The 66,177-nt window shown below is 51.4% G+C and overlaps 1 protein-coding gene across 3 annotated transcripts; it reads left to right on the forward strand.

Moving 5' to 3' along the window:
• The first annotated feature begins 35,862 nt into the window (after positions 1 to 35,862).
• Positions 35,863 to 52,828, forward strand: XPNPEP2 (X-prolyl aminopeptidase 2). Of its 3 annotated transcripts, XM_030575366.1 has the most exons (18): positions 35,863 to 36,107; positions 36,455 to 36,559; positions 36,978 to 37,064; positions 37,306 to 37,452; positions 37,907 to 38,008; positions 39,320 to 39,401; positions 40,525 to 40,720; positions 41,616 to 41,705; positions 41,836 to 41,945; positions 42,740 to 42,817; positions 43,343 to 43,414; positions 43,704 to 43,764; positions 44,300 to 44,369; positions 47,734 to 47,838; positions 48,429 to 48,488; positions 48,844 to 48,920; positions 52,373 to 52,471; positions 52,549 to 52,828. In XM_030575366.1, exons 1-18 carry the CDS (start codon positions 36,020 to 36,022, stop codon positions 52,747 to 52,749), a joined length of 1,830 nt encoding a protein of 609 aa, XP_030431226.1. In that variant the 5' UTR covers positions 35,863 to 36,019; the 3' UTR covers positions 52,750 to 52,828. The 3 variants fall into 3 exon arrangements, with proteins under 3 accessions (XP_030431226.1, XP_030431227.1, XP_030431229.1); XM_030575367.1 differs by lacking the exon at positions 43,343 to 43,414; XM_030575369.1 differs by lacking the exons at positions 42,740 to 42,817; positions 43,343 to 43,414.
• The last annotated feature ends 13,349 nt before the right edge of the window (positions 52,829 to 66,177 follow it).

The following is a 66,177-nucleotide window of genomic DNA, read 5'->3' on the forward strand; positions in this document are numbered from 1 at the left end:
CATCTAAGATGTTGAGCAGATTCCCCACTGATTTCCTTCTTGTTACTCTATGACCCTATTGTAATTTTCCCTGTCCCCCGTAACATAGAATATCAGGGTTGGAAGGGACCTCAGGAGGTCATCTAGTCCAACCCCCTGCTCAAAGCAGGACCAATATCCAACTAAATCATCCCAGCCAGGGCTTTGTCAAGCCTTAAAAACCTCAAAGGAAGAAGATTTCACCACCTCTCTAGGTAATGCATTCCAGTGCTTCACCACAACTGGAATGGGTTAGCTAGGGAGGTGGTGGAATCTTTCCATAACATCTAGTCCTCTGGTAAGGTTGTATTTTTTTATGCTTACCTGTGGGCTTTTGTCATATGTGAACCTAGGTTGGCAAGTCAGTGCATGGAGATGCTCGTCCCCATCTCCTCCCAGCAGACCTTCCTGGAACAGCATCCCCAGGGTGAGGAAGCTGAAGCCCTTCCATCAAAATCATCTGTGCAGCCATGCATTCTCCTCCAGGATGTGCGTGTCCCTGCCTGGGCCCTTACCTCAACTGGGAGGATGGCTAAGAACACAAATTGTGCCCCTGGGGCCTTCACCCTTGTTCCCAGAGCCCTGTAGTCACTGCTGATCTGCTCAGGGTCAGACCTGGCAGTACCAGGGCTTAAATTTAGCTGGAAACCTCTGGAGTGGAGCTCCGCTAAATATTTTCAAACCCATGGGAGCTCTGGTGCCCCGCAGAGCTGAAGCCCTTAGCTCCTGCACCTCCCATGAGGCTGAAGCCCTGAGCCCCTGCACCTCCCATGGGGCTGAAGCCCCGAGCCCTGGGGCTCTTGGAAATAGTGAGAATTTAAGCCCTGGGCAGTATCATTAGTGCTCACATGGGTGAGCAGCATTGTATAGTGACCAGAGGGATAGATGAGCCTCAGCAACCTTTCCATCATATCTCAGCCATGGGCTCCAGGCAGGCAGCATTCCTCCTAGGGCATCAGGTCAAGCTGGCAGATGGATGCCTCCATCTCCCTCAGAAGGTAGTTCCCAACCACCGTTACACCTCCTCCTCTTGGGTGCTGAGGCCATGAGCCTCTCAGCCTTGGGGACAGGTCGCTCCTCCTTCTCATTCACGGGAATCTGCTCCACAACTCCTGTTGCAAGTCCAGCATAGTAATTCTTCAGCTTGATTAATAGGGGACCAGGACCTAGGTGGTGGGGGGTGGAGCTCTGTCTACTGTCCAAGGTGACCAGCAATCAGTCTCCTCCCCACAGAGCAGCCAGTGGTGCCACTGTAGTCATCTAGCATCCTCCATCCCAGATGTCTCCATGTGCATCCTATCAATGAAGTTCTAGTGCTCCCAGATGCTTCACAGATGAGCCACCTCCTCCTGCAGCTCTCTTACCTGCTACCTTGGTCTTATCCTATTTTACATTTTTGCCAATGACCTGGAACAAAGCAAAAAATCATCACAGATAAAATTTGAAGATGGCACAAAAATTGGGGGAGTGGTAAATAATGAAGAGAACAAGTTAATTGATTCATAGTGATCTGGATCACTTGGTAAGCAGGGAACAGTGTTTTAATACAGCTAGGAAAAAGGAATGTTGGCCATACTTACAGGATGAGGGACTCTGTCCTAGGAAGCAGCGACTGAAAAAGATTTGGGGTTCATGGTGGATAATCAGCTGAACATGAGCTCCCAGTGCAACGCCGTGGCCAAACAGGCTAGTGCAATCTGGGGTGCATAAACAGAGGACTCTCAAGTAGGCGTAGAGAAGTTATTTTATCTCTGTATTTGGCACTGGTGCAACTTCTGCTAAAATACAGTGACCAGTTCTGGGGCCTACAATTCAAGAAGGATGTTGATAAATTGGAGAGGGGTCAGAGAAGAGTCATGAGAATGAGTAAAGGATTTGAAAACCTGCCTTATAGTGATAGACACAAGGAGCTCAATCTATTTAGTTTAACAAAAAGAAGGCTAAGGGGTTATGTGATCACAGTCTGTAAATATCTACATGGGGAACAAATATTTAATAATGGGCTCTTGAGTCTAGCAGAAGAAGGTCTAACATGATCCAATGGCTGGAAGTTGAAGCTAGACAAATTCAGGCTGGAAATAAAATGTAAAGTTTTAACATTACAGTAATTAACCATTGGAACACTTTATCAAGGGTTGTGGTGAATTTCCATCAATGACCATTTTTAAGATTTAAAGTTTAAAAGCTCTGCTCCAGGGATTATTTTGGGGGCAGTTCTCTGACAGGAGGTCAGAGCGGATGATCACAAGGGTCCCTGCTGACCTTAGACTCTATTGATCCATTTCCAGGTGTAACATCCCTGGAAGACGTCCCAATCTTTCAGGAACATTTTGGTAGTCTTTTAGCAGCTTGGCTTTGCTGCATGGATGCCACTGTACATTGTCTGCTCTGGGTGTGGCTTTTGTTTTGCTTGTGAGTCTGTTGTATGAATCGTTTGTCCCAAGTTTAATGTTCCTAGGTTCATGAATTGACTTATTTTAACTTGAAAGCAGTGGCTTCTGTGCTGTCTGTATTACTTGAGGTTTCAGCCTCTGTACTTTTCCTTGGTATTCTGCTTGTAATTTACATTGTCCTAGTGATTATTATGCTCATGCCATTACATAATTACCTTTGCTTGGTTGCAATTTTGCTTTCTTCTCTTGCATATTGCTAAGAAAGTCTTTGAGCACAGCCCATTCACTGATGCCTCTCTGTCTATCTGGCATTCAGTTTCCAGTTTGTTTGTGTGCTGCTCCCTTGTGTTTGCAACTGCTGCAAGTCTGAGCTTTACAAACCATTTATATTTGCTGTTTTACATTACATTAATGTCATATACATGCAAAATCTCATGCTCTAAGTCACTGCTTACTTCCATGATATGGTGCCTTTTTTTCTTTGCTTTATTGTTTGCAAGCTTTGAGATTATTATTTTTTTTAGCCACAACTATTGCATATAACCTCACAAGGGCATGCACAAGGAGCGGGGCAAGCAGAAGCACAGGGCCCCCCAAGCAGAACAGAACTCCTCCAGAGCAGGGAGAGCCAGCTTGTCCAGCCATAGTGGGGCACAGAAAATGCTCCCCCAAAAGGGTGAGGAGATTGCATGCAGGGCCATGAATGTAGGGCTGGGGTAGGGGTGCGGGAGGGAGTGTGGGCTGTGTGTGTGTGGGGGTGCGGTGTGCAAGAAGGGGCTCAGGGCAAGGGGATGGAGCACAGAAGGGGTGCAGGGTATACAAGGGGGCTCAGGGCAGGGGATTAGGGTGCAAGAGGGAGTGTGGGGTGTGAGAGGGGGCTCAGGGCAGGGGGTTGGGGTGCAGGGGGTGCGGCAAGGGGCTCAGGGCAGGGGGTTGGGGTGCAGGGTGCAGAAGGGGTGCAGAGTGCAGGCTCCAGCCCGGTGCTGCTTATCTGGAGTGGCTCCAGGGTGGCAGCAGGGCTAAGACAGGCTCCCTGCCTGCCCTGGCCCTGCACCACATTGCTCCTGGAAGTGGCCGGTACCATGTCCCTACGGTCCCAGGGATGGGGGGGCAGAAGGCTCCACGCGCTGCATTCACCTGCGGGTACCTCCCCCAAAGCTCCCATTGGCCACAGCTCCCCACTCCCAATCAATGAGAGATGCGGGAGGCAGTGCCTGCAGGCGAGGTCAGCGCATGGAGCCCTCTGCCCTCCACCCAGGGGCCTCAGGGACATGGTGCCGGCCACTTGCAGCAACGGTGTGGGGCCCATGGCAATATGGAGGTGGCAATCCCATGGACTGGATCTAAAGCCCTGACAGGCTGGATCCGGCCCGCAGGCCATAGTTTGCCCACCCCTGGGCTAACCAGAAGTCATACAAGCAATTCCCTCGGATACTCCAGTTCCCTTGTATCACCACTAGCATCTCTCCTTATGGGGACGAATGGTTATGAAAACCAATACCCCAGTAAAAGAAAAAGGGTTCTCCTGATCCCAAAGGACCAAGCCCCAGACCCAGGTCAATTAAGGTGACCAGATGTCCCTATTTTATAGGGATAGTCCCAATATTTGGGGCATTTTCTTGTATACCCTGCACCTTATAGGCGCTTATTACCACCCACCCCTGTCCCGATTTTTCACACTTGCTGTCTGGTCACCCTAAAGTCAATATACCAGTTAGATCTTACCCACAAATCACGCTGTTGCCAGTCCTTTAGAATCTAAAATCTAAAGGTTTATTCATAAAAAGAAACATAGATGAGAGTTAAAATTGGTTAAATGAATCAATTACAAACAGCAATGGCAAAGTTCTTGGTTCAGGCTTGTAGCAGTGATGGAATAAACTGCAGGCTCAAATTAAGTCTCTGGAGTACATCCACAGCTTGGATGGGTCATTCAGTCCTTTGTTCTGAGCTTCAGTTTGTAGCAAGGTTCCTCCAGAGGTTAGAAGCAGGATTGAAGACAAAATGGAGGGGTTTCTAGGGCCTTTTATATCCTCTGCCATGTGGCAGGACAAGGACCTCTTTGTTCTTACTGTGGAAAATCACAGCAACAAGATGGAGTTTGGAGTCACATGGACAAGTCACATGTCCATGCATGACTCAGTTCTTTACAGGTTGAGCAGTCGTTGCTCCGATACTACCTTGAATCTGAGGAGTCCCTTCTCAATAAGCTGGCCAAATGCTTCACTGGTGCTGCTTAGAATCAAACACATTAAGGGCTTGGCTATACTCGAAACTTCAAAGCGCTTGAAGTGTGAGTGTGGTCGCAGCGAGAAAGTTGCAGCGCTGTAAAGCGCCAGCATAGCCAAGGCCTGAGGTACAAGTACATAGCCAATATTCATAACTTCAAATACAAAAATGATGCATGTATACAGATAGCATAATCATAACCAGCAAACCATAACCTTTTCATGACACCTTACTTGACCTCTTTTGTACAAGATTTGGTGCCACTATAGGACCTTGGTTGCAGCAATGATCTCTACGGTCACATCATATTAATAATGTCACTCCTGTGCACACCACTGTGACCTCACATGTAGAGCATTTTGCATTATTATGTTTTTCTCCATTGTATCTACAGGTTTTCTGTTGCAGTTCATTTCTCTTCTCTGCTTTGTATTTGTGCATTTGCTTTTGCACAATTTTGGATGTATTTTTCTCTGAATTTTCATGCTTCACCTATGCTATTGGCAGGGCCATCTCTAGGTACCAGCAAACCAAGCACATGCTTGGGGCAGCACAATTTCAGGGGTGGCATTTTGGGCACCTTTTTTTTTTCTTCTTCAGTGGTTGTACTCCTGGAGTATTTTTTTTTCTTTCTGCTTGGGGCGGCAAAAAACCTAGAGCCAGCCCTGGCTATTGGTGAATTATCTCAGTGTAAGTGCCACATGTGAGCTTGTTCACCAGCTTGTTTGTGTCTGTAGCTCTTGGTGGAGTTGGTGTGGGCTCTCGGAACATTCTTATTTAAGCTCCTGTGTCTTTGTTCCTATTACTAATCTGTCATTAATTAATTCAACTCGTAAAATTTGCTAATTGCATGAGTCAGCCCTTTTGTGCAGTTTGGCAATAGACCTATTGTCTCCTCAGGTTCTGGATTACACTGGTTGAAAAGATCTTTCATAGCTGATACATTTTGTAGGTTAAAATGCTTTTGAAGCACTTATAGGATTTTACATGGGTCCCCCCCAGTCTGCTGCTGGTGTATCCAGATGCTGCTGGAGCTGTTGGCAGCCTTCACCCATTACAAATAGTAGATGGCTGTTCTTATTTTTTTCCCCTTTCTATCCAGCCCTGTTTCAATGTTACAGTTTTCCCATCGCTAAACATATCCCCTTTCCTGCCCATCTGTTCAGGGACAGGAACCTGGCATGCTGCCAGGATTATTGGTTGCTCTTTGTTTTTGTTTGGGTTTCCTCTTTTACCCTCAGTATTTCCAACATGAAGTTCCTGGATTTATGTACTTGCAGGAGCTAGCTCACTTCTAACACCACATTCTGTGTGAGAGCATAAAAAGAGAACAGCAGCACAGTGCAATCTTCAGGCTCTGCCTTCCTCCACATGTATGGCCTCCCTTCTCTCAAGCACGTCCCGAAAGCAGCGGCATATAGGGTACATGTAGCTACACACCACAGTGAAAAACAGGCTGCATCCACCCTGCAGAGTGTAGCTACATGCATCAGTGAAAGGCTCTGTCAAGGGGAGGCAGCGGGGAAAGGTTCTGACAGCGAGGAGCTGCCAGAGCCTTTCCCTGCCCCCCACTCTCCTCGGTCAAAGCTTTTTGCTGCTGCCTGACCCTTTTGCTGCTGCTTCCCCATAAAATAGCAGTGTAGATGGAGGAGGCACTGCTTGAGTGTGTAGAGAGCCATGTAAGGTACACCCCCACCCCCAATTCTTGTGTATCTGGTGTATGGTCTTTACCATAGGTGGAGTTTGACTTCTATATTTGGACAGGGGGCAGCTCCAGTCAGGCCAATAGGGCCACATGTGGGGCGGGGGGTGGCAAATTCTGTGCCTGCCCAAGGCTTGTAGTTTGGCGGGGCAATGTCCCTCCCCCCACCCCACCCACACACGCACACACTGCCCATGGTCCTTACTCATCTAAGCTGTGCCTCACTGTCTACACTGGTATTTACACCCACGCTGGGGTGGGATGGGGTGCAGTTTGTGTACCCTATAGGCCACCAAAAGTGCAAACACAGCCTAAGCGCCGAGACCTAATCATACTACAGCGTCCCCTATTGGTAAGCTATTTATTGCAACACTCTGCAGTTGTGGGACAGGCTCCGCCCCGCAGATTGTTCTTTAATGCCTAGAGAACATTTATGAAGGAAACCAAGGTGAGTATTAAAGAACTTGCTGAGTCGCTGTGGAGTTGGGCGCTTGCACTTTTGGCAGCTGTTTCCCCTCCTGTCACTGTTCTGAACATCAAACGACCAGCAAAAGGCCAGTTTCTGCTGCTTGTTTCTGACGTGTTGAAAAATATTTGAAGGCAAACTCTGGTACAACAGCACTTAATGGTGATGGCCATTCCTCTGAGAGGATGTCATGCTGCGCTGGCTGCAGCTGGAATCAGGTATCAGCAGTAGCCAAGTACAGCGTTGGAAGGTATGATTTCAGAGCACAGACAGCAGGAGTAATGGGGTTTTATCCAGCCCCTTCGGAGCTGCTTTTTCTACCCAGCAGCACATTCCATAGCGTTTTTCACTTTTGCAACCTGCCTGACAGTAATTTTCCACTCCTGAGATAGCCGGGTGTCCATAGAACATTGCTTCCTTTGGCAGCGCCTACCTCTGGGAACAGACATCGCCCATCTATGGCAAGGAAGCAATTGATTCCCAAAGCACATTTCAGCATCAGCGGCAGGTGCTAAACCAGACATTGCAAAGAGTGGGAAAATGCACCTCCTTGAATGGGCAAAGGAATCAGAAGTTTGTCCTAGAAGATGTGACTACCACATCCACCAATGAACATAGAGAGGCTCCCTAGGCAACACTGAGCCATAGGGCATGTCTACACTGCAATTAAACACCTGGCCTGTGACAGCTGACTCGTGCTTGTGGGGCTCAGGCTGCAGGGACTGTAAAATTGCTGTGTAGACCTTGCAGCTTGACCTGGAGCCCAGGCTCTGGGACCCAGTGCAGAAGTGTGATGGGGGTCTGGGCAGGACATAAGGCAGCATGACATGAAGTCTCTCCCCTTTGGTTACTCTGGTCCAGCAGAGCAGCCCATAGGCGCCGTTCAAAGCTGTTATAAGTTAGAGCAGCCCTGGGAACTGTTCTAGCTTACACACAAGGTGCAAAGCTGGCTTAAAGACATCCTCTCCCCACCCTGCTGCTGCTGCTGCTGCCGCCACCGCCGCCATCTTCGCCATCGCCATTGCCACTGCCACCGCCACCACCATAGAAGCACAGCTCAGAATCAGAGCCTCTGTAACACAGAAGCATGCTCAGACTAGCCCTGAGCAGGATCCCTCTGCTCCAGTATCCTCTCTTCAGCAGCAACCATTAGCTGATGTTGCAGAAGAAGCCAACCAATAACTGAATAACCAACCCATAGCTTCCCCCACCCACTGGTCTCAGGCAGAGGCTGGGAGGTGCACTGGGGCAGGAGCATTTTTAGTGCCTGCACATTCTCTACCCCTCCCCCCCCGGGCCCCATGTGGCTGTAGCTGTGGACATGGCTGGGGCTGCATTTGCATTCTCCATGGAAAGCTCCACCTGGCTCCTGTGTAAGCCTCTGGTTTATAGTGTTGTGGTAATGTTTGCCTGTTGGGCCTCCGCTCTTGTGGTTTGGCCAGGTTGGACATACCATGGGGAGAGAGAATCCTGCAAATAAAGAGCACTGTGTTTGTTTGGAGACTCAGGAGCCCTGACATGCAGTGCCTGCAGCATCACCATGTGGCGGGCTTCTCACATAACAGAGGATGGGAGAATCTATGGAAAGGGCCAGTACTGCAGTATAGCCCTACATGATACAGCTCACCTCCCAGCAGGGACATGCAATGTTTGTTAGTGACTGTGATATCGGTGGTCATGCCTAGTGGTTAGAGCAGGAGTCAGAAGTCAGGAATCAGAGCCAAAGTGAGGACTGGGTTACCTAGTGTGAGGCAAGACAGGGGTAAGGCTTAGGCAAGAGCAGGGCTGGAACAAGGTGGGAGTAGGGCCTATCAAAGCCACGGGCAAATGCTTTGAGCAGCTGCTGAACTGCTGCTGTTGGTGAGTTTAAGGTCTGGTCTACACTACGCAGTTAAACCGATTTTAACAGCGTTAAATTGATTTAAAGCTGTACCCGTCCACACTACAATGCACTTTATATCGATTTAAAGGGCTCTTTAAATCGATTTCTGTCCTCCTCCTCAACAAGAGGAGTAACGCTAAAATCAATATTAACATATCGGTTTAGGGTTAGTGTGGCCGCAAATCGACGTTTTTGGCCTCCGGGCGGTATCCTACAGTGCACCACTGTGACCGCTCTGGAGAGCAATCAGAACTCAGAGGCACTGGCCAGGTATACAGGAAAAGCCCCGCGAACTTTTGAATTGCATTTCCTGTTTGGCCAGCGTGGAGCTCTCATCAGCACAGGTGACCACGCAGAGCTTATCAGCACAGGTAGCAATGCAGTCTCCTGAGAATAGAAAAAGAGCTCCAGCATGGACCGCACGGGAGGTACTGGATCTGATCGCTATATGGGGAGAGGATTCAGTGCTAACAGAACTGCGTTCCAAAAGACGAAATGAAAAAATATTTGAAAAAATTTCCAAGGCTATGATGGAGAAAGGCCACAGCAGGGACTCAGTGCAGTGCAGAGTGAAAGTTAAGGAGCTCAGACAAGCCTACCAGAAAACCAAAGCAGCAAACGGAAGATCCAGGTCAGGGCCGAAAACATGCTGCTTCTACGCTGAGCTGCATGCAATTTTAGGGGGCTGCGCCACCACTATCCCCCCCCCTTGTCCGTGGATTCTGAGGTGGGGGTTGTAATCTCAACCATGGCTGAGGATTCAGCAGAGGGGGAAGATGAGGAGGAGGAGGAGGAAGAGGAGGACAACCTTGCAGCGAGCACACAGCACTCCGTTAGCCCCAACAGCCAGGAGCTTTTTGTGACCCAGACAGAATTACCGTCCCAGCCCTCCCAAGCCACTAGCCCAGACAGTGAAGCCATGGAAGTGACCTCTGGTGAGTGTACCTTTGTAAATATAAAACGTGGTTTAAAAGCAAGCGTTTTTTAATGATTGATTTGCCATGAGGGCTTGGGATGCATTCGCAGCCAGTAAAGTTACTGGAAAAGTTTGTTAACATGTCTGGGGATGGAGCGGAAATCCTCCAGGGACATCTCCATGAAGCGCTCCTGGAGGTACTCCAAAAGCCTTTGCAGAAGGTTTCTGGGCAAGGCAGCCTTGTTCCGTCCACCATGGTAGGACACTTTACCACGCCATGCATGTAGCAAGTAATCGGGTATCATTGCATGACAAAGCATAGCTGCGTATGGTCCCAGTGATTGCTGGCATTCAAGAAACATCCGTTCTTTATCTCGCTCTGTTATCCTCAGCAGAGTGATATCGTTCATGGTAACCTGGTTGAAATTAAGGAATTTAATTAAGGAGACAGAGATGGGCATTTTCCTGCTGGGCTGTTGCTTAAAAGAAATCCTTCCTTGCATGTAGCCAGGCGGGGGGAGGGGAGGAAGGATAGCACTGAGCTTTTTACCGTTTGGCCAGCAGGAATCTTCCCAGCTAGCAGCCACGTGGTGGCGGGTGGGGGGAAAAGGGGGGTGATTAGCAGTGATCTTCCATTATACCAGCCATGCGGTGGGGGGAGGGGTAAAGCAATCCTAGAGAATTGGATTGGGGAAGGGAGGGATTGGCATCTGCTGCTGCTTGTTAACAGGAAAGAAGCATCTGAGGGCACTGTGTATATGAAGGCTGGAGAAGCTGAAAGACAGTGGCTTACCATGGCCGCATGCAAGCTGAATTGTGATGCCCGGACCTGCGTCTGTGAGATCTGTAACACCAGAGCCGCAGGCACTCAATATTAAAAGATGCAAAATACAACCTTGTAGTGAAATCACATGTGCTATGTAAGGTGAATAGTGTTGTTCACTGTGAAAGAGTATAACCATTGATATCTTTTTAAATATTTCTCTACCTTTTTTCCCTCCCTCATGCAGCTGCACATTTTTCAAGCCTCCCTACTCCATCCCGAAGGCTAGCTCAGATAAGGCGGAGGAAGAAGAGGACGCGAGATGAAATGTTCTCTGAAATCATGGAAGTAACCCGCAATGAAAGAGCTCATCTGAAGGAGTGGAAGGACGTGGTAGCAAAGTACAGGAAAGATGCCAGTGAACGTGAGGATAGGAGAGACACTCGAGATGAGAGGTGGCGGCAGGAAGATCAGAGGTATAGGCAGGAAGATATGCAGTGGCAGGATGCAACGCTGGGGCTGCTGCGTGATCAAACTGATATCCTCTGACGTCTGGTGGATCTTCAGGAAGAGCAGCGGGGTCACAGAGTGCTGCTGCAGCCCCTGTGTAACCACCCTCACCACTCACCATGTTCCATATCTTCCTCACCCAGACATGTAAGAACGCGTGGGGGAAGGCTTTGTGCACCCGCCCACTCCACCCCCGTGGACAGTCCAACCAAAAGGCTGTCATTACATTGAAATGTGCTTAATGGCCTTTTCCTTCCCTCCTATCCTCCTCCCAAACCACACCAGGGATACCTTGTTAATTCTCTGCCTCTTTTTATAATTAATTTTTAATAAAGAATACATGCTTTTTAAACAATAGTGACTTTATTTCCTTAAGCAAGCTGTAATCGAAGGGGGAGGGTGGGTTGCTTACAGGGAATGACTTTTAATAAAGAATACATGATTTTTAAATGATAGTGACTTTATTTCCTTAAGCAAGCTGTAATCGAAGGGGGAGGGTGGGTTGTTTACAGGGAAGGAGTCAATAAAAGGCGGGGGGTTCATGAAGGGGAAACAAACACAGCAGTCACACCGTACCCTGGCCCGTGATGAAACTCGTTTTCAAGGCTTCTCTGATGCGCACCGCTTCCTGGTGAGCTCTTCTAATCGCCCTGGTGTCTGGCTGCACGTAATCAGCGGCCAGGTGATTTGCCTCAGCCTCCCACCCCACCATAAAGGTCTCCCCCTTACTCTCACAGAGATCGTGGAGCACACAGCAAGCAGCAATAACAAAGGGGAAATTGGTTTGGCTGAGGTCTGAGCGAGTGAGTAATGTGCGCCAGCGAGCCTTTAAATGGCCAAATGCACATTCTACCACCATCCTGCACTTGCTCAGCCTGTAGTTGAACAGCTCCTGACCACTGTCCAGGCTGCCTGTGTATGGCTTCATGAGCCATGGCATCAAGGGGTAGGCTGGGTCACCCAGGATAACGACAGGCATTTCAACATCCCCAACTGTTATTTTCTGGTCTGGGAAGTAAGTCCCTTGCTGCAGCCGTTTAAACAGAGTAGTGCTTCTGAAGATGCGAGCGTCATGCTCCCTTCCTGGCCATCCCACGTGGATGTTGGTAAAACGTCCCTTGTGATCCACCAGTGCTTGCAGCACCATTGAAAAGTACCCCTTGTGGTTTATGTACTGGGTGCCCTGGTGCTCCGGTGCCAAGATAGGGATATGGGTTCCATCTATCGCCCCCCCACAGTTAGGGAATCCCATTGCAGCAAAGCCATCCACTATGACCTGCACGTTTCCCAGAGTCACAACCTTTCGTAGCAGCAGTTTAATGATTGCTTTGGCTACTTGCATCACAGCAGCCCCCACAGTAGATTTTCCCACTCCAAATTGATTCTCGACTGACCGGTAGCTGTCTGGCGTTGCAAACTTCCAGAGGGCTATTGCCACTCGCTTCTCCACTGTGAGGGCTGCTCTCATCTTGGTATTATGGCGTTTCAGGGCAGGGGAAATCAAGTCACAAAGTTCAAAGAAAGTGCTCTTACGCATGCGAAAGTTTTGCAGCCACTGGGAATCGTCCCACACCTGCAAAACTATGCGGTCCCACCAGTCTGTGCTTGTTTCCCGGGCCCAAAATCGGCGTTCAGTAGGTAGAACCTCCCCCATTACCAGCAGGAGCTCCAAAGCGCAGGGGCCCGCGGTTAGGGAGAATTCAGTGTCCATGTCCTCATCACTCTCATCGCCGTGCTGCCATAGCTGCCTCCTCCTCGCCTGCCTTTGCAGTTCATGGTTCACCATAGACAGCACGAGAATGCGCGAGGTGTTTACAAAATCCACGATTGTGCTATTGATCTGAGCAGGGTCCATGCTTGCTGTGCTATGGCGTTTGCTCAGTTCACCCAGGAAAAAAGGCGCGAAATGGTTGTCTGCTGCTTTCACGAAGGGAGGGGTGAGGCTGTACCCAGAACCACCCGCGACAATGATTTTTGCCCCATCAGGCACTGGGATCTCAACCCAGAATTCCAAGGGGCAGGGGAGACTGCGGGAACTATGGGATAGCTACGGAATAGCTACCCACAGTGCAACGCTCCGGAAATCGACGCTAGCCTCGGACCATGGACGCACACCACCGAATTAATGTTCCTAGTGTGGCCGCGTGCAATCGACTTTATAATATCTGTTTTATAAAACCGGTTTCTGTTAATTCGAAATTATCCCGTAGTGTAGACATAGCCTGAGAGATGGTCTACTGACTCTTCCAGCCAATCAGGCAGCCTACTACAGGCTGGCTGTGTTCGTTAGCTTGCCTGGTGACTGGCTCTGCTACAGACCTGATTCCTGACAGCACTCCCTGCACGGGCACCTCCTTGGGGCCTCAGGGTCCAATTTCTCAAGGCACTTCCAATGCAACTCTCACAGTAAGCTTGGCGCGTGGATGTTCTCTACCGGTTCCTAAGATCACTTGTCCAGATTGTTGCCTTCCAAGTCCACCAGGTACTGGAGCCTGCTCTGACTCACTGAGAGTCGAGGATTTGGTGGACAAAGTGCTTCACCTGTCCACGGACTAGTATGGGTGTCAGTGGTAGGTTGGAGAGGTTTGGGGGTCTCAACGTAGGGTTTTAAGAATGAGATGTGAAATGCGAGATGAATCTTCAAGGATTCGGGCAGCAGTAAACACGGGGTTTACACATTCTATAATCCAGGTATTGGTCGTCTAGTTTAGTGGATGAGCCGCTTAATTTAAGATTCTGGGCAGAGAGCTGCACCTTGTCCCGATGGCCAGACTGAGAGCTGCCTGACAGCCTTGGTCTGCCTGATGTTTATAGGTGTCTTTTGCAGACAGCAGGTGTTTCTTGTGCTTAGTGCACCCAGACTAGATGGGAGACTAAATCTGCAGTAGCTGGTACTGGGGTCCTACAGGCAAGTCTGGGAGGAAGTGGCTGTGAAAGCCATACTTTGTAAAGAATGGGCTGTGCGGGATCAAGGCATAGATTTCATTGTTACATGCAAACTAATGAGAACATAAGAACTGATGAATGGCCCCACTGGGTCAAACCAGTAGTCTGTCTAGCCCAGTGTCCTGTCTTCTGACAGTGGCCGGTGCCAGATGCTTCAGAGGGAATGGACAGAACAGGGCAATTATTTAGTGATCCATCTCCTGTTGTCCAGTTCCAGCTTTTAGCAGTCAGAGGTTTATGGGCACCCAGAGCACAGGGATGCGTCCCAGGCAATAAGCATTAATGGACCTATCCTCCAGGAATGTATCTAATTCTCTTTTGAACCCAGTTATACTTTTGACCTTCACAACATCCCCTGGCAATGAGTTCCGCAGGGTGACTGTGCGTTGTGTGAAGAAATACTTCCTTTGGTTTGTTTTAAACTTGCTGACTGTTAATCTCATTGGGTGACCCCTGGTTCTTGTGTTATGTGCAGAGGTAAATAACACTTCCTTGTTCATTTTCTCCACATCGGTCATGATTTTATAGACCTCTGTCATTTCCTCCTTACTCATCTCTCTTCTAAGATGAAAAGTCCCAGTCTTTTTAATCTCTCCTTCTATGGCAGCCGTTCCATACCCCTAATTATTTTTCTTGCCCTTCTCTGTACTTTTTCCAATTCTAACATATCTTTTTTGAGATGGGGCGGCCAGAACTGCACGTAGTATTTAAGGTGTGGGCGTAACATGGATTTATATAGTGGCATTGATATTTTCTTATTATCTATCCCTTTCCTAATAGTTCCTAGCATTCTATTAGCTTCTTTAATGCCGCTGCGTATTGAGCAGATATTTTCGGAGAACTATCCACAATGACTCGAAGATCTCTTTCCTGAGTGGTAACAGCTAATTTAGACCCCATCATTTTGTATGTATAAGTGGGGTTATGTTTTCCAATATGCATTACTTTTCATTGATAAACCTTGAATTTCATCTGTTATTTTGTTGCCTAATCACTCAGTTTTGTGAGATCCCTTTGTAACTCTTCGCAGTCTGATTTGGACTTAACTATCCTGAGTAATTTTTAGGGCTGTCGGTTAATTGCAGTTAACTCATGCGATTAACTCAAAAAATTAATTGCGATTAATTGCACTGTTAAACAATAGAATACCAACTGAAATTTACTAAATGTTTGGGATGTTTTTCTACATTTTCAAATATATCTATTTCAATTACAACACAGAATACAAAGTGTACAGTGCTTACTTTATATTATTTTTAATACAAATATTTGCACTGTAAAAATGACAAAAGAAATAGTATTTTTCAATTCACTTCATACAAGTACTGTAGCATAATCTCTTTATCATGAAAGTGCAACTTACAAATGTTTTTTGTTACATAACTGCACTCAAAAACAAAACAATGGAAAACTTCAGAGCCTACAAGTCCACTTAGTCCTACTTCTTGTTCAGCCAATCGCTAAGAGAAATAAATTTGTTTACATTTATGGGAAATAATGCTTCCTGCTTCTTAATTACAATGTCACCTGAAAGTAAGAACAGGCATTCACATGGCACTGTTGTAGCTGGCATTGCAAGATATTTATGTGCCAGATGAGCTAAAGATTCATATGCCTCTTCATGCTTTGGCCATCATTCCAGAGGACATGTGTCCATGCTGATGATGCTTGTTCAAAAGATAATACATTAATTAAATTTGGGACTGAACTTCTTGGGGGAGAATTGTATGTCTCCTGCTCTGTTTTACCCGTGTTCTGCCATATATTTCATGTTATTGCAGTCTCAGATGATGACCCAGCACCTTTTCTTTTTAAGAAAAGTTTCACTGCAAATTTGACAAAATGCAAAGAAAATACCAATGTGAAATTTCTGAAGATAGCTACAGCACTCAACCCTAGGTTTAAGAATCTGAAATGCCTTCCAAAATCTGAGAGGGATGAGGTGTGGGGCATGCTTTCAGAAGTCTTAAAAGAGCAACACTCTGATGCAGAAACTACAGAACCTAAACCACCAAAACAGAAAATCAACGTTCTGCTGGTGGCATCTGACTCATGATGATGAAAATGAACATGCATTAGTTTACACTGCTTTGGATGGTTATCAAGCGGAACCCGTCATCAGTATGGACACATGTCCTCTGGAATGGTGGTTGAAGCATGAAGGGACATATGAATCTTTTGTGCATCTGGCATCTTGCGACACTAGCTACAACAGTGTCATGCAAACGCCTGTTCTCACTTTCAGGTGGCATTATAAACAAAAAGCAGGCAGCATTATCTTCTGCAAATGTAAACAAACCTGTTGTCTGAATGATTGGCTGAACAAGTAGAACTGATTGGACTTGTAGGCTCTGAAGTTTTACATCGTTTTATTTTTGAATGCAGAGCTTTTTTGTACAGAATTCTACATTTATAAGTTCAACTTTCATGACAAAGAGATTGCACTACAGTGCTTATATTAGGTCAGTTGAAAAATACTATTTATTTTGGTTTTTATAGTGCAAATATTTGTAATAAAAAATAAAGTGATCACTGTACACTTTGTGTTCTGTGTTGTAACTGAAATCAATATATTTGAAAATGTAGAAAACATCAAAAAATATTTAAATAAATAGTATCCTATTACTGTTTAACAGCACCATTAATCGTGATTAATTTTTTTAATTCCTTGACAGCCCTAATAATTTTGTATCATCAGCAAACCTTGCCACCTCACTGTTTACTCCTTTTTCCAGATCATTTATGAATATGTTGAACAGCCCAGGTCCCAGTACAGATCCTTGGGGAACATTACTATTTACCTCTGTCCATTCTGAAAACTGACCATTTATTCCTACCCTTTGTTTCCTATCTTTTAACCAGTTACTGATCCATCAGAAGCTCTTGACCCATGACAGCTTACTTTGCTTTTAAAGCTTTGGTGAAGGTCTTTATCAAAGGCTTTCTAAAAGTCCAAGTACATTATATCCACTGGATCCTCCTTGTCCACATGTTTACTGATACCCTCAAAGAATTCTAATAGATTGCTGAGGCGTGATTTCCCTTTACAAAAGTCATGTACACTCTTCCCCAACATAGTGTGTTAAAATGTGTGTCTGATAATTCTGTTCTTTATTAGTTTCAACCAATTTGCCTGGTACTGAAGTTAGGCCTGTAATTGCCAGAATATCTCTGGCAATTGGCATTACCTTAGCTATCTTCCAGTCATCTGGTACAGAGGCTGATCAAGTGATAGGTTACATGTCATCGTGCTGGTTCTGCAGTTCATATTTGAGTTCCTTCAACTCTTGGGTGAGTATTGGTCCAGGTGACTAATTACTGCCTAATTTATCAATTTGTTTCAAAACCTCCTCTATTGAAAGCTGTCACTGACCAGGAAGTGGGTGGTTGTGCCTCGTGGCTAGAGCAGAAGATAGACCCAGTGGTTAGGGCAGGAGTTTGTAGCCAAGAATCAGAGCTGAGAGTCAGCACCAAAGGAGTTGGAACTGAGGGTCAGGGCTGGGTAACCTAGAGTGAGCTACGGCAGGGGTAGGCTGGGGTCAAGGCAGGAGCAGAGCGGGAGCAAGGAGCAGGAACTACCGCAGCCATGGGTGAATGATTTGAGCAGCCACTGACATGCTACTGCTGCTGGGCTTAAGAGTTGGTCTGCTGACTGCTCCAGCCAGGCCGGCAGTGTAGCCAATCAGGCAGCCTGCTGCTGGGGTTGCCAACTTTCTACTCGCACAAAACCAAACACCTTTGCCCTACCCCTGCCCCACTCCTCCTCTGAGGCCCCGCCCCCTGCTCACTCCATCCCTTCTCCCTTTGTTGCTTGTTCTCCCCACCCTCACTCACTCATTTTCACTGGGCTGGCTCAGGGGGTTGGGGCATGGGAGGGGGTGTGGGCTCTGGCTGGGGGTGCAGGCTCCGGGGTGGGTTCAGAAATGAGGAGTTCAGGGTGCAGGAGGCGGCTCCAGGCTGGGGCAGGGAGTTGGGGTATTGGAGGAGGTATGGGCTTTGGGCTGGGGGTGTGGGTTCCAGGATGGGGGCCAGAAATGAGTGGTTCAAGGTGCAGGAGGGGGCTATGGGCTGGGGCAGGGTGTTGGGGCACAGGGGGGATGAGTGTTCTGGTTGGGGGTGTGGGCTCTGGGATGGGGCCGGGGATGAGGGGTTTGGGGTGCAGGAGGGTGCTTCTGGCTGGCACCGAGGGGTTTGGAGGGCAGGAAGGGGATCAAGGCTGGGGCAGGGTGTTGGGATGCAGGGATAGGGTGAGGGCTCTGGCTAGGGGTGTGGGCTGTGAGATGGGGCTGGGGATGAGGGGTTTGGTGTGCAGAAGGGTGCTCTGGGCTGGGATTGAGGGGTTCAGAAGGTGGGAGGGGGATCAGGGCTGGGGCAGGGGGTTGGGGCATGGGAGGGGGTTCAGGGTACAAGTGGCTAACCTCTCTGACTCCTACACGGTGGCACAGCCAGGCGGCTCTGCGCGCTGCCCTGCACATCTCCCATTGGCTGTGGTTCCCGGCCAATGGGAGCTGCATAGTGGTGTTTGGGGCAGGGGCAGCATGTGGGGCCCTCTGGCTGCCCCTAAGTGTAGGAGCCAGAATGGGGACATGCTGCTGCTTCTGGAGCCACGCAGAACCATGGCAGGCAGGGAGATTCCTTAGCCCTGCTGCACCACCTACCAGACTTTTCACGGCCCAGTCAGTGGTGCTGACCGGAGCCACCAGGGTCCCTTTTCAACTGGGTGTTCCGGTCAAAAACCGGGCACCTGGCACCCTACCTGTTGCATGCCAGCTGCATTTGTTAGGTGGCCTGGAGACTGGCTCTGCTGAAGGACCTGCTTCCTGGCAATAATTGAGCTATCACAACAGGGATTATTTATAAGGGGAGAGGGTCTGTATCCTTGCGTGTATCTGTGTGTGTGTGTGCACTCTGTGTATGTGCATGTACACGCAGGTGTGTGTGCATGCAGCTTTGTGTGCATGCTGTGTGTGTACAGTTCGGGGGGAGTGTACATCAGTTTGTGTTTTTGTGTGTGCAGCTGTGTGTGTGCTTGCATATGTGTGCATAAGCACTTGTGTATGTGTGTGTTCAACTTTGTGTGCACTGCTGTGTGTGTGTCCTATGTGCACAGCTGTATGTGTCTCCTGGTAACAAAAACTGAGCCAGAGGGTGCTAACTGCCATTGATCATGGATTTCCCCTGGGGAAGGGCCAAAACGGGGTGCAACTTGCATGTCTTCATTGAGGTGTGGAGGCTCTAATTGCTGTGGGGAGAAGTGGGTTCGACTGACCAAGCTGTGACCCTGTTAGCGTTGCGCTCTGGGCATGTGCCATTGATCTCTCACCAAGCTTCTCAACTGTGCATCCCAGACAAGGCAAGCCCAGCACAGCTGTGTAGCAAGGGCAGTGAGTGAGGCTTCTGCGGACTTGGTGAAGTGCCCGGGGTGAGGGCGGGCTCCAGGCCACTGCCAGGACTCTGGGACAGTCACCCCTGACCCAGGAATGGAAGGGAGATGAGAGGATGGGATTAGCCAGTGTGCTCAGGGCTTTGGCACACACAAGGATGTACCCATGCACTGAGCTGTATAAGGAGAGACTGATTTCAGTGGATGCGGTACACCACTGTCACGCCCTAGAGGCTCTTAGTGGTTCAGTGGACCCCTCTCAGCTGGGCTCAGATGACTGGTGCTAGTGCTTGTTCCAGGTACTAACTGACCACAGACCTTCGAAGCTCACAGCATGAGTCTCACAGCTTGAGCTGCAGAGCCAGGTTGGGAAGCTGGGGCTGGAACAGACACAGGCAGAGGGGCCCGGTAACCCACCCTGACCAGCAGGCTAGCCCCCCGCAACTCCCCAGAATTCATGTGTGCTGGCTTTGCAGGACCTTTCTGCTGCACCCCGGCCTGCCCCCAGGCATGATCCCTTCAGAGCACAACTGTGGCTTGAAGCAGGGAGCTGATATGGTTCACAATGCCCCTGCTCTACAAGGGAAGAGTGCGAGCAGTCAACTCTCCCCCCTGTCCTGGAGCTGCTTGCTGCACAAGCTGCTTTGATGTCATTTTATGAGCCGTTATTATGTTTCCATAACTGCCGGGGGCCCTCGGAGTGCTCACAGCTGCACAGCGGAGCTCTGCACAGACAGCTGGCCAGTGGCTGGCTAGGGGAGGAAACTGGCATGTTTCCTGAGTGCTTTAGTTCTCTGCTGGGCACATGGGATGAGACTCAGGCTCTCGGGCCTGCCATAGACCAGGGCTGGGAGAGGGGAACATGCTAGGTGAGGGCTAGGAGTGTGGTGTTCTGGTAGCAGGGGAAAGGGTGGGGAGGGCTGTCAGGACTGGAGGTGTGTGAGATGTTCCAGCTGCCGGAAGCCGATGGCATGTGGCTGTGCTCAGCTGTGTCTTTGCCGGGCCCTCCATCATCGACTTGCTGAGCATGGCTGGCTGGCCCTGCACACTGAGTGCTCTCTCTGCTCCATGCATTCCCTGTGCCTCCTCTGCCACTCTCCTGCTGCAATCTCTCCTCCTCCAGATGCCTCGCTTTCTCTGGGCAGTGCAGGAGCGGAGCCCAGAGGAGTGAATGACGGGGAGTGGCCCACATTTCACATGTGTCCTCAGCGGTTCTGACAGCTGTGTTAAAGCCAGCCACGGTAAACCCTGACTAATGGACTAGGAGGAAGGTGGCAAAGAGCTTGATAAGAAAGTAGATTCAGCAGATCCATGCTTGTCCCTGTTAGGCAGTTGCAGCACACCTCGATTCTCTATCAGGCTAATGGTCAGATGGATTAAAAACCCTAGAGCCAACATCTAACGTGCTCCTAGAGCCAGGCACCGCAGGTGGCGTTGTGCTCCAGGAAGCTGCGCCAGAAGAGAGACAGCGACAGGACTGGCAATCAGTCACACCCAGGCAGGTCGGGCAGAAGGATAAATTCCACTCAGCAAGTGGCTGATAACCTGCCCAGGTCACAGCAACCTCCGCACCAAGGTCATCATTAGCCCTGAGAGCTGACTCTATGGGAGGCCCTCACACAATATCTGAGTAAAACCAGCGAGGACTCTGGTGTGCTGGGGTGTTACTGACTATGCTCGCACACCAGGAGCAGCAAACACGGGTGCCAGGAGACAGCTCCACCCCCACAGCCCACCCAGCTGCTGCAGCAGGAACTTTCCAGAGAACAAGAAGTGGCCGTGTAATCTGGGAGCCAGGGGGGCTTGGCTCTGGTCACTCCTCCCACTGAGGACATCCCTCAGCCCTAGCTGTGCATGTTAATGGCTGCAGTAGTGGGGGTGGGAGTGAGTGCGGGTCAGGCTCATAGTGTGTTTAACTTGCAATTCTCAAAAAGTACCAAAACTGAACGGGAAGTGTAAGAGTAGGCACTGGGGTGAGTGGGGCCCAAGCCCTGCCCTCCTCTGCCCCAAACAGGCCAGGAGAAAGGAAAGGAAGGTCTGTCTGTCTCCTACACTTGTATTCTGGCAGGGCCCCACCTGAGCCCCACAGCTTCCCTCTAGCCTGGACTAAAGTCAGCTGCAAAGGAAAAGAATTGGCTCTGTGCCCTTGTGTGTGGCTTTTATGATGCAGAAAGAGGGCCTGCAAAGGGGTTTGTTTATCTGCTGCTTGTTCTTTAAGGTATACATTTGGGTCTTGTCTCCCTTGTTTCTTTCTTCTAAAAGGCTCTGTGGCCAGCTGGAGAACTCACAGGATGATAATCTCTCAGGAACTGCAAGCTGAGCACTTGAGGAGGGAGGGGGTTTCACTTAGGTTGTTTAAAGCCCTTAAATTTTGCCGGCTTTCGTAAACCTGGTGATCTTAAAATGTCTGAATGTGAAGGATTGTGCCCCACTCCTGCCAGCTGAGAGCAAAAGGTGCCCCTACGCCAGATCTTTGGGTCTGCAAGACTTCGAGGGAGACCGTGTATCTCTGACCTTTCTAGCGTAAACACTCAGTCAGACATATCTCCTTTCAGGCCCTCAAAAGAGTCAGGAGGAGCAAAGCAAGGCACATGCCCATATGCTGCTTCTTTTCCAGTCCTTTTCAAGCCCCAGCCTTACCCAGGAGTGTTCCAGGGGAGCAGGCCTAGGCTGGATTCTCTGATACTGTGTGTCACTGCTTCTGCCTTTGGGCAGATCTTTGGACTTTGGGACCCTGTCCCTTGCTGTGTTATCTGTTTGTTTTTATCTGGTGGCAAGAATCTGAACTGGAGGACAGAGGAAGTGAAAAGAATCTGAAAGCCAGCCCCCTGCCTGTTGCTGACTAAGGTACTGCTATTTAGCGGGCACAGGAGGGGGATTGGGAGTCAGATAGAGACTCAGACCTGGGCTCTTTGATCCCACCTGGCAGAAGAAGGCTCCGGACTGCCAAGGAAACATGCCCTCTTCTCGCTGGACCACATGGGCCTGGATGCTTCTTTTTCCTGGTATGTTGGAGAGAATCTTCATTCAGATGGCACCAGCATGAAAAGATGGGCTGAGTCTGGGACAAACCATTGTTCCCACTGAGCCTGCCTATCTATCTAATCTATCCTCCTCACCCCCTTGAATGTCTAGCCTTTCCCTTCACTGCCTGAGCCGGGACCCATGTCCCTGTCTTGGGATTGAGTTGGAAGTTTAGGGTTAAATTAAGGCAAGTTTCTTTGCTCGGCATCCCAGAGAAAACAAGTGAAGTTTTCTTCTTAGAAAGGACAATAGTACTGCTGCTCCTTGCCCCCATCCCCCAGACCCCTGTAACGGAGCACTCCAGCTCCTGCTGGCCCTGGGGGCCTGTCCCTCATGTGGGCACGGATCTGTGGCCCCTGCATGACAGACTGACTAAAGGATAAGCTGTGGGAATATGGATTGGACTTTTCAACCCCAAAGCGCTGGTCAGTGCAGCTTGGACTTGTGCAGGGAAGATCAGTGGCCCAGCTGGGCAGCTCCACAAGCAGATGGCAAGTGATCTGGAGCATGCTCCGTTGGCCTGCTGTGACTGACATTATGAAAGCAAGAAAGATTAAAATCTCAGCAGCGGCAAACTAAGCTCAGCGATTCCAATTCTGGAAGCAGAGGCTCAGTCGATAACTTAGCCAAGAGAGCATCTTGGCATGTGGAATTGGCAGGGTCCGATCCTGTGCTGTGCTAAGCAGCCTCTGTCAGGACTAGCCCCTGAGTAAGCAGCAGAGTGTGGGGAATGGCAGCCTCCAGGAGTCAGATGTGTATCTGAGCAGGAATCTGCAGAATACAGCTGTTGGTCCTGTGCGTGGGCCCTTCTAGCTTTGTGTGAAGATCTTGGTCTGTGGCGAATGGCTAAGCCTGGCTCCATTTCTGATCATGTTGGGGTACCACTGCAAGGTGGGTTGCCCTCTTTTGCTGTGGATTTGCATGTTTTGATATGTTTGCATCGCTGTAAAGTTACCTTGGCTCTGAATAGCCTGGCTGCTTACCAGTTGGTTTTTGATAACCACACCATTCTTGTGAGGATTTGTACCCTAATTTGACCAATCTATGGGCACGCTCTGAATCTTAACCTCATACTAACAATGTTTTTTGTCCAGTAATTTCCTTAGTTTTTTAATGGCTCAAGCATCCACCAGAAGGGAGCCCTGTTCCAGAGTCTCTAGGGGGAACATGGCACGGGGTGTAATGCTCCAGGCAGGGTCTGCTGGTCAGCAAGTCCCCACTAATCACAATCCCTGCCCACCCTCCCATGATGCTGCAGATCTACCTAGCTCATAGGCTCATAGATTCCAAGGCCAGACAGGTCCATTGTGATCATCTAGTCCAGGGGTGAGCAAATGTTTTGGCCCGAGAGCCACATCTGGATATGGAAATTGTATGGCGGGCCATGAATGCTCATGAAATTGGGGGTTGGGGTGAGGGAGTGGGTGAGGGCTCTGGCTGAGGGTGCAGGCTCTTTTGAGATGGGGCCAGAAATGAGGAGTTCAGGGTGCGGGAGAGGGCTCTGGGCTGGGGTGGAGGGTTGGGGTGTGAGCTCCAGCAGGGGATGAGGGCTCTGGGGTGTAGGTGGGTGCTCCAGGCTAGGACCAAAGGGTTTGAAAGGCAGGATAGGGATCAGGGCTGGGGTAGGGGGTTGGGGCACAGGAGGGGGTCAAGGATGCAGGCTCCAGGTGGTGCTTACCTCAAGCAGCTCCTGGAAGCAGCGGCATGTCCTGCCTCACCTCCTCTGCAGAGGCGCAACCAGGCGTCTCTGTGCAGCCCCGTATGCAGTCGCCATCCCTGAAGCTCCCATTGGCCATGGTTGCTGGCCAATGGGAGCTGTGGGGGCAGCATGGGGGAGCCCCCTGGCTACCTCTCCACCTAGGAGCTGGAGGCAGGACATGCTGCTGCTTCCAAGAGCTGTGTGGAGCCACGGCACGCATGGAGCGGGGCAAGCTCTGACCCCACTCCTCTGCTGGAGCTCGAGGGCCGGATGTGGCCTTCGGGCCCTAGTTTGCCCACCCCTGGTCTAGTCTGACCCCTCTGCCCCTGTATAAGAGAGGCCAGAGAACTGCCCCAAAATAATTCTCAGAGCACATCTTTTAGAAACAAATCCAATCTTGATTTAAAAATTGTCAGTGATGGCAGGGGTGAAAGTAATTTACAGTACTTACCAGTACTGCTGGAGTCCTGAGGAGGGTGTGGCCTCATCCAGAAAAGGCGTGGCCTCAACCGGAAGAGGCAGGGCCTCTCAAGATTTAAAGGCCCTGGAGCACTGGCTGTGGCTGGGAGCCGCAGGTCCTTTAAATCAACCTGGGGCTCCCAGCTGCAGAGGTGGCTGGGAGCCCCCTGGGCTCACGGACAAGTTAAAGGGCCCTTTAAGTCCCCACCGCAGCTCCAGCTGGGATTTAAAGGGCTCAGGGCTCTTGTGGCTGCGGGGAGCTCTGAGCCCTTTAAATCCCGGCCCCAGCCCGTCCGCCAAAGCTGCAGGTGGGATTTAAAGGGCTCAGAGCTCCTGCCGCTGTGGGGAGCCCAGAACCCTTTTAATCCCGGCTGCGGAAGCCGGTGCGGTCCGGCATGGCGTACTGGCTCTTGCTGGTATGCTGTACTGGACCGTACCGGCTTACTTTCACCTCTGAGTGATGTAGAATCCACCACAATCCTTGGTAAACTGTTCCAGTGGTTAGTTAGTCTCACAGATAAAAGTTTACGCCTTATTTCCCATCTGAATTTGTCTAGCTTCAACTTCCAGCTGCTGGATTGTGGTATAACTTTCTCCGCTAGATTGTTTTCTTCCCCATGGAGGTACTTATAGATTGGGATCAAGTTACCTCTTAACCTTCACTTTGTTAAGCTAAATAGATCAAGCCCCTTCACTATAAGGCAGGTTTTCTAATCCTTTAATCGTTCTTGTAGCTCTGGACTGAGTCCTCTCCACTTTATCAACATCACTCTTGAGTTATGGACTCCAGAATTGGACAGAGAGATTGTGGGTGGTGCAGATGCAGTCCAGCAGCGGTCACACCAGTGCCCAACACAGAGGTAAAATAACCTCTCTGCTCCGACTCGAGATTCCCTGTTTATGTATCCCAGGATCTCATTCGCTCTTTTGGCTACAATGTAGCACTGGGAGCTGATGTTCAACTGATTATCCACCCCCTGAAGTCTTTTTAACGTTCACTGGTTCCTAGGATAGAGTCCCCCATCCTGTATATGTGGTCTGCATTCTTTGGGCACATTTATATTTAGCCATAGTAAATAGTACATAGCAACTGCCTGGCCTCCTCTCTACCCCCCACCCCCCGGATAGACAGCGAGTGCCCGGCCTCCTCTCTGCTCTCCCTGCCCATATACAGCCAGTGCCAGGCTCCTCGCTGTTTCCCCCTCCCTGATACAAGGGGAGAGCCTGTCTTTTGAGGAAAAAGAGATGAAGTTGGCTGAGGTGGGCGTGAGCTGCTATAAAAGGTGATTTTACAGGAATAGCCCTTGTTTGACAGTGTCAAGGTGGTAAAACTGTCATCCCAGGCACTGGGAATTCAGCTGGAGCTGAGAGAGGTGGCGATGTCAGCTAGGTTCCTCCCTCTGTCTCAGTCTGGTCAGGACATCTCTCAGGAGCAGGATGACCCAGGCCCAGGGTCCCAGGAAACAGGAACAGGGGATGGCACCTATGATGGTGAAGCTTGCTCCAGTAGCCTCCATCTGCTCTTCCTCTTCTGTCTTCATTCTGTCTTTCCCCCCCAAAAGCTCTTTCTTTAAGGACCCACAAAGGGAAGGCTGGGCGGAATGGTCCAGCCCCTTATTATTTTCTCTACCAATTAGGCCTAATATCCAACATCCCAATTTTGGCTCCACATCATCATCTGTTTTTACTTAGCATCATTTCAGCATTCCTTGGATTACATCAACGTGGCCTGTTTGGTTCTGACTAACCCAGTGTCTCTGCCGTTCTCTTCCATGTTCATAACATTCTTCATTGAAACTAACTTGACCTTGTTTCCATGATAAATTCCGAAGCAGGGAAAAGTTACAGCCCAATTGTCACAACCGTCTGCTCTGCTCCCCCAGTACATAGAGCATGACCTGACTCTACCCTGTTCCTCTTCCCATCTGCACCACCCATAACCTCTCCAGATTTCTGCACCTTGCTCTGACTTCTCCAGTTCTGGTCTCCGGCACAGACATCTCCCTTGCGCTGAGGTGCTTGTGGTTCCTTTGGATGCAGGAAAACGTATTTATTGAAAACCTTGAACGTGTCCAGAATCCCTGTTTGCAATCAGTCTTCCTCTCATGGCATGCTCTCTGGCTGATTCCAGGAACTCTCTCTTGCAATCCTGGTGCTCCCTGGCTCATGTTTAGAGGGTGAGACACTGCATGGTTTTTATTTGATGTGCAGTTTTATGTTGTTGAAGCTGAGTCTTGCTCTCTAGGGATCAAATCTACGCATCCCAGAAATGATGGAAAATTCATACGGCTCACAGAGCTCACGCCTCACAATTGCCAGCTGGACAATGACATGGAAACACAACCACACAACTGGCGAGAAGTGCTCCTTGGAAGAGCAGCTTCAAGCTATTCCTCGAGATCAGCAAGGGGAGTGGAAGGATCCCCTGTGTGTGGGGCATTTCCAATCTCCCAGCCCCCAAAAGCAATATCATTATATAAACCTTGTCCCTTCTATATCCCATGGGATACGTTTCTCTCTGCCCTGTCTTCCTACCTGTAGATAGGTGCTGTCCCAAGGTGCTCCTCAGACCCTGCAGGCATAGGCGGCGAGTTATATTCTTTTGTGGTGCCTGGGCTCCAGGAATATTCAGGGCTGGGGTCTCTACTCCACCAGTATTTGGATCTGGGTCTCTCCCCAGGCCCCTGCCCCGGAGCATCCCTGCCTGAAAGAAAGCGGCATGCACCTCTCCCATGCCTTCTTGTGCTGTTGGTGTAGCACATTCCTACATGGAGCGGTATCCTACACTACATCAACTCCTGGGATCAATTTCCATCTGCTGCCCCAGGGTCCTAGTGCTCTCGTCTCATCCGCTAATAGCAGGGCAGGCTGCCCTTACCCTGCCCTTCTGCTCTAGCCCTGAGTCTCTCCAACTCCCCAAACCCCTCATCCCCAGCCCTCATCCCCCCATACCCCAACCCTCTGCCCTAGCCTTGAGCCCCCTCCCACACCCCAAACCCTTCGTTCTCAGTCCCACAACCCTCACCCCTGCACCCTCTCCTATCCCCTAGCCCTGAGCCCCCTCCCACACCGCAAACCCTTCATCCTCAGCCCCTACCCCTGAACCCCGTCCTATCCCCAAACTCCCTCCCAGAGCCTGCACCCCTTACCCCCTCCTGCACACCCACCCACTGCCCCAGCCTGGGGCCTGTACCCAGCACCCAAACTCCATCCCAGAGCCTGCACCCCTTACCCCCTCCTGCACACCCACCCGCTGCCCCAGCCTGGGGCCTGTACCCTGCACCCAAACACCATCCCAGAGCCTGGACCCCTCCTGCATCCTAATCCCCAGCCCAGGACCTGCACCCGAGACCTCCTCCCCACACCCAAACTCCCTCCCAGAGCCTTAGGCAGGTGGGGGGCAGAGTTGGGGGGGCGGGTTCTGGGCACCACCAAAATTCCTACAAACCTGCCACCCATGCCTGCAGGCTCCCTGCCTTACTTTACATCTCAGTTCCAAGAATAATCCCTTAAATCCAGAATCTGTAAAAACACTATTCTCCTTTCTTAGGGTGTCTACACTACCCATGTTACAGCGTGGGCGCAGCCGCGCTCTGACATGGGCAGAGCTCTCCCAGCGATAAAAATAACTACCCTGAATGAGCGGTGGTAGCTTCCTGGCAATAAAACACTGTCTATATTGTCTCTTTTCAGCACTAAAACTTTTGTCACTCATGAGTGTGTTTTTTCACACTCGTGAAGGACAAAAGTTTTAGTGCTGAAAGTGGCAGTGTAGACACAGCTTTAGACTCATAGGTTCCAAGGCCAGAAGGGACCAGTGTGAGCTACTCTAATCTCCGATGAAGTGGGCTGTAGCCCACAAAAGCTTATGCTACAATAAATTTGTTAGTCTCTAAGGTGCCACAAGTACTTCTGATCTTCTGTATAGCACAGGCCAGAGACCTGCCCCACAATGATCCTTAGGGATGAGCTTTAGAAACACAGCCAGTCTGGATTTAAAAATGTTCAGTGATGAAGACTCCACCGTGACCCTTGGTGAATTGTTCCAATGATTAGTTACTCTCAGTGTTGAAATTTACACCTTATTTCCAGCTGGAGGAGAGGCGCCTTGCCTCCCCACACCCCTCTAGCCCAGGTGCTGCTGCGGGGAGAGAGAGCTGTGGGGAGTCCTCTCTCCCTGCCATAGGCCCCAGGTAGCCTGCTCTCCAAACCCCTCATCCCTGGCCCGGACCCCCAGCCGGAGCCCTCAACTCCCCCCCACAACCCTCTGCCCAGCCCTAAACCCGTCATCCCCAGCCCCCCCCTGGAGCCCTCACACACCCCTGCACCTCAACCCTCTGCCCCAGCCCTGAGCCCCACTCTCATACTCCGAAGCCCTTGGCCCCACCCACACCACATAAATTTTGTTATGTGCACCAATATAGAGGTGATGTGTTACACATCTCACCTCCATATTGGTGCACATAACAAAATTCATTCTGCACATGGTGGGAAAAATTAGAGGGAACACTGATGATGACTCAGCACATCCTGTTCGTTTTAAGAACGCTTTCGCTGCAGATTTCACAAAACACAAAGAAGGCACCAATGTGAGATTTCTAAAAATAGCTACAGCAGCCGACCCAAGATTTAAGAATCTGAAGTGCCTTCCAAAATCTGATCGGGACAGGGTGTGTAGCATGCTTTCAGAAGTCTTAAAAGATCAACACTCTGATACAGAAACTACAGAACCCGAACCACCAACAAAGAAAATCAACCTTCTGCTGGTGGCATCTGACTTAGATAATGAAACGTGCATCAATCCGCATTGCTTTGGATCGTTATCGAGCAGAATGCGTCGTCATCAGCATGGATATATGTTCCCAGGAATGTTGGTTGAAGCATCAAGGGATATATGAATCTTTAGTGCAACTGGCACATAAATACTTTGCGACCCCAGATGCAATAGTGTCATGAGAACACCTGTTCTCACTTTCAGGTGACATTGTAGAACAAGCAACAAAGAGTCCTGTGGCACCTTATAGACTAACAGACGTATTGGACCATAAGTTTTTGTGGGTGAATACTCACTTCATCAGATGCATGTGGTGGAAATTTCCAGAGGCAGGTAAAAATTATTTATGCTCCAATACATCTGTTAGTCTATAAGGCGCCACAGGACTCTTTATCGCTTTTTACAGATCTAGACTAACATGGCTACCCCTCTGATACTTGACATTGTAGAACAAGAAACAGGCAGAATTATCTCCTGCAAATGTAAACAAACTTGTAGACAAACTTGTTTGTCTGAGCGATTGGCTGAACAAGAAGTAGGGTTGAGTAGACTTGTAGGCGCTAAAGTTTTACATTGTTTTATTTTTGAATGCTGGGGTGGTTTTTTTACATAATTCTGCGTTTGTAATTTTCACTTTCGTGACAAAGAGATTGCACTACAGTACTTGTATAAGGTGAACTGAAAAATACTATTTCTTTTGTTTATAATTTTTAGAGTGCAAATATTTGTAATAAAAAATATAGTGAGCACTGTACACTTTATAGTCTGTGTTGTAATTGAAATCAATATATTTGAAAATGTAGAAAACATCCAAAAATATTTAAATAAATGGTATTCTATTAATTTTTTTAATCGCGCAATTAATCGCGATTAATGTTTTTAATCGCTTGACAGCCTGAGTATACACACATGTACCACACACACACACTCCCCACACACTGTGTGAACCTACTCCACATACCTAGTTCAGTTACAGTCAGCAACGTCTGAACATTTCACCCTGATGCTAAAATATTTAAGCAACTTGGAGTTGGAGTCTAACTTGGTCATGTCCAACAGAAAGCAATCTACTGCCTAGGTGAGTCTGGGCCCCACACTAGCACTGAAGGGCAGCCCAAGGATGTGCTCTGTCCCAGGTACTGCTCCCCGCTCAGGCCACAGCTCTGTTCTGCTTGGGCTGAGCAAATCATTGATTTGGGGGTTTCATGGCTGAACAGGAAAAATACCTTTGGACAGTGAGAACTGGTTTCTTGACTAAATGAAAACCAGGTCGAATGAAGCATTTCAAACGTCACTTTGAATTGATATTGTTGAAACTGACTGAGTCAACATTTCCAAAATATTTCTTTTTGGGGCTGAAATGACTGGCTGAATTCAACGCAAATTCTTGAACAAGTTCAGGGCCCTGAAACATACATTTTTCAGTGAATTTGCTATTTGCCAAACAGAGGGCACCCAGCTCACATTCTGCTTTAGGGCAGGGGAGTGAACAAAGCCTCCGCTTCTGCTCTTCTGCAGGAGGCAGTAGTAGAGACTGATCAGATGCCAGGCCAGGTCCTGGGTTTGAGTGTCACCAACCCAAGCACTCAAAAACTCAGAGTCAGGAAATCGTGAGATTGGCTGAAAAGCCATGAGATTTAAAACAATAATAAATGTAAAGCTCCTGGTTTCTGAGCCTTCCAGCTGCCCTTGGCTGATGATGTCTGGCTTCTCTCCACAACTACATGGGCTAGGAACATATGCTATTTTACAAGGCACAAGCTAAGATTCTCCAAACTCACAGGACTCCAGGAGCTGGAGCTTTAGGAAAGGCATCAAGTATCACCAGCATTTGCAGCATGAGCTTTGTACTGTCTCCAGACTGAGGGAAGTCTTTCTCACAATCAGGCTCTTTGCTGCATAGTAGTGTGACATAGAGATAGGCCCTGATTCTTGGCTCTGGGTCCCACAAGCCCACTGCTAGAGCACTGGCATCTTCCTTGTCTGGCTGCATGGCCTGCTGAGCTGACATGCTTTGCAGAGGAAGGGAGGTCTGGGCTCACGGCGCTGGGGCTTCCGGGGCATCAGGAACACATGGCAGGGAACAAGGAGGAGGGATTTCAGTGGTTTGGGGAGGGGGGCACATTCTAGCAGCTGCTGACGTGGTTCTGTCCCTTGCTCTTAGGCTGTGCCATAGAATGGACGAAGCAAAGCAGCTTTGCCACAAGTGACATCAGAAACTGCACTACATCCTCTCCGGTAAGATCTTCCCCCGCACAGGACAGGCCTGACGGCACCCCCCACTAGCCAGATTCTCTCGGGCCCAGACCTTCTCCCTCCTCACTGCCCTTCTCAGCCTCCAGCCTTCTCCCTGCTTCTCAGTGCAAGTCGAGGGATCCACATGCCCTGGCAGCATAGCCAAAGGGCAGCCACCTGGCACCTGAGAAGAAGGGGCTGGTGGGAGGAGCCTCAGCCGAGCACCCCACAACAAAAGGGCACCTCTCTGCCTTTCTGAAAACTGTCTCTGTCCTGTTCTGTGCTCAGCTCTGAGCCCCAGAGCCCCAAGAGCAGGCAATACACATCAGAGGGTCCACATGCTGCCAGGGCACTCTGTTATGGGCTCCAGGGAGCAGCCAGCCAGCCCTTGAGTGGTTTCACTGATATGCTGCCCTCTGCCCCGCTTGGCAGCACACAGAAGCAGAGTGCTCAGCACAGCTGCACATCTGCGCTACTCCTGCTCTCCATGCTGGCAGCGCAAGGCCCCTGCGGAAGGCCAGGAGGGCGGAGGGCTGCCCTGGGGATCGGCCCCTCATTAGTGTGTTTTGACCTCAGTTCCTGCCCCCCACGGTGACGAACACAAGTTCACAGCTGAATGCCCTGCGCCAGCGCATGCAGTTCTACAACATCAGTGCCTACATCATCCCAGCCACCGATGCACACATGGTAAGGCTCATGCTGCCAGTCTCCGGGTCTCTGTCCCGCCCAAGGGTCTACCCCACTCTCCATGCCCCGTGGGAGGGGGCCCCAGCATTTGCTATACCCTGATCAGGAATGGGCATCTTTGCACAGTGCCTGCCTGCCTGCAGCTCAGGCCCTCATTGCCTGTCCCTGGGAGCACAGCTGTTTGCCCCTTTCCCCTGCCTGGATCCTGTTCCCCTTGGTGCACAGCCTCTGCCCACCAGGCACCATGAGGCTTGCTGGGGAGAGGGGCTGTAGGACAGAGTCCCAGTGGGCAGCCGGTGTCTGCCAGTGCACGGGCTGTTCAGCGCACTGGTCCCTGGGCAGCAGCGTTGTGCTGGGGTGTTGGTGAAGTTGGGGGTCGGAGCAGGCGTGTGCTATTCTGGGGTGTCTCTGTATGGAGGGCGGGGCCTGGTTCGTGGGGCATGTACTTTCCTGGCGGCACTTCAGATTTCCACGCTCAGGCCGAGGGAGCGGGGCCGCGGGGTTGCGGGGCTCCTGCCAAAGGAGCGGGGATGTGGAACTCCGGCCGGGGGAGCAGGACCGCGGGGTTGCGGGGCTCTGGCCAGAAGAGCGGGGCTGCGGGGTTGCGGGCTCCGGCCACGGTAGCAAGGCCACGGGACTTGCCGCGCTCGGCCGGGGGAGCGGGACCACAGGGTTGCTGGGCTCTGGCCGGGAGAGTGGAGATACGGGGTTGGCTCCGGCCGGGAGAGCGGGGATGCGGGGTTGCAGGGCTCTGGCCAGGGTAGCGGGGCCGCGGGACTTGTCGCCCTCTGGCTTGGGAAGCGGGACCACGGGGTTGCGCGGCTCCGGCTGGGGGAGCAGGGCCAAAAGGCAAAAGCTGACATTAACATTGTTTCGGTCTGTGTGTTACTTGACATCGTGTATTCAGTGTCACCCTAGAAGGGAAGGGCTCTGCATAGATGGAAATTTGCCTGGGCATCAGTAGAAAATGTTAAGTAAAATTTGATTTAAAAATTAAACCTGACGCTTTGTCATCTCGTGTCCTCATTTTTATTTCTTAGCTTTCAGCTATTTAAGTGAACTCTAAAACTTTCATACTGACTGTTTACTATCTGCCATTGTATCTCTCTAATCTCCTTCATAACCATCATTGACTTTTTTCCATTTTAATACTATCCCATAGTATCAGAGACAGTGCAAAAAATAGCAAATAAAGGTACATGACTCTCTTTCTATCTCTATAGAGAATGATAGATACACATGCCTCTGTCTCACATAGAGAGATGTGATGTATTCCCTGGGGGGGTGGGGGCAGGCATGCGCTGTGCTGGGGTGTCTCTTCGTGGGGGTGGGGGCAGGCATGCGCTGTGCTGGGGTGTCTCTGCGTGCGGGGTGCGGACAGGCGTGCGCTGTGCTGGGGTGTCTCTGTGTGGGGGGTGGGGGCAGCATGCTCTGTGCTGGGGTGTCTCTGTGTGGGGGGTGGGGACAGCGTGCTCTGTGCTGGGGTGTCTCTGTGTGGGGGGTGGGGGCAGCGTGCGCTGTGCTGGGGTGTCTCTGCATCGGGGGTCGGGGCAGGCGTGCGCTGTGCTGAGTTGTTTCTGCATGGTAGTATCATGGAGTCACTGGGGCGATGCTCTGGAATTACTCCATACGAAGCCAGACAGGACTCTGGGGGAGCCTTCTTGTCACCAGGGCAAGAAGCTTACACAGCTTTGACCTTCCTGGATCTGACCTCGGAGCATTCGGCATCCCCTTCCACACCGAGTACTTCCTCCAGCGAGTCCACCAGGGCGGGGCTCCTGTGGAAGCCAGAGGGCCTTGCACCCCAACTCTGCAGTCAGCAGTATCTCTCAGCCAGCCAGTAAAACAGAAGGTTTATTAGTCGACAGGAACACAGTGTAGGACAGAACTTGTTAGCACAGAAATCAGTGACCTTCAGCCAAGTCCATCTCGGGGGGAGGGGGGCTCAGAGCCAAGGCTGTAGCCCTCCCCCTGTGCCTCAAGCCAGCTGAGGCTGACTCTCTTCCAGCTGCCTGGCCCCTGCCCTGTCCGTTGCTCCGCCTATGGCCTTTGTTTTGCTTTCCGGGTTCACCTGCTCGCACTTCCTCTCCCCCTCCTCAGGTTACGAAGGACAGCCATTGCATCTGTGGAGACAACTGGAGCAGCCCCCACAAAAGTCCCCTTATTCCCCCTTATTCCCACCACCTAGACCAAGGGTGGGCAAACTTTTTGGCCCAAGGGCCACATCGGGGTTGCAAAATTGTATGGAGGGCCGGCTAGGGAAGGCTGTGCCTCCCCAAACAGCCTGGCCCGCACTCCCTCCCACTTTCCACCCCCTGACTGCCCCCCTCAGAACTCCCAACCCATTCAACCCCACCGATCCTTGTCCCCTGACCGCCCCCGCTGGAATCGCACCCCCTATCCAGCCCCTGTTCCCAGTTCCCTGACTGCCTCCCTGACCCCTATCCACAACCCTGTCTCCGACAGGCCCCCTGGGACTCCCACCCCCTATTTAACCCCCCTCCCTGTCCCCTGACTGCCAGCTCCTGGGATCCCCCACCCCTAACCGCCCCCGGGACCCCACTTCCTATTCAACCCCCCCTCCCTGTCACCTAACCGCCCCCTCCTGGGACCCCCTGTCCCTAACCTCCTCCCTGGGATCCCATCCCATATCCAACCCCCTCCATCCCCTTTCGGAATGTGGCTCTGCAAGTATGGGCAGAGGACTCAGTAGGGGCAGAGGCAGGTGCACAATCAGAGAGAAGCGACGGTTTTCCCTTCAAAGCACCGCTTCTCTCGGGCTGGCTGCGCGGCCACCCAGTGCTCCTCTTGAGTCCTCCACCTGTGTTCGCCGTGCTCCTGCCGCCCGCACCTCCCGCCTGCTCCCCTGAGGCTGTGGGTGAGCCTCCCTCCCTGCTCTCCCCTGCTCCCACCCCCACGGGGGGGGAGGGGTGTGCGCTGGTGCTGAGCTGCCCGGTGGCGCAGTGAGCTGAGGCTGCAGGGGAGGGGGAACGGGCTGGGCAGGATGGTTCTGTGGGCTGGATGTGGCCCACAGGCCATACTTTGCCCACCTCTGACTAGACATTGGTGCAATACACAGGGAAACTGAGGCACACACAGCATTCATGCAAAGCAGTAAGACTCACTTAGGTTCACATACAACATTAACAAGGAAAAATCCCCACTGCGTAATGGGGGGGGGCAGGCATGCGCCCTGATGGTATGTCTCTGCATGGGGGGCAGGTGTGCACTGGGATGGCATGTCTTGGGGGGCGGGAAAGACATGCGCTGTGATGGCGTGTCTCTGCATGGTGGGTGTGATGAAGTAGGCGCTGTCTGCATGGGGGATGGGAGAGCCGGGGATGTCTTTAGGTGAGGGACAGGATCTTTAAGCCTGTAACCTGAGCCAGGTAGGGGGGAGGGGGTTAGCACCCTGGCCTGGGAAGCTGGACAAAGGAATCAGCCGGCTGGAGGAGGGGCAGTTCAGTTTTGGTTTTGGGCTGGATGAGGGGAATTCAGGGGATCCTATGCTGGACCCACGCACCCTGAAATTCCAGAAGGACTTGATTGAGGGGTCCTGACTGTGCCTGCAAGCTCTGCTGTAACCTGCATTCCTGTTGTCCAATAAACCTTCTGTTTTACTGGCTGGCTGAGAGTCACTGTGGGTCCCAGGAAGAGGGGTGCAGGACCAGACCCCCCCACACACACTCCGTGACAGGGGGTAGGCGTGCACTGTGATGGCGTGTCTCTATGTGGGGGGCCAGGCCTGTGCTGTGATGGCGTGTCTCTGCGTGGGAGGTTAGGCGTGCGCTGTGATGGCATGTCTCTGCGTGGGGGGTGGCATGCACTGTGATGGCGTCTCTGGCGTGCACTGTGATGGCGTGTCTCTGCGTGGAGGGGCAGCATGCACTGGGATAGCGTGTCTCTGCATGCAGGGGGCAGGCATGCACTGTAATGGCATGTCTCTCTGTGTCCCAGAGTGAGTACATTGCTGAGCGGGATGCACGGCTGGCATGGATTAGCGGCTTCACGGGATCTGCAGGTGAATGCGTCCCCACAGCCTGTCTGATTTCCCATTCACCTTCCCCGCCCCCCACTCCTGGATCCCCCTACCCCAAGGGCCCTGTGCCAGGCTGCACCCTCATTATGCCCCTAGTGGGCCCATCCCCTCACAGCACCCCCTACGAACAAGGTGCTCTCCCTGTGTGCTCTTTCCCTGACCCACAGGAGGGCCATTTCCATGCCCGGGACACAAAGGGGCCCATTCTGAGTCCTCCCTCAACCCCTTTGGGAGGGACATTCCCTCCCGATAGCATCCCTGACTGGCACCACTGGTGTCTGCAAAGGCCTGAACACCTGGCTAATGAGCCTTCTCCTCTCCCGTCTCAGGGACAGGGGTGGTGACGACAAAGAAAGCGGCTCTGTGGACAGACAGTCGGTACTGGATCCAGGCTGAGCGCCAGATGGACTGCAACTGGGAGCTACAGAAGATAGGTCAGTAGCTATGATGGGCAGGGAGATTGTGCCAAGCCCGACCTCTGCTGCTCACTCCAGTCCCAGAGTCGCCCTCAGTCTCAGCGCCTCAGCAGCCTTTCTGTGCCTAGCTGCTGCCATGAGTGCCTAGCGCTGGGGAGTCCCAGCCTCTCACTGGGGAGCCCTGGTCTCCAGAGCTGTGGGCAAACCCGGCCTGGCACACAGCAGCCTCTGGTACCATGAGGCAGCCAGTCTGGCAGTGACTCAGAGTCATGGGCTCCAGGCAGAGCCAGGTTGGCAGCCCAGCAGCCTTTCTCCAGGTGTGCCACACATGAGCCACCTGAGCTCTCCACGCCGAGCCCTGCTCTCCCTTCCCTGCCTGCCCGTCTCCCCCTGCCCCCAGAACCCACGTGCCACTATGCTGTGCCCTGTCTTGCAGTCTGGACTGATTCCATTGGCGAGTGGCTGCTCCAGGAGATTCCCGCTGGCGAGAACATTGGACTGGATCCCTTCCTCTTCTCCATTGGTATCACCCCTGCTCCTTGCATCTTCTACCTTCCCTGAGGAGCCAAGCCTCCATGCCCCCATTCCACTCCACAGTACCTGCCACCTAAGGCCTAGGACACGGGGTGGAGGGCCTGACACTGCAGCCCAGCTCCCATTGCCCTGGCTCTCACCCTTGAAGCCTTGGCTGGAGCAATGCCTGGGGAGGGCGCAGCAGACTGACCATACCTCTGAGCCTAACCAACAGCTGCATCCCTTCTCAGATCTCTGGAACAGTTATGCCCACGTTCTGCAGGGTTCCAGCAGGACCCTGGTTCCCATCGAGGACAACCTTGTGGACCTGGTGTGGGGCTCGCAGCGGCCTCCTTTGCCCACCAGCGAGATCTACCTCCTGCCAGAGACCTTCACAGGTTGGTACTTGCTCCCTGTGGGTGGGTGCGGCACGTGATCCCATTCCCTGGTGCCCCCTGCTAGTGACACTGGAGAGCAATCACCTGTGTGCCGCTGGGCATGCCAAGATGTTGGCAGGGTGTACCCGTTTGCGCTGATGGAAGGTAGATGTCTGAGTGCCACGCACACAGCTGACCCCAGGGTGGTGCCTTTGCTCCCCGGAGCTCTCCAGATGTTTTGGGCTCCCCTGGAGGAGTCTGGCTGGGCTGGGTCAGGCTGGGAGGTCCTTGGCTTGTTTGCCGAGGGCACAGCATTTATGGGAGACTACAGAGGGAGTCCTGGCCAGCCCTGAGCCCTCTGCCAGGGCAGGTTTTGGAGTAACGAATGCCCTAGAGCCAGGCAGGGGTGGGCCAGGGGCTTGCATGGGGCTTTGCGTGTACCTGACTCTCATGCCCGACCCCCACTGTCCTTCAGGGAGCACCTGGCAGGAGAAAGTGTCCGGGATCCGGAGCCAGATGGAGCAGCACTCTAGGAGCCCCACAGCCGTGCTTCTGTCAGCTCTGGAGGAGACGGCCTGTGAGTGTTGTGGCCCAGGACCATCCTGCCACTGCACCCCCCTCCACCATGGCCTCAGCCAACACCCCTGGCTTCTTGCTGGCAGCCCCGGAGTCCCAGGCCCCCAGCAGCTCCCCAGTGTTCTCAGTGCCCCTCAGACCCTCCCAGCCCCCCAGCAGCCTCCCTAGTGTCCTCAGTGCCCCTCAGACCCTCCCAGCCCCGCAGCAGCCTCCCTAGTGTCCTCAGTGCCCCTCAAACCCTCCTAGCCCCCCAGCAGCCCCCCATGCCCTCAGTGCCCCTCATACTCTCCCAGCCCCCCAACAGACCCCCAGTGCCCTCAGCACCTCTCAGCCCATCTCAGCACCCAAAAGACCCCCACTGCACTCAGCACCCCTCAGACCCTCCCAGCCCCCCAACAGCCCCCACTGCCCTGAGCACCCCCAGACCCTCCCAGCCCCCCAACAGCACACACTGCCCTCAGCACCTCTCAGACCCTTCCAGTCCCCCAACAACCCCCCACTGCCCTGAGCACCCCTCAAACCCTCCCAGCCCCCAATAGCCCCCCAGTACCCTCAGCACCCCTCAGACCCTCTTAGCACCGAACAGCCCCTCAGTGCCCTCAACACCCCTCAGACCCTCCCAGACCCCCAACAGCCCCCGTGTGCCCTCATCACCTCTCAGACCCTCCCAGACCCCCAATAGTCCCCCAGTGCCCTCAACACCCCTCAGACCCTCCCAGACCCCCAACAGCCCCTGTGTGCCCTCATCACCTCTCAGACCCTCCCAGACCCCCAATAGTCCCCCAGTGCCCTCAACAACCCTCAGACCCTCCCAGTCCCCCAACCCGCCCCCCCCCGGAGCCCTCATCACCCCTCAGACCCTCCCAGCACCAGAACAGCCCCTCAGTGCCCTCAGCACCCTTCAGATCCTCCTAGTACTTGAACAGCCCTACAGTGCCCTCAACATCCCTCACACCCTCCCAGACCCCCAACAGCCTCCCAGTGCCCTCAACACCCCTCAGACCCTCCCAACACTGCTCCAATGCCCTCAGCACCACTGAGAGCAGCTTTCCTGCTGGGCATCCCACAGCAAGCCAACACTACCTGCCCAGGCTGGCTGTTCACTGTTACGGGGTGAGATCCGGTCCCCTTGTGCTGGTCACTGTTCACACATTCTGATGGATGGCACCACTCTAGTGTCACTTCATGCCCATACCCTCTGCCAGCACGGCCCCAGGAACCCAGCAGGGAGCGACGCTAGGCCAGGGCAGGGCAGGCGAGAGCAGGCAACCTGGTGTGCAAACAAGGGTCTATAACACCTTTGTTCCTACAGGGCTCTTCAATCTCCGAGGAGATGACATCTCGTACAACCCTGTCTTCTACTCCTACGCACTGCTGACCACATCAGACATCAGGTACAGAGCAGCTCCCCATCCCCAGCACATCCCCTGGGGCCTGGGCTGGCTCCCCCAGCCCCTCTGAGCCCAGCATGCCCTGGGACTGGCCCCACAGCTCCCCCATCCTCTCTGAGCCCCAGCACATCTCTGGGCACTTACCCTCGCTCCCCCCATCCCTTCTAAGCCCCAGCACATCCCTGGGGCCCGGCTGGCTCCCCCAGCCCCTCTGAGCCCCAGCACATCCCCTGGGGACTGGTCCTGGCCCCCCTATCCTCTCTGAGCCACCAGCACATCCCTGAGCACTGGCCCTCGGCTCCCCAATCCCTTCTGAGCCCCAGCACTCCCCTGGGGTCTGGGCTGGTCCCCCATCCTCTCTGAGCCCCAGCACATCTCTGGGCACTTACCCTCGGCTCCCCCATCCCTTCTAAGCCCCAGCACATCCCCTGGGGCCCAGGCTGGCTCCCCCAGCCCCTCTGAGCCCCAGCGCATCCCCTGGGGACTGGTCCCTGGCCCCCCTATCCTCTCTGAGCCCCAGCACATCCCTGAGCACTGGCCCTCGGCTCCCCAATCCCTTCTGAGCCCCAGCACATCCCCTGGGGTCTGGGCTGGTCCCCCATCCTCTCTGAGCCCCAGCACATCCCCAGTTACTGGCCTCTGGCTCCCTCAGCTCCTCTAAGACCCAGAGTTCCCCTAGGGATCCCCTAGGGATCAGACTGGCCCCCCAGATCCTCTGAGCCCCAGCACGTCCCACAGGGACTGTACCAGCTGGCCCATCCCCTCTGAGCCTGTGAATCCTCCAAGGACTGGCCCCACATCCCCAATTTCTCTGAGCCCCAGTACATTCCTGGGGACCAGATCAGTTCCCCACCCCCTTTGATCCCAAGCATGTCTCCTGGGCACCAGCTCCCTCACATCTTCTGAGCTCCCTCATGTCCCCAAAGGACCGGCTCCCCACCCCCTCTGAGCCCCAGTGCATCTCCTGGGGACTGGGCCAGCTATCCAATACCCTTTGGGCTCTCTTTCCAGCATTCAGGCTCCTGTCCCACTCCCATCCCAGCCCTGGGCTAGGGTGCTGGCCCTACTTCTGCTGGACAGTGGTGGGGGCCACAGCTGAGCCCAGCCTGGTGCTCCTTCCTTCCAGTCTGTTTGTGGACAGGAACCGCCTGAGCGCGGAGGCACTGCAGTCCCTGAGTGCACTGTGCCCGGGGCCCCTGTGCGTGCAGGTGGAGGAGTATGACCAGGTGCGAGCCAGCGTGCAGGCCTATGCCCAGGGAGATGTCCGGGTCTGGATCGGGACGGAATACACGACTTATGGGCTCTACGGAGTGATCCCCCAGGTGAGCGCTGGCCCCAGCTTTCCCGGTATCAAGGGGCTAGACCTTTGCCACCTCCTCTCTTCTGCGTCTGCAGAACAGGCCGAGCCAGCACAGAGCTGGGAGTGGCTTTGGCTAATCTGCCTGTGTAAGAGGCACCAAGGGTATCATTACCCATGTAAGAAGCTGGCATGCAAGGAGGGGACAGCAGTGATGTGCCTGCGTGTGCAAGGGGAGGGAGGTTAGGCCCCGGGTATGCGAGGGAAGTGTGGGTGAGAGGCCTTGTGTGTGAGGGGAGGGGGTTGAGAGGGTGAGAGGCCCCAGGCGTGCAAAGGGAAGGGGGTGAGAGGCCCCATGTGTGCAAGGGGAAGGGGTGTGAGAGGTCCTGTGTGTGTGTGTGGAGGTGAGAGGCCCTGGGTGTGTGAGGGGAGGGGGTTGAGAAGCCGTGGGTAAGTAAGGGGAAGGGGGTTGAGAGACCCTGGGTGTGTGTGTGTGGGTGGGTGGGTGGGTCAGAGTCCCCGGGTGTGTGAGGGGAGGGAGTGAGAGGCCCCATGTGTATGAGGGAAGAGGGGTTGAGATGCCCTAGGTGTGTCTGGGGAGGGGGTTGAGACTTTGCCCCAGGTGTGCAAGGGAAGGGGGCTTGAGAGACCCCAGGTGTGTAAGGGGAGGGGTTGAGAGGATCCCGATGTGTGACTCACCACCCACTGCCCCCCCCCCCCCAAACCAGCCAGTTCTTCTGCCAGGTCGTACGTGCAGGGCCTGGAGCCGCCATAGGCCCCAGCTGGGCTGCTGTGTGCCAGCAGCTCAGGGGAATAGCCGTCCCCCTGCTCCCTGCATGCACAGGGAACTCAGGGACAGCGTGACTGGCAAACCTCGCTCCTCTGGCCAGCTGACACCTGGCCCATCTTGCCTGTTGCAGGACAAGCTGGTGGAAAGCAGCTACTCCCCCGTGATGACGACCAAGGCAGTGAAGAACACCAAGGAGCAGGCGCTGCTGAAAGCGGCCCACGTAAGTGCTGGCAGGAGCTGGCTCTCCCTCTGCAGAGGGACTGGCCCAGGGGTGGGGATTGGCTGGCATGGGGAAGGGCCTGGTGCTTCTCTCACCTGGGAGAATTAGGCTTCTGGTGGGTCGCCCCCAGGTGCGGGATGCTGTGGCCATGATCCAGTACCTGCTCTGGCTAGAGAAGAACGTTCCCAAGGGGTCGGTGGATGAATTCTCCGGCGCTCGCTATGTGGACAAGCTACGAAGGTCAGTATGAGCGTGACCATTGTCCGGGCTCCAGCCTGGCAATTCCCACTCCCTTCCCTATGGGACATTGACTGGGCCACAGACCTTGTGGGAGATGGGCCCATGGGGCAGGATCTGGCTCTGGGGTCCACGCGCCGCACGAGCCCTTAGTGACCAGAGAGTGAGTTGCTCTGTGTTGGTGCCCCCCATGGTGAGCAGGGCATGGCCACAGCCACACAGGGACTCCTGCAAACCCCTGTGCCCTGTTGGGGCAACGCTGCATGGAGGGCAGGCAGGGCAGGCATTAGGGTGCCCATGGCTGGCATTCCACTGGCCAGGTTTATATAGGCCAACAGCGCCCCTTCGTGGTGAGGGGATGTTGAATTAGAGCGCTGGAAGAAATAAGCTGATCACCCTTCCATTCCCTGGCAGCTGCACACCACCTGAGGGGAGAGCAGGTCCCAGGAGAGATGTGTTGGGGGGATATGGCCAGGGTGAGCCCTAGCCTGCCGTGCCCTCCCTTCCCCAGACCACCCCCAGGCCAGAAACCAAGAGGAAGAAGCAATGCATGGCTGGGGTGGGAGGGGGAGCCCAGAGAACCAAGTGCCAGGGCCCAGCTAGATTACCCTTCCTCACACTCCAGCTGCACCCTCCCCAGGGCTTGCTCTGCTCCCCACCCCGGGTCTGTAGGGCCCAGCCATGCCCCCTGCCCTCCCAGTCCCTGGATGGAGCCACACTGCCCCCTCCTCTCCCCCAGAGGCCTGGCTGCACAGTCTCATCCCTCTTGCATTCCTGGGCTTCTTTCTCCTTTCCAGAGAGAAGGAGCACTGCAGGGGTGCCAGCTTTGAGACCATCTCTGCCAGTGGGCTCAACGCAGCGCTGGCCCACTACAGGTACCAATGGAGCAGCCTCTCCATGGACGGGATCAGTGCCACTGGGATGGGCCCTAGCGTCCTCCACAACCGGGACCTCCCTTCCACTCACTGTCCACAGGACCAGGAATCTTTCAGCCAGCAGGGCAGGAGACAGAACTGCCCCAGAAGCTGGGCCCGGGTAGTGGGGCTCCCTGCCCTAGAGAGGGAAGCCAGCTGCAGCCCTCTCAGAGCTGAATGCCATGCTCCCCTCAGCTCCCCACTGCACACATGGCATGGGGGGCCCTGCTGCCACGTGGTGGGGTGCTCCGATGCTGTGGTGAGGAGGGCTGGGTGCACAGCTGGACAGATGGGCATTTTTAGGGAAAGGGGACCTGCAGCCTGCAGAGCTTTCCCATTTCTGTCTGTCTCTCCAGGCCCTTGGACTACTCTAGCGTGTGAGCACGTATGTGAGTGTACATGAGCATGCACACGAGGCAGCTGTCGGGGTGTCCCCTGGGGTTGTTAGCAGAATCTCTTGGTTACTGTGGGGGTTTTCCCTTTCAGTCCATCCAATGTCAGCAGCCGGAAGTTGTCTGTGGATGAAATGTACCTGTTGGACTCTGGAGGGCAATATCTGTGCGTATGGCCTGGTCTCATATTCGTGCTGCCCCAGTTCTGTCCCAACAAGAACAGCACTAACCATGTCCAGAAACAGGCAAACCATGGTGGTTACACTGAGCTGCCTTCCCCCAGGGCATGCCCAGCCCTGTACCCTTCTGGTCCCACAGCGGGTAGGAGGAAGGGCAGGAGCTGCTCTGCACTCCAGCAGAGGGACCAGCTCAGCACTCTGCAGGCAGGGAGTCCCAGGCTCACAAGGTCAGGGCCCAGCTTCTGGGGATGCTGCTGACTTTTCCTTCTGTTGCAGGGACGGAACCACGGACATAACCCGGACTGTCCACTGGGGAGAGCCTACCCCTTTCCAGAAGGTACTGAGCATGCTCATATGTGGACCCCTTGCCCTTGGCCTGTGGCTGGGTCCCAGGCACTGTGTGCCACAGTCCTGGACTGATGAGCATCTGTGGTGGGGGAGATGGCAAGGGCTCCCCACTCCCTGCCTGTGTCAGTAATGAGGACTCTCTCCTCTTTCCATCTCTTGGCTCCCAGACACCAGCCCCTGGAAGGCCCAGAGGCAGCTGGACAGGACAGCACTCTGTTCAAATCCACAGCCAGCTTGAGCTTCACAGCCACAGTAACACCACACTCCATGGGCCTTGAGACTTCATGGCACCAGCTGGGACATGCCCACTTTCCCCTGCTGCAGAAACACAGGCCCCACCACCTATCTGGAGGAGAGTCTCCATTAGCTGCTAGCAGTCATAGGACCCAGGACCCCCAATAGAGCAATTCTGATGCCGTGCAGAAGCGGGGTTGTGGGTCTGCATGGACACCTGCCTCCCTGCACTGCCATCACCGCAGCTACAAGTGCTGCAGGTGGCCCCTGACTCGTTCTGTCCCATGCAGGAAGCATACACGCGAGTGCTGATGGGCAACATCGACCTGGCCAGGCTTGTCTTCCCCTCTGAAACATCAGGTAGGTGCCAAGCTGGGCACAGCCCTGCCCTGGGATTGCTGGCTGTGCCCCATGCTGAGAACAAGGCCAGGAAGAACCTGAGATTCAATGCTTTGGGGCAGAGTTGGCTTTTCAGGTGGCTCAACCTACCCAGGAGCCCTGGCATCTCAGTGGTGCTTGATCCAGGTCTTTTCCATGGATGAGGGTTCCCGGGGGTTTTGGTCTGTTACCTGTGTAAATGAATCCAGTCCACACAGAGATCGGAGAAAGTTCTCACATGGCCATGTTCTTGCCAGGCCCTCCTTTTCAATCTGTGCCTGCCATTTTTCTGCTTCTGTGAGTGTAGGGTGACCAGATGTCCTGATTTTATAGGGACAGTCCCGATTTTTGGTTCTTTTTCCTACATAGGCTCCTATTACCCCCCAGCCCCGTCCCGATTTTTCACACTTGCTGTCTGGTCACCCTATGTGAGTGTGAGAGAGCAAAATGCAATTGGCTTCCGCTCAGAGCCATGTTGTGGCAATAGTACACCACCTAAGCTGTAGCTTGTTTGCATTCGCACCAACCATTGTGGGCTTGTTGACATCATAGAACTGGAGCTGTTGAGATAATTTCTTTTACCTTTTTAAAGGCTATTTCTTGGTTTGGCCCCCACAGCCAAGATATGTTGGACTTTAACAGTTCAATCGGGGGTTTTGTTTCTGCAGAAGGGTCTTGTAGGTATTGACCAGGGCAATGTACCATCCCCAGTACTCATCTCAGTGCTGGTACATTTGTTGGTGCATTCTATTCTCAAATTGGTTCTACTTTCTGAGGGCTAGGACTCATTCCATCTTTGTTTATTGTCTGTCCCAAAATCTTGATTTGGGGTAGGTGAAAATGCACTTTTCCTTGTTTAGCTTCAGTCCAGACTGACTGATTAGGCTTAGACCTTGGTTGTGGGATTTGTTGTGTTCTCCTGTCAAAGACCCATAATATCATCCATGAAACCTTCAACTCCATTTGTGTTTGTTAGCAATTCTGCCATCTTTCTTCGGACACTTTCAGGTGCACTGGGAATCCCACAAGGTAACATTCAAAAGCAAAGTCCCCCAAAGGATGTGATCAATGGAGTGAGTTTAGCACTTTCTTTGGCAAAGGACCCGGCCAGAATCTGCTCGAGGCATTCAGCTTGGAATAATACTGTAGCTCCTTTCACTCTGAGGGTGAAGTTACCCAGTGCTAGAAGTTGGGTTCCCAGACATCCAGGTTTCCCTGGATACAGCCTCTTTTTTGATTCTCCTTTCCCTGTCCGTGGGGGATTTTAAAAATAACAGGCAATGTCTGAGGGGTTTGCATAGCAGACAAGCCACAGCTCAGAAAGAGCCTTGATTGGTCTGCCTTGCGATTGGTCCTTCCTATGCATCTGCAGTTGATTGGTCCATTCCCCCGCAAGCCACAGCTGCTGGATCCTGCCCACCCAGGTGGGCTCCTAGCCCTGGGGAGGGGGTCCCGCAGGAAGGTGCTGACTGATGTCCATTGCTGCGTCCTGGGCTTGTGCCAGCTATCCTGCCACTGTGACAGGGAGTAACACTGCCCCTCACCTCCAGTGAGTACCCCCGCCACAGGTACCTCCTTCAGCACCCGCAACTGTACCCCACCTCCAGCTCCCCCTTCCCCTCCAAAACCTCCCCTCTGGCAGTGTCCTCTTTTTGGAAACCTGAAATATGGTAACCCTAGTTGGGAGGATGTATGTTCCTCTTACAACTAACTGCTTCATTGAGTCTCTTAAGATTCACACTGTTTTTGTTTGTTTCTTTGTTTTTAATTTTTCTTTGTATCCAGCACCACTGCAGCACACCATGCTGTTGGTTCAGAGATTTTCTTGCTTATGCCAATCCACTCTATTCTCTTTAACTCGATTTCCACTCTATGAAGTAACGGGATGAGAATCCTGCAATCCGTACGTACACTGTATGGTTCAGCATGGTCTCTTAAGGTTTCATAAGTCCAATATCACCTAATAGTCCATCGAGTTCTTTCACCTTCCTCACTAGGCCCATCCTGACAGCCATGCTGAGAAGGCTGCTGGTCTGTGATCCTTTGCTCATATGTGCACTCTGAATGCAAAGCTTTTGTCTTTGAAAGTTGTTTCTGTGGGGGACTGGCCCATGCAGTTCCGAATCCCTCCAGGGCTAGTCAGGTTTTGTAAGTCCCTTCTGAGATGACTGACTTCAGGAGTCAATTTTAAAGTCAATAGTCTTGCCATGAATATTCAATTTCACTGCTTTGGTGCTGTCCATATTTTGTGCGTGTATTGACTCTTTGCCTCTGGCTGGACATGCATCATCTCTTGGGATAGGACTTTTTCCACACCTCATGCATACAAACTGGAATTTATCCCTCTGGAGTTCTCTCTTCTTGCTCAGGGGTTTTATGGTAATGGCTTTTAATGCTCTCAGGTGTCTGTTTACAGTGTCTAAACCAGTTTCAGGTTTCTGAAGATGCTCCAGCCTTTTGTTCTGCTGTTTGACTAGTCCAGAGTGCTTTGTTATCCGTAGCTACAGCTAGTCGTCTTCACTTGTAGCTGCTGTGAAAGATTTTTATCTGTTACCCCCGTAACCAGCTTTTCTCTGATATTTTCAAGTTTTGCAGTTCCAAAATCACAGTTTTCAGCCTATGCAGGCAGAGCTCTTATAAAACATCCACCATTTTCCCCAGTCCTTGAATTCTCTGGTGAAAATGTGCTTTTTCATGAGCCACATTTTGCTGAGGTATAAAGTATACATAAAATATAGCCAGAGCCCTTTCCTCGTCATCTTTGTGACTGGCTTCAGTAAAGTTAAAGGATTTAAAGATATGCTCTGCCTGCTTCCCCACAGTGTAAATTAAAGATTAATTAATAAATAAATGTGTGGAATTGGAAATCTTCCAAAATACTGCTTCCAGTCTGTCCATTTGTCGAAGCTGAAGTTCTCGGGGGCATTGAAGAGTGGCACGTGGATGAGATGCTGCAACCTTTCCTCCATTTCCCCCTCTGTTTGCAATCTTTGCTGCTTTGTTCCTTCTGTTTGTTCTCCTCTGGCATTAGTTTACTTCTGACATCCTGTCATGTACTTCCTGTACAGAGCAGCAGGGCTGCTACTAGCAGGTCAGGCTTCTGTACCAGCTATTGGCTGGCCACAGAGCTTCCTTCCCAGAGAGAGAAACACCAGCCCTGGTCACTGTAAGATCCTTTAATGCTCTGCCAGGTATGGCTAAGGTTAGCTCAATCAAGGTAGTACACACACAGTGACACCCAGTGGCTGAATAGTGTAATACAGTTTAGCTTTCTGCTATGCAGGCAGGCACGCTGGGGATGGGCATGGCTTCTCCTCTCAGAACTTCTTGGCTTTTTGTGTTTCAGGGAGAATGGTTGAGGCTTTCGCACGCCAAGCCTTGTGGAAGGTTGGACTCAACTATGGCCATGGGACTGGCCATGGCATCGGCAATTTTCTGTCTGTCCATGAGTGTAGGTGCTCTGCTGGTTGCCTATCCCCAAGGGAAACAGCACAAGGGCCTGTGCCCCCTTGGCTTTCACGTCCACCCCTGGGTGTTTGGACTGGACAGGCACAGGGGAGCTGCGCCAACAGCTCTGCCTCTCCCTGCAGCCATTGCTTGGCCAGTGTCTGGGGTACAGATGCCCTACATCAGTAGTGGCTGCCCACAAAGAATTCTCAATCCCCTTCTGGCAACTGGATGCCCCACACCTGCCCAGTGACTTTGTCATGGCTCCAGGGAGCACAGCACCTGTCATCACAGGGCCTGGAGGATACCGATGGCTGGGCAGTGTGGCAGGTCAGTCTGCTGGATGCCTGACTGGCTTGAGAGGCCCAGTGGAGGGAATCGTCTGTGGATCCCAGGGAGTGAGGGTTGCTAAGCATGCTGGGCTCTGGGTATATGTACGATAAGCACAGGTCCCAGGCCCTATGCATGTGGAAGGTGCAGCCACCTCTCCAATAGATCCTGCTTGTGGAGGAGGGAGTGGATGTCACCATTCTCAGGACTCATCCTGCTCCAGCATCCAGAAGGAGAAATAAACTTGGAATCTTCTCCCTGCAGGGCCAGTGGGATTCCAGACCAAAAACGTGCCCTTGGTCAAAGGGATGTTCACGTCCATAGGTATGCGTGTCCCTCACAACCCCCGCCCCTCCACGCCCCGGGCACTTCCAATACCCCTGTGCCCCGAGACGTGGGCTCTTGTGCCTTCTACTCTAAGGCAGAATCGCCCTTCATGAAATCTCCCAGACCCCATGCATTCCCATGGCAGTCCTAGGCTCTTGCCAGGGCTAGGGGGTGGGGGATAGTGCTGTGGGACAGGGCCCTGGTGTCTAGCTTGTGGCCAGGAGATATTTGGTAAAGTGGGGATCATGCAGCTGGAGCTCTGCGATCCCAAGGGTGTGTGGGAGACCCCAGTTACAGCATGACAAGGTTGTCAGGGTCTGGATTCACTGGCCTCCCTGTGTCTGCTCCCCAGAGCCCGGTTATTACCAGGAGGGTGAGTTTGGAATCCGCATTGAAGACGTGGCACTGGTGGTGGAAGCTCAGACCAAGGTGACTCATCTTCCTTGCCCCTGATGGGACAGGCCTTGCTGACACATCACTGGTCAGCAGCCACCTTTCCTTCCTTCCCCCCACTTTTTCTCTCAGTTCTAGAGGGCTGGACCAGACCTGGAACCCGGGTGAAGACAAAGGGATTTGAGGGCTTAGCTGGGAGACAGCTGATGATGGTTCCCTACCAGCTGCTTAACAATGACTTTGGGAAGGGTGTGAGGCCAGGGATGTTTAAGAGATCTGCTCTAGGAATTATTCTGGGGCAGTTCTCTGGCCTGTGCTATACAGGGGATCAGACTGGATGGTCACAATGGTCCCTTCCGGCCTTGGAGTCTGTGAATCTCTGAACACACAGGAGACTGAGCATGTACTTATTCATGTTCTTGGGCAAATCATCAAAGAGCTCAGCTTGCTGGCTGCAGGATCAGCATGGCATGGTTGTGTGTGCCGGGGTCTGTGTGGGGCAGAGGGGCCCAGCTGTGTGTGCTGGGGTCTGGGTGGAGCAGAGGGGCCCAGCTGTGCGTGCTGGGGTCTGTGAGGAGGGATGGGGCCCCGTGGCATGTGTGCAAGATGAAAGCCCTTGTGCCCTGCTGCACCCACCTCCTGGGGGGGGAAGAGGGGGCACTAGGCAGGGCACCAGGGAGACCAGATAGGTGTCCAGCTGGATTTGCTAGTGCTAGCCAACCGGGTGATTTTAAGGCCATGTGTTAAACCAATGGCACTGAGTCAGCATGGGTCTTGTGAGCCCCACAAGGGATCCACACATGGGGCCGCACCAGTATCAGTGAACTCGGTGCCACTTTGGCAGCATCCCCGGGAGAGGCTGCAGCATGGATGTGGAGGGTGCGGCATGGGCTGGGGTGGAGCTGATCCCAGCTCAGAGTACGTTGTATGCAGAGCAGGAGCCAAGAGGAGTAGCCCTCACCCCTGGATGGTGTTATGGAGGCTTGGCAGCCCCAGGTGTGAGAGCAGGACAGGCCACACAGGGCTGTAGGGAGTGTGGCAAATGGAACCACATCGGAAGGGAGAGGCAGTGAGCTGTGACACGGCAGGCACCTCTTACTCAATGCAAACATGTCTGTGCCATCCAGCCACAGGAATTGGAGAAACAGCCACATAAGCTTGACTCAGACAGGCAGCGAGGTGTAGAAAGGCAAGGATGAGTCGGCTTGGGAGTGAGCAGAGGGGAAACACCAGGGAGCAAGGAGCAGGAGCTGGAGAAAGGAACATGGTGGGATCCTAAAAGGGAGCCACCATGTAGGTGGGACTGGAACCATGGCAGTGATGCTGCACTGCTGGGAAGGCAGTTCCTCAGCGCAGCTCACTGGGCTGGGGGCTTGGCTGGGGCCAAGGGGAGTGAGGCACTGGAAGGGGTCAGAGCTAGGAAAGGAAGAGGCCAGGGAGCAGAGCTGTTTCCAGGTCAGGTCGCAGCAGAGCCCAGACTGGGATCAGCAAAGGAGCCTGCAGTGGGAAAGGTGTGACAACTCCTTTCACAAGCACACCCTGGGAAGGGAAGGGGACCATAGCTCAGGCAAGGGCCAAAAGTCATGACTGACAAAATAGCCACAGCACCCCAGAGCTGCTCCCAGCTGTCATTGCACTGACTCACAGGCTGCAGAGAGGGAGCTGAAGTCTAGTCCCGTTCATGCAGCGCTGATAGCAGAGTCCAGTTGTATGATGGTTCTCTGGAGCTGTTTGTAGGGTAATGCCCCTGCTGGGTCAGATACTGGTGATGATGCATGGGCTGGAGAGAGCCTAGCAGGACTCGTGAGTCCCAGGGAGTCTACAGAACCAGCTACCAGGGAAACCCCCTTTTCCTTGTCTCCTGAGCCCATTTGCTCTGGAGTCCCTGAGTTCTGAGCAACTCCAGTACAGAGTTTCTTGGAGCGGAACTGCATGTGCTCCAGGGAGTCTGGCCGTCCGTGAGTGGTCAGCAAGGCTTGGCCATTTGGCCCCTTCCCTGAGGCCAGGCTGGAGGAGCGGAAGGAGCAGTTTCCCCTACATTGCCTGCAGGAAAGGGCTGTCCTGCTGGGCCGTGCATGCCCTGCGTCCAGCATGCTGCCTGCTGGCCCCAGATAAGCAACACTGAGGGTATGGCTACACTTGCAGCTGTACAGTGCTGGGAGTTACAGCTGTCTTCGTACAGTTGTGTAGGGAAAGCGCTGCAGTGTAGCCACACTGACAGCTACCAGCGCTGCAATGTGGCCACGTTTGCAGCATTTGCAGTGCTGTTGGGAGTGGCTGAACAGGCATTCTGGGATACCTCCGAATACCTCTGGAGGCCAATTACAGCGCTTTTGGTGGCCACACTGGCGGAGCAGCGCTGCATCACTAGCGCTGCAATCGTTATAACCCAGGCAGAGCAGGAGTACAGCCAGCACTGCAGCCAGGGAGATGCAGCGCTGTATGTGCCTTGCAAGTGTGGACTGTGAGTAAGTTGCAGCGCTGTAAACCCACCACCAGCGCTGCAACTCTCCAGTGTAGCCAAGCCCTGAGCATCCCCATTAGGCACTGGCCTCTGCACTAAGCCATGCCCCATTCGTCCTGATTGGGCTGCGTGTGTGTGTGGGGGGACGTGGTTACCAACAGTAGGGAAATGCTCTGTCTTCTTGCCACTGCTAGAGGGAAGGGAGGGAAGTTCACACTGGCTCAGATGTGGGAGAGGCCTGGGTGCTAGTTGCAGGAGAGGCTGTGACCCATCCAAATCAGAACCTGTAACAGTGGCAGCTAAGGGACATGGCCAAGGTCACATGGGGAGTCTGTGGCAAAGCAGGGAATTGACCCCAAGGTCTCCTATGTTGGCTAATGCCAAACCCTTGGGCCAGCCTCCCTCTCCAGTGACCAGAGAGAGCAAAGCCAGGTGCACCCTCTTCAGGGCAGCTGTAAACCTGTGCCTCTAGTGCCTGAGTGACACCACAAGGCCCACCAGCAGCATCACAAACCTCAGTGAGCTCTAGCCACGGGTGGGACAACGTGTCACACAGGGAGCTGCTCCGGCTCAGCCCATTTACAAGGCAGCTGGCCCAGGGGCTGGGACTGGGGATCTACAGTTACCTTGTCCCATCTGCAAAATGGGGAGATGCTTTGATGGGTGGAGAGAGGAGGATGCAGGTAGTGAAGGGCCTGGAGACCAGTCAGTGGAGGAGGTGCTGCGATTAGAAAACCCCACGTGTAGGTTTTTAGCTTCCTGCACCTTTACCTTGGCCACAGATTACAAGGGAGGTGGGAGTGTCTCTCATGCCAGTGTACTGACCATGTGGCACAGAGGCAGGCACTGCATGACACACGGCAGCAAGTGAGGGATGTGGTGGCAGATAGGGGAGGCTGTGGCTCTGGGCCTCATGACATGCCATGAGGAGGAGGAGGTCAGAGCTCAGGAGGGCTGGCAGGGTGTAAACAGCAGCCTAGCCGGGGTGGTGGGCTCAGTACCCTCACTGTCTCTCCTCCTGCAGCATGGGGCGGGGGAGAAGGCCTACCTGACCTTCGAGGTGGTGTCTCTGGTGCCCTATGACCGGAACCTCATTGACATCAGCTTTCTGTCTGAGGACCAGGTGAGTGGGGGCTCTCGGGGCAGGCTGGGGCTGCCTATCACACCTACCACTCATGGCCTTCTCCTGTCTGGTTCCAGATCCAGTATCTCAACACGTACTATGAGACCATCCGCCAGCGTGTGGGGCCAGAGCTGCAGAGACGCCAGCTGGAGGAGGAGTACGAGTGGCTGAGGAGGAACACACAGCCCTTCTCCCGGGGCACGCTGGTGGCCACCTCCCTGGGCACCTTGGCAATCACCTCTCTGGTGTCTACACTCCTGCCTGACAGACAGGCCTGAGGGATATTGGGCCCCCAGTCGCCCAGCCATAAGCCAGTCTCCCAGCCCCTCTACTAGGCAGACTGTGGTTTGTATGTTTTTCTCACTCTCAGCCTTGTTACCTCACTTCCTTTTTAACTTGCGATTAAAAACAAGTAATCTCCGGGCAGGGAGTTGAGAGCTTCCCCTTGTGCAGTGGCTGCTGCGCCTTTGGGGTGTGGGGGCTTGTGCACAGGAGGGGGGTGCGTGTGCGTGGCTGTGGCATGCACAAATGAGCAGGATTGGTGTGTGTGTGTCAAGCCAGTGGTTGCGTTAGTGGGGCTGATGCATGCAGGGTGGGGCGCTGGTGTGTGGACTGCGCTGAGGTACCCATGCAGGGCTTCTGCATGCAAACGCTTGTGGCACTGGTGGGCGCATGTATATGTGTAGTGCTGGTGTGTGCAGGGCTCGAGGGCAGCATTTGTGCAGGACTGCTGCATCCACGTCCAGGCCTGGGGCACAACAGCATGCCCAAGGGCAAGTGTCAATGAAGCACTGAATTCTGTGGAGGGGGAAGCTGGTGTGGCCGGCCCGGATGCACGTGGAACCCAGGCTGGCTGACAGGACTGACTACAAATTCACCCTACATAGCAGCATTGTGTCATCACTTCCTAGGCCTGCCTTTAGTTTAGGGCCCACTAGTGTCCCCCTGCTGGACTGCCAGCCTCACCTCAGTTCCCACTTTTCCAGGCACGGCCTGTCCTCTCCCGTCTCCCTGCTAATTCCCCAAGGTTCATCCCTTCCCTAGCCTTCTCCCATGCCTGCCACGGTTGGGGTAGCCCAGTCTCTGGTACAGGCCCAGATTTGAACCCCTCAGGCGACGTAGAGACCTGGGGCCTGATTCTCCATCACTTTGTCCCTGTATTTGACATAGGGTGTTATGGTAGCTTTGTCATGGAGTCCCCAGGCGATGCTCTGGAACTGCTCCCCACAAAGCCAGTCAGGACTTTGGGGAGCCTCCTCTCCCTTGGAGCAGACTGTCTTCAGGGCAAGAAGCTCACACAGCTTCACCTCCTGGGTCTGTCTTGGAGCATTCAGCATCCTCTGCCCCTCTGTGAGCTTTCCACAGCGAGTCTGCCCAGGTGGGGTCCTGGGGAAGCCAGAGGGTCCTGCACGCACCCCCAACTTCGCAGTCAGACATGACTCTCAGCCAGCCAGTAAAACAGAGGTTTATTAGATGACAGGAACACGGTCTAAAACAGAGCTTGTAAGTACAGAGAACGGGACCCCTCAGCCAGGTCCGTGCTGGGGCCCAGTGAGCCAGACAACCCTCACTTCCCATCCACAGCCAGCTCCAAACTGAAACCCCCTCCAACCCCTCCTTTCTGGCCTTTGTCTCTTTCCCAGGCCAGCACGTCACCTGATCTCTTTGTTCACCTTTAACTGTCCCCTTGCCAGGGGGGAAGGGCCCTTGCCATTTGTTGCTAGGAAGCCGATTGTCAGCCACACTGGAGACTTTTAATGCATAGGGGAAACTGAGGCACACACACAGTATTCAGAGGAAACATTAAGAACAGTCCCACTTTGTCACAAGCTTTAAGCCAGCTTTGCACTTCAGGGCCTCATACTCCAGGGCCTCACATCTTGTGCACATTGGGCGTGAATGCTCCCATCCTGACAATAGTGATTGACACCCACTTTGCACTACTGCAAATTACCAGGATAATGGAAAATCAGGTCCCATGTATTCTGGGGAAGTGCAGGGTCCTTCCTGGCGGTGATGTAAATTAGAGAAGCCTCAGGGCTGCTCTCACACACAATTTTCCCTGGCCATGCCCCGATCTACCCTCTGAAACAGGCCTGGGATCAAGGTCGCAGAGATCCCATAGGCCAGTGCCATGCCAGTGGGCACTCCCCAGTGCATGGGTAATACCACAAGCCTCTTTCTGTTTCCACCCAGTTTAATGTCCCTTATGTTGCTAAAGTGGCAGCTGGGGATGGGGGGGCAGAGTGACCCTGAAAACCAGGCCCCTGACATGGACTTTGGCTATAGCAATGTTGTAGCCCTTTTAAAGCAGGCCAGAGATCCCAGCTCCCTGTAAATAGTGCTGGGAGCCTAAAGGCGCACGAGGAAGCAGGGAGACCCACCTGCCTGACAGCTTGCTGCCCTGATCAAATGGGCTCTCCTGCCTAGGTGGCTGTTTCCTTGACTCCCCACTAATTATTTCACACACACTAGAGATGGGCAGGGGCAGTTCATCAAAAGATGGAGCAACTCTCCCCCCCTGTAATCTTTTCTTAAAAACTCATGATTTGGAGAGCCAATCTCATGATTTTTGATCTCTTGAGAGTGGCAAAGCTGATGGGCTGCAGTGGGAGGGGCAGGGGAGAGCATGGCATGTGTGAGGGGGAGGGCTTGCGGATGCCAGCAGAGAGGGAAGGACAGCAGAGATGGGAAGAAGGGTGCTAATAGAGCAAGGAGGAAGTTACCCCCCTGAAGATGTTGGGCCAGTTTCTATGCTACCCCTCTCAGATGCCATGCTGCTTGAGGGGCTGGCATAGGTCAAATCAGCCCCAGAGAAGCAGGTGGCAGGGTCACATGTATAGGACACTGGACTGGGAGTCAGGAGACTTGGGTTTCTTCCTGGCTCTGCTGCTGAGCCTTGGACAAGTCACTTCTTCTCCTTGGTTTCCCCTTATAATAACTGGAGATGTACCTCTCTCCTAGAACTTGAAGGGACCTTGCAACGTCATTGAGTCCAGCTCCCTGCCTTCACTAGCAGGACCAAGTACTGATTTTGCCCCAGATCCCTAAGTGGCCCCCTCAAGGGCTGAACTCACAACCCTAGGTTTTGCAGGCCAATGCTCAAACCACTGAGTTATCCCTCCCCCTTGCAAAACTTGCAGTATAAAGAAACCTGAGGGTGCAGGGAGCCATGTGAGAGAGTGCAATCTGAATGCCCCTTGCAAGGCCTCATGGCAAGGTGTGTTTTCCTGTATTTATCCATTCCTTCTCTTCTAGTTCCTTTACAATCTACCTCATTGTTAACATACAGTGCCACACCACCTTTACGGCTGTCTTTACCAAAGAACACACACCCTTCAATACATGTGCTCCAGTCATCACTACAAGTCCACCATGTTTCCGTTATCCCGCTATATGACATACCAGGGCACAATCCAGGCTGGGGAGCAGGGGCTGTGTCCCCACTGCCCTGCAACTGTGGGAGCCTTCCAATGCCTTGCTGAAGTAGCTCCCACCAGGACTGCTCCAGCCATCTACAGTCTGGCTCTCACCACCCTTGCTTATGCTGCAGGGTGAACCCTGCACACCCCCAGCCCTGCATCTCCCCCCAGAGATGTATGTCTTGTATTGCCCAGCCCTTAGCTCGAGGATGCAAAATATACTAAATCCATTATTCCTTTAAAAGGAATGATATGCCAGTTTATTATCTTAAATAGAGTTACCCAGACACTTCATCTTGAGCACATTGGATTAGATAAAGCAATAAAAACAGGTTTATCAACTACCAAGAGCTAGACTTTGAATGAGTACAAGCAATGAGGCATAAAAGTTAGAAATGGTTACAAGAAAAATAAAGATAAATTGCTTACTGGGGCCTAAATTAAGCTATATTAGAGTCAAGCAAAATTTCTCACCACATGCTTCCAGCACGGTTACTGACCAAACTCTTCAGGTCAGGAGCCCACCTCCGCCAGTCAGAGTCCAACTGCTGTTTTCCTAGGTATGATGCCAGAGAGACAGGGACACACACGGGGTGGGGGAGGTTGCCTTGGGCTGTTTGCTCTTTTTTATAGTTTCAGTCCCCCCTTTTGAAAACCATTTCCATCTGGGCACTAGGAGACAAAGTCTGTGTAGAAGGATGTTCCCTGCTGTTTCTTCTTCACCTGTCTGAGCTGCCTTTGTTTTCCGTTCCTGCTTCCTGACTCTGTTTACGGCTTCCATGCAAACGCACTCCTTTGTTCAAACAAACAAACCTCTTCTGCTTGGGCAGGGTTGTGGGGTTTGGAACATATGTTAACACCATACAGGGGAATCTTATAACTTTACATACAGTGTTGCCACCCTTTTTATCAGGACAATACTGACCAGCAAATTATGAGTTTTCAAATGATCCCTTACAAGGCATACCTTGTACAAAGATTACAATAGTGCACAGGGTGTGAATAAAGGAGTATTCTGTCACACTGGAATATCTAGTTTCACTTCAATGTGATGTGGCCATAAAAAAGGCTAATGCAACTCTAGGATGCATCAGGCGAGGTATTTCCAGTAGAGACAGGGAAATGTTAGTACCATTATACAAGGCACAGGTAAGCCCTCATCTGGAATAGTGTGTGCAGTTCTGATCTCATGTTGAAGGAAGTTGAATTCAAACTGGAACATGCAGAGAAGGGCTCCTAGAATGATCCGAGGAATGAAAAACCTACCTTATGAGAGGAGACTCAAAGAACTTGACTTGTTTAGCCTTACAAAATGGCATGATAATCCCTCTGATATATTTATAGAGAACAAACACTAGGGAGAGAGGGTATTTAAGTTAAGGGCCAGTGCTGGATATAAACTGGCCATCAACAAGTTTAGGCTTGAAATTAGAGGGAAGGTTGTAACCTTCAGAGGAGTGAAGTTCTGCAACAGCCTTCCAAGGGGAGCAGCAGGGGCATAGGCACCAACTCCGTGGGTGCTCTGGAGCTGGAACACCCACAGAAAAAAATTAGTGGGTGCTCAGCACCCACCAGCAGCCAACCACCGATCAGCGGTTCAGCGGGCTCCACCGATCAGCTCCTCCCCTTTCCAGCACCTCTGTGACTGGGGTCCCAGTGGGGGCCAGCTGTAGTCTCTCAGTTAGGGTTAACTGCAAAGAATGGGGCAGACAATCCCCCAAAAGCTGGTGGATATTCCAGTAACTAGATTTACCAAGCCAGCATAAAACAGCTTCTTTATTACCTTATTGGTTACTCAGAAGTCAAAACAACACAGTTCCCTTAAAGTGATCCAGCCTGAGGCCTCCATACAGGTACCCTCATCAAATATGATGAAAATGTCTTATTTCATCATATAAAAGAAAAGGTTCTACCAATCCCAAAGGATTAGACACAGTACCTCCCAGACAGAGCCCTCACCCTCCATGCCCCCACACCCATACCCTCACCCTGAGCCCCTCCCACACCCCAAACCGCTCATCCCCAGCCCCAGCCAGAGCCCTCATCCCCCTGCACACTAACCATCTGCCCCAACCCTGAGCCTCCTCCTGCATTATGAACCCCTCATCCCCAGCCCCACCCCAGAGCCCTCACCCCACACCCCAACCCTCTACCATAGCCCTGAGCCCCCTCCCACACCCCAAACCTCTCATCCCCAGCCCCACCCCAAACCCAGCCCCACCCCTGCAACCTTCCCCCCACACCCCCTCCCATCCCCAACTCCCTCCCAGTGCCTGCACCCTGCACCCCAGACCTCCTCCCCCACCCCAACTCCCAGAGCCTTGGGCAGGTGGGGGGCAGAGTTTGAGCAGGGTGGGTTCTGGGCACCACCAAAATTTCTACAAACCTGCCACCAATGGTCACACCTCCAACGTGAGACTGGTGTGGAAGGGTGAAATTAGAGCTTCTGGATACACGTTAAGTACCTTCCAACACAGATAATGAGCTGTATTTACATTGAATTCTTTGTAAGGCCAAATTATTGATGCATGCTTTTGCCCCTGCCAAAAGCTTAGTCCATACTTTGTGAAACACTTAAGTGATTCCAGGGTTTGGTCTATGGGTTAACATAGCCATTAACATTCTTCAGAGAGCACTTACTCTGGCATTCAGCCATAAAGGCCCTGAGACATTGTACCTGAGTTTCCCTTTGTGCACAGCAGTTCAAGCTTGTAGTGGCTTTTCTGCTGTGGAAAGTTTTAGAAATATGTCTATGCATTAGCTGTGAAACCTCAACATCATTAGGCTTTTTAACACAAAGTGTGTTCTTGTTAAACCAAACAGCAAAATTATAAGGGTTTCTATTATGTACCACTCTTAACTTGTTCAAGGACTTTTCCAAAAGACCATTCACATTGTACATTTTAACAGAACTTGGTATCAGCAACAAGTTAGTTACAATAATTAGCAATAACATTGTCAGTCCTATCACATGTGTGCATTTAAAATTATTTTTGTCATGCCAAGTCTTTGGTTTAGACAAATCATTCTTTAGGTCAGGTTGTTCAATATCCCTTTTGAATCTTTGTTGCCTCAGGATCTTCTTTAACATAGGCTTTCAGTTTAACCTCTTCCTTGGTGTTTTGGTATTTTAGGGTTAATCTGTGGCTTTTCTTTGCAAAATTTAATCCTTCCCTTCCTCCTTGTCCAGTAGGGTCAAAATCTGAACTCTGTTGTGTAACAGAATTCATTGGCTGGCTGGGTGTTTGGTTTTTGCTACAGGCAAGTCTTTCTCCCTCCCAGTCAGTCAGGTAATTTTGCATTAACACAAACACTAGCTTGTTTCCTAGTTTTCAGATCCTCAAGCTTTACCAATTCCAAGGCTGGACTCTGTAGTAAAGGAATACCATCCATTTTCACTACCATGTTAGACTCAAGGTTCTTTTACCCTTCCATTACCAACCTCTGCTTCCACATGGAATCAGATGTCAAGTCCACTAAGTGACTAGAAGTCATATCCAAAATATCTAGAGATGAAAGTTTGCCTGCACTCCCCTGCATCCTTGTAACCCAGTAACCAGTAACCTGATCTTTCCTCATTACCTGAGTCACAGGCTGCTTACTTAAAGAATCAACATGGAGACATTCATTTTCCAACAACATTGTCTCCCCAACAAGCTGGTTAAGCTTATAGGGCTGTTTAAATTCCCTAACAATTTTTATTTCATTTGAAACCTTATCAAAGCTATCCATACTGGGTCTTTCTAAAGCAAAGTCAGTGGATCTCAGAAAGATTCTGGTAGTTAGGACCTTGAAGAAGTCTTCCAAACAAACTCTTGCTTTCTCTACACTGTGATTCACCCTGAGTTATCAAATAACTTCCACGCCCATCAGTTGCAGCAAACTGCTTGGAAAAACTATCCTGAAGATTTTTCTCTTCAGGAATCTTTCTAAGCAACAAACCATTTTTCACATAAAGTCTTCCCTTACCCTTTTCACCTAGAGCTTGCTCTAAAGGAACATTTTCCTGAGTAACAACAGAATCTTTCTGGGTTTCACTTAAATCCAGAATCATCTCTGTCCCATCAGGAGGATTTTCACAAAACCCCTTTTCAGGTAAACTGCTAGACTTCTTAGTCACAAGATTAGAAGTATTCTCTTTCTTGTTACAAGTTTCCACACTGTGAGTGGGTAACACAGTCAAATCACCTTCATGCTTTCCTTGTGCCCTGGCTATGATATCACCCTGATCAGATAAGGTTGTCATATCTTTACCCAGCAACATACTAGCAACAGGCAAAATAGAAGCACCAGAATAGCTTGGTCTCTGGGAGCTATTTATGATATTAACTGGATGCAACCTAATTACAATGTCATCATCCTTAGCAGACACAAATTTAGAACCACTTATTTCCTGGGCTTTAGTTGTATCCAGAATCAACTCTGGGTCAACTGATAAATTTTCAACCATCATAGGCTCTACAAACAGAAAAGAAGTGGAGAAATAGTCCCCTTTAACAGACACACAGCTTGGGATAGCCTTTCCTTGTCCCAGCACACATGCCTATTCACAGACAACTGCTTGCAGATTAGAGTAGCTCTCTTCATAGGCAAATCTGTTAGGGCTTTAACCTGATCACCAACTTTAATCTGCTTTAGAGAAACATTTCCCTGAGCCCTATCTAATGCCAGATTCACTTCTGAGATACCAGACAGACACTCAGAAATTTCTTCCACATACACACTGCTTCTTTGCACAGATAAACAGCTATCTTCCTCATACAAACATTTGGAGAAACCCTCCATAGGCAAATCCTTGCCCCTTGTAGACATAGGTTCAGGATTATTTCTGACTGGTTTATGTCATCAACTTGACTGAACAAAGTTTTAATATCATCGCCAATCAAAAGATCCTCAGGCAAGAACTTTCTTACACCCACTATAACTTTATGTTTAACACCATTCCATTCAAGATGGATTCTGGCTAAAGGCACACTTACAGTAAAGTAAACTCATAGAGGATTGTGACATTCCCTTCTGGTGTTATCCGGACCAGTGATCTGCTAGGTCACTCCAATCCTTGACTCTGGGAGCCAGCCTTACCCTGCTCTGCTGTGAGAATCCTCATTCCTGGGCTGTTCACACACAGCCTCTGGCATGTAAGCTGCTCCCAGCTACTTGCAACTGAATGACACTAGCCAACATCTCCAGACACAACCCTAGGAACCTCCATCTTGCAGTGTCCAGTTATGGCCACTAGATCCTGCAAGCTTATATAAATTCATCAATTTAACAAAGAAATTGATATATACCAGGCTTGTTAGCCCAAGGGGAGTCTCTGACATGCTTCATATCAAATGCACTGCTTCAGGTAGAATAAATGATTTTAAGTGATTATAAGTCAAAGCATAACAAGTCAGATTTGGTCAAATGAAATAAAAGCAAAATGCATTCTAAGCTGATCTTAACACTTTCAGTGCCCTTACAAACTTAGATGCTTCCCACCACAGGCTGGCTGATTGCTCTTCAACCAGGCTCTCCTCTTTGATCAGTGCCTCAGTCACTTGGTGGTGGTGTCTGTAGATGGAGGTGGAAGAGAAAGAGTGAGCATGGCAAACATCTCTCTCTTTTATCATGTTCTTTCTTCCCTCTTGGCTTCCCCCCCCCCCCCCCCGCCCCTTCAGAGTCAGGTGAGCACTACCTCATCGCAGTCTCAAACTGAACAAAGGAAAGGGGTCAGCGACACCATCACAGGACCTAACCGGATCAGCCACACCATCACCAGTTCATTCACCTGCACGTCCACCAATGTAATATATGCCATCATATGCCAGCAATGCCCCTCTGCTATGTACATCGGCCAAACTGGACAGTCTCTACGGAAAAGGATAAATGGACACAAATCAGATATTAGGAATGGCAATATACAAAAACCTGTAGGAGAACACTTCAACCTTCCTGGCCACACTATAGCAGATCTTAAGGTGGCCATCCTGCAGCAAAAAAACTTCAGGACCAGACTTCAAAGAGAAACTGCTGAGCTTCAGTTCATCTGCAAATTTGACACCATCAGCTCAGGATTAAACAAAGACTGTGAATGGCTTGCCAACTACAAAAGCAGTTTCTCCTCCCTTGGTTTTCACAACTCAACTGCTAGAACAGGGCCTCATCCTCCCTGATTGAACTAACCTCGTTATCTCTAGCTTGCTTGCATATATATACCTGCCCCTGGAAATTTCCACTACATGCATCTGATGAAGTGGGTATTCACCCACGAAAGCTCATGCTTCAAAATGTCTGTTAGTCTATAAGGTGCCACAGGATTCTTTGCTGCTTTTAAAGGAAACGGGGTGACTCACTCAAGAGTCCAACAGATCCTTTTGTTGCTGCCTAAGCCAGGGTCCTTTGTTCCCGTGAGGCTGGGCTGGGTTGGTCCCATGCATGCCCTGTTGAGCTGTGAACTGCCTCTCTGCTCTTGAAGAGTTTTTGCCTGGGTTTATTTTAAGCCGTGAAGACACATTTTCAGCCTCATAACTATATACATGAAATTATAACCTATAACATTCTATAACATTACTGTAACAACAATTACTATAACAACAATGCTCACAAGCCTTCTGAAGACACCCAACATGACAAACTTTGCATTGGATACCACACAATCATTTTACAATGATGAACGTGGGGGTGCTGGATGTTCCCACGAGGTACAGAGCGTCACAAGGATTAAAATATTCACACTCTGATTTAGTAAGTAATCTGCCTCTGACAAAATCTTCTTTAACAAGAGGGATATTAGAAGCTGTAATTTGCCCTAAACAGCTTTTACCATTGACTTTTATATTCTCTGCACAAGTTATGACAGGTCAGCAACCTTTCAGAAGTGGTGTGCCAAGTCTTCAGTTATTCACTCTGATTTAAGGGTTCATTTACCAGTAATACATTTTAACATTTTTAGAAGGGCTCTTTCTATAAGTCTGTAAGATATAACTAAAGTATTGTTGTATGTAAAGTAAATAAGTTTTTTAAAATGTTTAAGAAGCTTCATTTAAAATTAAATGAAAATGCAGAGCCCCCTAGACTGGTGGACAGGACCCGGGCAGTGTGAGTGCCACTGAAAATCAGCTTGTGTGCCGCCTTCGGCACACTTGTCATAGGTTGCCTACCCCTGAGTTATGGGGTTACCTTCACCTGAGCTCACAGTAAAAGCATTCACATAACAGGTGGCAGTGTTGGGGTAAATTTGGTTACACACGGACACTGAGTCAAACGACATACTAACATTGTTACAAACTGGACAGATTCGATCCCCATCTTTGCTATTGAGAGGAGCTAGTTTTTCAGGATGATACAGTTCCTATTGTTCCTTTATTCTCTTGAGTTGGAGCTTGTCTGTCCACTTTTGCCTTAGCTTCTAGTTCCTGCAATTGAATATATGCCATTTTTTGTTCATGTTCAAAACATATGCATTCTCTTTCAGCACCTTCTCCTTCCATATCAGCTATTTTTTGCTTTTGCTCAAGTTCTAGCTGCTGATTTCTCACTGCAAGCATTTTCGCTGGGTCTGCTTCCTTATCACTGTCAATTAACAGATTTTTCAGTTCCTACTCTGGGGCCTTTTTCTTAAAAGACAACCTCTTCTGTGAGCACAATTCTTCCAGGCTTTTTCTGCCAGGATCTTGATTGTGGGTCACTCACTGTAACTGATTTTTAACCCTTAAACTCTCCAATATCAAAATTAAATTTTGACAGGCATGTGGTTCTGATACAAAAACATAATTAACCTGTGGTAATGTGTATCCAAGCACAACTATGCTACTGAGACTGAGGTCCTAGTGGGGAGTCAGTTGTGGTCACTCAATTAGGGTGAACTGCAAAGAATGGGAAAGACAACCCCCCAAAAGCTGGTGGATATTCCAGTACCTAGATTTACCAAGCCAGCATAAAACAGCTTCTTTATTACCTTACTGGTTACTCAGAAGATCAAACAACACAGTTCCCTTAAAGTGATCCAGCCTGAGGCCTCCATCCAGATACCCATGTCAAATATGATGAAAATTTCTGTAAATCTTATTTCATCATATAAGAGAAAAGGTTCTACCAATTCCAAAGGATTGGACACAGTACCTCCCAGGTTAATGAATGTTTCAGATCTTACCCAAATACACACTGCAGCCAATTCTTATTAACAAAACTAAATTGTATTAAAAAACAAAAGAGAGAGTGTTATACCAATATAATAAAAACCAGCAGGATCTTATTAAGAGGGATAAGGCAAAGATGCCACATTTATTGTAAATATAATAATAAAGCAAAAGACAAAAGTAAACAACGCTGTTTGACTACTTATTCCTATTACTACTTATTCCTTATACACACGCACACACATACACACACATATATATCTATATATTCATTCACACAATCATTCATTCAAGTTCTGTATAGGTGTTATAGTTACCAGCCTAGAAGTTGCTCATGCCAAGTTACTGGCCAGGTATCTTGGTAATGAGGATGGAGTCGAGTCTGTGTCAGATGCACCTGATGCTCCTGGAGGTTGGCAGCAGAACCAGAGACTCAAAGTCCTCAGTCTTTAGAGTCCATTTTCATAGGAATTAATTCCTATGTTAGTCTATGGGAACTGTTTCATCCTGCTGTTGCTGACTCAATCAGCAGATGGCACATTCCTGGTGGCTCCACATTGTTTAAAGTGGCACACTCCTGGTGGCTTCACACTGTCCAAAGTTTGTATTTCTCATCCTTCCAGTTGTTGGGGTGGATCCCAGTTTACCCTCTGGGGGTTGTCTGGTGGTCCACTTGACGCATTCTTCGGCCGATGGATACTCCCTTTCTAGGCTGGCACTCCCTAACCATTCATGTATATCAAGCATTCATCAACATATATTCCATATCCTAACCATATTTTAATTTACTGTCTCCACCACTTTCGGGGCGTGTGTTAATTCCTATGAGACTCCCGGCCCTGTAATTACAGAGGGTGGGGGTCTATTTGTTTACATTGTATCAATTACAGTTTAAGGCTAGCATAGCGTTTACTTCAAGAGTAAAGTCAATTAACTTGTTTGTAAGTTTTACATAGTAATAGAGTATCTTTCACAGGACAGATACAATCAATGGTTTCTGCAGACATTAGCTTACAAGTTTTAACAGAAGAACTAAAAGATTTTTGTACTTGGTGAAACTGGGGGGTCACTGTCACTTGGGGGAATCACTGTTAGTACCTTTTTTAATATCCCTACAAGAAAGTATGGTTAAAATATCAATATACATACAGACATGGGTTCAATTCATTGAGGTGCAGATTCATAGCAGAGATGATGAGCTTCGTAGTTGCAAAGAGTTCCTTTAGAATTCAGTTCATAGGTTATAGTCCAATGTCCAAATCTCATATTCAGGGCATACCAGCATAACTTGGACCTCAGTATTGCGACTCAAAAATCCCCTGATGAAGTCAAAGCAGATCTGAGATGACAGAATCAGGACCCACGCATCTTTTATACAATTTCAGGTCTTTTGACAAGTTGGAATTCCTCAGGGAATAAAAGGTAATTAGGATGACTTTGAAGGAGGTCTATCACCAGTACTTAGCTATATGAATTAACATAAGGCCATTTGCTTGTTCCTCCACCATTCACAGTACATTTCAAAGAGAGATGAAATTTAATAGTGAAAAGTACAAGGTCATGCATTTAGGGATTAATAACAAGAATTTTGGTTATAAATTGGGGACACATAAGTTGGAAGTAACAGAGGAGGAGAAGGACCTTAGAGTATTGGTTGATCACAGAATGACTATAGGTATGTCTACACTACAAAATTAGGTCGAATTTATAGAAGTCGGTTTTTCAGATATCATTTTTATACAGTCAGTTGTGTGTGTCCCCACCAAAAATGCTCTAAGTGCATTGAGTCGGCAGACTGCGTCCACAGTACCGAGGCTAGCGTCGACTTCCGGAGCGTTGCACTGTGGGTAGCTGTGAGTAGCTATCCCGCAGTTCCCGCAGTTTCTGCTGCTCATTGGGATTCTGGGTTCAGTTCCCAATGCCTGATGGGGCAAAAACAGTGTTGCGGGTGGTTCTGGGTAAATGTTGTCAGGCCTCCCTCCCTCCCTCCATGAAAGCAATGGCAGACAATCATTTTGCACCTTTTTTCCTGGGTTACCTGTGCAGACGCCATACCACAGCAAGCATGGAACCCGCACAGCTGACTGTCACCGTAAGTCTCCTGGGTGCTGGCAGACATGGGACTGCATTGCTACACAGCAGCAGCTCATTGCCTTTTGGC

The sequence above is a fragment of the Gopherus evgoodei genome, chromosome 9, assembly GCF_007399415.2.
Source record: "Gopherus evgoodei ecotype Sinaloan lineage chromosome 9, rGopEvg1_v1.p, whole genome shotgun sequence".
Lineage (NCBI taxonomy): Eukaryota > Metazoa > Chordata > Testudines > Testudinidae > Gopherus > Gopherus evgoodei.

Excerpts from the sequence above, each read along its gene's own strand:
- XPNPEP2 (XM_030575366.1), top strand. The coding sequence starts at position 36,020 with ATGGCATGTCTCTCTGTGTCCCAGAGTGAGTACATTGCTGAGCGGGAT. Across the intron at positions 41,706-41,835 it reads CGCTGCTGAAAGCGGCCCAC|GTGCGGGATGCTGTGGCCAT; the intron begins GTAAGTGCTGGC and ends GGTCGCCCCCAG. Across the intron at positions 43,415-43,703 it reads GACTCTGGAGGGCAATATCT|GGACGGAACCACGGACATAA; the intron begins GTGCGTATGGCC and ends CTTCTGTTGCAG.